We start from the raw sequence: 72,089 nt of genomic DNA on the forward strand, positions 1-72,089 counted from the left end.
CCTTGGCAAATTGTAGCATAAGCAGATACCTTCCCTACCCTTCCACTGGCAATTATTAGACTGAGGAAAATTCAATTTATTTCTTTGTGTTTAAGGAATAGGAAATTTCCAGGGTATCTGAGTGGGATTCCCAGGATCCCAGGGTCAAGGGATCCAGCCCTGCATCAGGCTCCAGGCTGAACACACAGCCTGCTTAAGATTCTCTCTCCCTCTGCCCCTCCCCCCTGCTCATGCTCTCTATCCCTCTCTCTAAAATGATTCTTTTTAATTTTTTTAATGTTTATTTTTGACAGAGAGAGAGAGAGAGACAGAGCATGAGCAGGGGAGGGGCAGAGAGGGAGGGAGACACAGAATCCAAAGCAGGCTCCTGGCTCCAAGCTGTCAGCACAGAGCCCAACGTGGGGCTCGAACTCACAGACTGCGAGACCATGACTTGAGCCGAAGTCGGAGGCTCAACCGACTGAGCCACCCAGGCGCCCCAAAAAATGATTTTTAAGAAAGTAGGAAATTCCTAATACCAGCCTCAACTCTGCAATGGTTTTCAAAATTTTTTCATTCATCAAACATTTACCGAGTGCCTGCTATGTACCAGCACTGCTCTCAGAACCAGAAATACAAGCACAGAAATACAAGAAATTCTGTTACCTTCAATCAGCTTTCAATTTCCAGTAGAAGGACACAGATATATAGGCAAATTACTGTAAGTGAGAGGGCTGGTTACTTCCTCTGCCTTGGAAGGGGGGGGGGGGGTGGCGTGAGGAAAGGCTTACTATGCAAAAAGGCAATTGTTTTCATCACCCTGTTGGCGAGGGAGAGATTCCATCCTGGGGTTAATGGGGTGTCTGAACACATGACACCCAATCCTGGACAGGCAGGATCAACAATAGCTTATTAGTCGATTAGTATGCAGTCGCATCCCGGCGGGTGGAGGATGCCGCATCACATGCGAGATCATACCCGCCTTGCACTCTGGAGCGGGATGAACAACCACACTATGGGAGGCAGGCTTTGCAGCACCAAGAAGGTGGGGCGCCCCTGGTTCCCACAGGAAGATGTGCTTGGCTGGTTTGAGTAATTCTGTGGCTGGCAGGGAATTGAAAGTCACTACTCAAGGATAAAAGCAGGAGCTGCACTTGGTTCCCCTGACAAAGGAGGGCTGTTTAGCTCGGTGACCTTTTCTGCAGGAGCAGCGTGAGGAGGGGAACTTGGGGTTAGGCCGTTGGAAGCCACCCTAACTTCACCAGACATCAAGGCAGCACATAATACTGGGCCTTAATGTTACACATGATACCACAGTGAGGCTTGAGGCAAGTGTTGAAAAATACGTGAGTGGGCTTTCACTAGGTGTCTGGGCAAGGGCATGCTGGCATTCCAAACAGAAGAGCAAATGGGAGCAAAGGCCTAAAGGCATAGAGGGGCCTGGAAAAGAAGTTAAATATTTTGGGGGGGAAAAAGTGAACACTTTCTTTCTACAGATTTGTAGAAAAGAAACCACAGTCTGTCTTTAAAGTTTAAAATATTTAAACATTAGAACTAATGAAAGAAGAGAAGACATGCTAATTGAGAGCAGCACGATCCAATGGAAATATAATGTGAGCCAGAAATGTGAGCCACCTATGTAATTTTAAGTTTTTTAGCAGCCACGTTTTTAAAAAGTAAAAAGAACTATGTGAAATTAATTTTAATGACATAGTTTATTTAACGCAATATATCCAAAATAGTATTATTTCAACATGTAACAATGTAAGAAATACTAATAAAATGTTTACATTCTTTTTCCCATGCTAAGTCTCTGAAATCCAATATGTATTTTTACAGTTATGGTGTACCTCAATTTGGACCAGCCACACATTTCAAGTGCTCAATACTCACATGCAGCTGATGGCCGCCCTATTGGAGAACACAGACTGAGAACATTTTGAATTAGGTTAAATTTGGAACAGAGCATTAGGCAGTTTTCTCATCTGTAAATCAGCTGTTAAATTAGCAAGCTCGCACAACTCAGTGCAAATTTTTAGATATGGGATGGAAAATGCCTGGCGTGTGTATTGTTACTGCCACAAACTCTTTACTATAACTATTACAGATATTACTTCTAGATCCCGACACACTTTCCCACTAAGTCTATAGGCAGCCACTTTCAAAGAACAGAAATGGCGTGTAAGATGAGTTCATACGTTGTCCCAGATCCCCAGGCGCTGCTTTAAGACTATAGTTGATAAGCAAATGTTAAGTCTCCAATCCAGACTAAGCTTTAAACGCTCAGCTATAGAAATATAATGCAACAGAAGCCATTGGCCATAGGTTAAAAAAGAAAACTCTTCAATTAATACCATTTATTAGATCCTGTAGATGATGACTGTAACTTGGCCACTTCACCAAATGACTAGGCATTTTATGCCTGAAGCTGAACTGCACTATCTAAAAGACTATATTTGTTTTTGGACTTCTGCAGAGAACACTCTGAAGATTTTCCATCCATATTTACACTGAGTTCTTCATAAAGCAAATGCAACCATAATAAATAAACTGTGTAGCAGACCTCTTAGAGACCACAATTCAATCATTCACACACACAACAGCTCTGCTCACAAAATACATAATTCGTGTGCCCGTGTTATGCAGAAAAAAACATCCTACCTAATTGAAAATAGTGTTGCTAAGTCTAAATTCTTTGGTTAAGAGATCTGTTTTATTTTGATGATTTATTTTTAAATATCCCCATGGGTTTTTTTCTTCCAATATTAGTATTTTCTCTTCTGGCTGAACCTAGATTTTTCTGTCATCTTAATAATACCATTGCCCAAGAATTCATATTTCATGCCTTGTATTTGCTGTATGACATGGGAAATGATTTCTTTCTTTCTTTCTTTTTTTTTTTTTTTTTTTTTTTTTTTTTGACATAGAGTAATAGGAAGAAACCTAGGAAGGGAGATACAAAAATTCAGAGACTTTGTTTTCACATTGTTCTTAGTATTTCAAAATTTAAAAAAAAAATAAGACAAGTTCTTACATATGTGGATTGTGATCTAACTGAAACAATGCCGTGCCCAAAATATATAGAATTCAAAGCCTGGGAAGCAGAAGGAGGCCCATGTAATCTAGCAAAGTCAGGATGTGCACTGATCAATAAAGGCACAGTTTACAGGATTGTTAAAATATTTGTGAGGCAATTTTAGAAAGCTCTCCTAGAGGTCAACTAATAAAATACTCCACAGAACACCTTATGGACCAAAGTAACATCATTCTCCATTACTATGCATTTGAACTGCTTTCTTTCTGATCATGTAAAAGGTTCCCGGCTTGACTATTTTTTCTCCATGAAATGCGTGCATTTCAATCTGAAAATTTCCCTGACCCGTCATATAAAATGTTATCTTTGACATACATTAGGCAAATAGAAAAAAAAATTAAAAAGTAATGAGGAGGGGGCCAAACTGCTTTGAGAAGTTTCCACATATGTGCTAATTAGTGATTCCATCTGAAAATATTCCCAGAAAGCTGGATGAGTAAAGCAGACGGGGATAAATAATGCAAAGACCCTGTGGCATTGTCACAAACACCATAATCAGGGCTGTTTGTGAGTTCAGAGAGAGTCTCCAAGAGCTATGCCTGAACATAAAATATCAATGGGGTAAATCTGTGCTAACAACCTCAGGGTTATCACACACACACACACACACACACACACACACACACACATCACTTATTTCTTCCAACCTTTTGGTACAGCTCTTCCAGGATTTATATCTCACTCACCCCCATCGTCAGGTCTGTTTTTACATAAAGTGAAAACAAATTTCTAACATCTAGTTTGTAGTGCTCTTGAAACGCACAGACTTCATTCAAACACTGGTCCAGTTACAGAAGCACATGGAGATGATTAGCTGTGAAATAAGGCATTAGTCCACAGCATCAAACACCAAATGAAATACTGTCTGATTACAGGGACTACAACCTCTGGAAGTCCCTTTTGTGAAATGACAAGCCTGCTGGTTTCGTCTTTGGATACAATGCCCAACTGTGTTTTTTAAGTACAATTGAGTTTCATCAACCAGACCAAAAATACTGCTGGTTGAAATGCATTCTGTAAAGTCAGTGGAAAAATAACACTAGTAGCTCCATAAATGAGGGGTAAATAGCACTATTATGGTAATTTCTGGTTTTAATGCTTTCAGCTAACACAGGAAGACTATGATTTGGAAGTTGCAGTGGAGATATTAGGAGAAACACCTAGATGCTTCACTGGAAGTGCTGCAGAAATGACAGCATAAATTGTGCGATTTCATGCCCCCCCCCCCAACCCCTGCCAGCCAAAAACAGGGGGAAAAAGGCATTTCATAGCTTTATGAGTGTGTATGTGACGTGTACCCGTGTATTTTATTAGAGGCATTTCTACAGTTCCCTCATGCAAGATGTTAAGATTGCACAAGACTGAGTCAAAACTGCTCCTCCCAGCCCTGCCCTTCCCCACCTACTGACTTGAGCACTCTGGGCTCCTAACAGCCCCGGGCAAAGGAGGAGCTGGAGCACTCCCCAGTGGACCCATTGGTGTGCATCTTCCCAGGAGAGCCTCAGTTTTGTGCTTTGCAAGACCAGGGTGATCTCTCCCTCTGTGTCAGTGATCCATTTACCGGAGGGATTTTACTGCTTTCTCAAACTTATTGGGCATGAAAACAAAGTCTGCTCTACAGGAGTAAACGCAGGGTCTGGAACCAGTTTGAAGCCTGCCTACTAATGAAAGGCCCACAGTCTCTTCTTTCTTTAAAATCAAGGCTTCCTACAAAAAGAATAAACTGCCCTCCATGACCGGGAGTCAAGTTACCAGGTATTTACATTTAGACAAGATAGAGTCTCATCTGGCAGCCTGGAAGAATGCACGGCTGTCAAGAATCAAATAAAGGCTTTCAAAAATCTTTCTCAAGAGCCAAGGATGCCATTTGAAGGGCAAAGTGGTGAGCAATTTCCCACTAACATCACAGGAATTTTTAACATTCTGTTTGAAAGATAAAACCTGCCCATATCCATCAGAAAGTCTATGGCTCAAGACTTAAAAAAAATATATTATTATAAATTTTAACATACTAGATTTTTCATTCCTGCACAGTAAGTTTTTTCTTTAAATGGAATAAAAAAATCTAGTGTGCTGATTTTTCACTATAAAGGGAATTTTTAACATTTTGGGGATAAATGGTTCTTTTTTCTGTTCTTTTTACAAGTTTGATGGGCATGTCAGTGTTAATTGCTATCTTATGTCTAAATTTTGTTACAATAGATATTTATCCCTACCATACATGAGGGCTCACTCATTTTTATTAACCTTAATGCACAAGGGGGCTCAGTAGCTTTGTACCCCAGAATTTGGATGTTCCTGAAAACGTCTAGAAGATTACAGGGACAGGATGTATGGAATCAAGAGCTTCCTTGAAAGACACTGTGAGTTGGAAAAGGGTAAGTAATAATTCTGAGCTCAGAATTCAGCCCTCATTCAGGTTATCCTCTGCCTTAGGCTTCTTGGCCTCTTCTCAGGAGAGAAAAGGAATCTTCAATAAAACAAAGCAAAATTAATAAATAAGTAGATAATAAATGCATACATAAATGCATATATAAATGCAATGTTCAATCATTTAACAAGTGTTTATTGAGTTCCTGGCACTGAGAATACAGCAGTTACATTAATGAAGGACACAGAAATCCTTGCCCACCTGGAGCTTGTAATCTGGTGGGAATGGAGAGTAGTGGAGAGATAATATATCTAAGTACCATGTGTAATATATTTATAAGGTAATTAGTTTCAAAGGAAAAATCAGGGAAGGGAATATGAGACTAAAGAGGTATGTGGAAATTTTAGATAAATCTGGCCAGAGATAGTCTACCTGAAAAGATGACACAAGAAAAACACTGAGGGAAATGAGAGATACCTGAGGGAGAAGCTTTCTAGGCAGAAGGAACAGCACGTGCAAAGGCCCTGAGTCAGGCCCATGTCTGGCATATGCAGGGTGCATTAGAGTGAGCAGATAGAGCATGGTAGAAGGTGTGGTCAGAGTGAAATGGTAAGGGTAGGCCAATCAGGCAGCACCCAATAGGCCAAGGTGACCCTACATATTTGGCTTGATAAAAAGGCACTGATGTGTTTGAGCACAGGAGTGACATGAGCTCAGTAATTACATGATTTCAGTAATGACAGGATAGGGACAGAGCAGAAAAGCTTACAACTGGAAGAAGAGACATTTAAGTTGAGACTTTAAGGAAGAACAAGAATTAGCTAGGGTCAAGTGGGTTTGAGGGAGATGGGACAGAAAACATTTTTAGAGCCAAAAACAGTATGTGAGGAGGCTCAGTGGGATTGGTGCTCGTGTTATCTAAATCATTGACAAATGATGGTAATGATGGCCATATCTTCTGCATGTTCAAAATCAGACATTGGTTGTTTTTTTTTTTCCCCATGGAAGGGTATCATGACAAAAGTCCTTAGGCAATGCCTTTTGTGAGGACGGCACTAACAGTAGTGCTCAGATGTGTGTCTTTGGCATCCGTGTGGCCTGAATATCTGCAGTGATGGAAGACATGGCTACGATGAGCCTAGAAGAGAAAGAGAATGTAGGTGTCATATGGTAGGCAGCAGAGACCCACCCAAACAATTTACAATTCTTGAGACATGGCCCTGACCCAGGACCTTTGCACTGGCTGTTGTTTGTTGTTGTCGCTTTGTTTTATTTTTCTGCTGGAAAGACCTTCCCTCAGATATCTCTCATTTCCTTCATGTTTTAACTCCAGTGTCACCTTCCACAGTAGGACAACTAACTGAAATTTACGCATCTGAAACTGAAGTTTTCCAAGAAACAAGGGCTAAAGATGAAAAGTAAATGGATAGTATTTTTTCAAAGAAATTTTGAACCTATTACTTCCTTTTGTCCACATACATGCTCTGTAAGTTATGAATAGCAAGTAAAGAAAGTATATCATAGAGACTTACTAAATTATATAACACCACAGAGAGAATTAATGGCAGAGGAGGGAATGTTAACCCAGGACCCTTGGGAATGAGTTTTAATGTTTTTGGACCAAGCCTTGATGTAAATGAAGACAGGTGGTGGGGGAGGAGGGAAGAGCAACGGCCAGAACTTGTTTGGAGAAAGGATAGTTTCCATGTCCCAGAACGGTGACCCGTAGATTGCCATATACTTTGGTGATAAGTTCATTTTCATGCAACACAAACTATACTTTAGCATATTGTTCAAGATGCTATAGCACCTGCTTGTGGGAAAATAAATTAGTATGAACTTTCGGAGGGGGAGGTAATTTATGATTTTGAAATTCTTAAAATCAGAATTTTAAGTACTAAAATCTTCAAATTCTGATTACCAGATAGTTGTTATTTGGGCTACAAGTCTGGCTATAAGTAACCAAAACCCAAAGCAAACTGCTTTAGTAATGAGGAAATGTATTGACTCACATAATTAAATGTGAAAAGACTGAGCAGGTTGCTGTCTTGATTTAGTCCAGGGGCTCCACTGCTATTCCCTGTGACTTTCCATGTGTGAGCTTACCCATCAGACAAAGAGTGAGGAGTTCTGAGTACAGCATAAATGTTCGAAACGAGAGGATTGATTAAAGTATATTGGAATATCATACACACATTAAAATATGTTTAGAGTACTCTAAAGACTTGAAAATATGATCACGATAAACCATTAAATCAAAAAAGCATACTGTAAAGAAATATGTTCAACACAATTCCATTTTTGTTAGGAAAAATATGCTGCATATCTAGAGAAAGAACTAGACAGACATATACTAAAATATTAACAGTTATAAATTATATCTGAATAATGGGTAAAAGAAACATTTTTTTGATATTGGTATTTTCTAAATTTTCTACAATAAACACACATTATGAGAAAAACAGAAGTCATTATTTTAATGTCATGCAATGATATTTGGGGTTTTGATACTTAAGCCTACATATAAATTTTCTTTTTCCTTTTTTTGGTCTGGTACCCGTTAACAGCGATGCTCTAGCTGTCAGAAGTCAATATGATATGGCTCAAGTCAACTTACCATGTTGGAAACTGTCTCACTGGGCTGCTAGGAGAATTATCACAACCACTTAAGGAGATTATGTGAAAACAAGACTCTCAGACATCCTCAAGTTAGAGTTCTTCCAAAAATAAATAAAGTTATATTTACAGGTAATCTAGGCAGTTCACTTCCATAGGAGAAGAGACCCTTTGAAAGCTACTCATGAATTTACATCCAATGATAACCATTATTTGGTAAAAGTCACAATGAGAGTGGCAGTGGATAAAGACCTTTATACATTTCCTTTGATTAGATATTAGTAACCCCATTTTACGGATGAAGACCAGGCACTAAGGAGACTATGTAACGTGACACAATTCATGCAGCTGGTGGAACCAATATTTGAGTTCAGGCCTACTTATTGCAGCCTCTGGGACTCTCCTAAAACTGCACGTTTTTTCTAATCAAGCTACTTGGAGCACCTTTCACTTTACAATCCTCACTCCTTTTAGGAGACATTGTTTTTCATCACCCAAAAGATTCCAACCCTTCATGGGTAGATTTTGAAAAAAGAAAAAAAAAAAAAAAAAAAGACGTAGCTAGTTTTCTTCATAAAACCATTGTATGTGCTCAAATTCAAATAGCATGCATAAAAATTATTCTCCAAAACATGACCATTAGACAGATGTCCTCCCAAATGAATGAGTACTCATGAACACATTTGGAATATAGGATCTGCCCATCAACAGTATGTATTACTTCCCCATCAACAAAACGTGAAATAACCTGTTACAGAGAATTCATTTCTGGAGCTAAATCACAGCCATGTGAGTAGGCCTTCTAATGAATTCTACCCCACAAATATTAACAATTAGGGAAGAGTCCATGAGTATGCTGGAGTCGAAGTTCTAAGCCAAGGGATGAGCAGTGGGCTTCAAATATGGAAGGATAATGAAAATAAGAGAACTACATTAAATTGGTCTTTGATATCCCTCTTCTTTTCTGGATGGTCTTTGATATCCCTCTTCTTTTCTGGGTGATATCAAGAAATTTCTGGAAGTTTACTGTGGTAGTGTTATACTTTATAACATTTGTAAGAGACAGGGAGAGAAAAACATTTCACCTACTCTTCTCACACATTCATTATTTTTAACAATACTTCACCAGAGATGGCTTCTAACAAAGTGAAATATCTTATGTATTAATTTTTTTCTCTGGAAAAAGCCAATGTATGCAAACATATAAAAATCCATTTAAGGAAAAATGTATTCTAGTCATTGAGTGCTTCCTTACATAGAAATATAATCTCCCAAATATTCGTCCATTATGTAATATCACATTGCTGGAATCTAATTGCAATATCATCATTATAATACTTAGCAGACCTTTTCCCCAAGTGCTATCCCATCCATTTTTCTCTGTATAACAATGATTAGTTTCATTTAATGATGGAATTAATACGTATTTTTAGCACCTCACCTCCATGATTTCACTCTTGGATCTGACCTTTTAAAAAATGTATTTCCAAGTAGGAACTAAAGCAAGGGATTTCCTCCCCTCTTCTAAGCTCACACATGCTGTGGTAATGCTTTCATCTAGTATAAATCAAGTTAAACCTGTGTGATAGCTTACAAATAATTCACATATCCCAGTGAGCTCTTTGGTGGCTGACTTGTCCTGCTGTATGATACAGAAAAACTTTGTCCTTTAACCCACAAAATGGAAGCCAGCAGAATCACAACTGCCTATAGAGCAAAAACTTTCTGCCTGCATGAGTGAGTAGGAGGATTCAGTATCTCCTACAACAGAAGTACCTGCAAAGGACAGCTTTCATTCATGGCTTCGGAGGATGTGCTACCTAGCGGCCAAATCCTCCCTCCTACTAGAAGAGGCCCAGGACATTATGCGAACACAACGAAAACACCCTTTCAGGATCCCCACAAGAAGGCAAAAACTTAGGTGCCCAAGATCAGTAAAATAGACAAAGATGTCAAAGACGAGGCCACACTTTCTTTTTCCCAGGAGAATTTGGAATCTTGGAAGGAATCTCTATAACAAGTTCATGTAATCATTTACCCAAGGAAACCTTGTTTTGTAGATACAAACAAGAGGGTGCCCTCTCACCCACCCCAGACTGTTTATAATGATTCCCCTTATCCCCCACATAAAGACACCCCTGATGGGAAGATTCCTCTTTGCACCATGAGGACTCTAGCCCCCTCCGTGACTTGGCGTCTGCCCACCTTTGCAAACCACACTCCCGACTAATCATCTTTCAGGACTCAGTTATGCATTACCTCCTTTCTGAATCATTCTCAGTTCCGTTCCCTGTTTAGAAAATTCAATCACTCCCTTTTCTTATGCCTTCACTCTGTCCAGTATATCCTCTATCCAACACATGACAGACCCTATAATATTGCATTTATTTACAAATGTGACTGTCTCTATAAAACTAGGATCTCTTTGAGAACAATAATCACGTTGAAATCACTGTTGAACTCTATTACATAACATGGGGATTCTGGCACTTAATAGACAGTATTTGCCCAACTGATGTTTGACAGATAAATGAAGAAATGAATGATAGGTAAGTGAGAGAAAGATTAGAAAAATTAGACAGATTAAAAATTAGAAAGATTAGAGAAATTAAGACACTTGCCCAAGGTCTCACAGATACTGCATGGAGCCAGAACTGGAGGCCGGGTGATCTCATCTGTTTGGCTCTGAAGCTCATACCCTTTCCATTATAATCCAAAAGGTAAGATAAAAAAGTATTCTTTAAAATTTTTTTTTCATGTTTACTTATGTATTTTGATAGAGAGAGAGAGAGAGTGGGAGTGAATGCAAGCAGGGGAGGGAGAGGGGCAAGAGAGAGAGGGAAAGAAAGAGTCTCAAGAAAGCTCCACACTGTCAGCACAGAGCCCCATGTGGGGCTTGATCGCGTGAAACAGATCACGACCTAAGCCGAAATCAAGAGTTGGACGCTTAACCAACTGGGCAACCCAGACACCCCAAGATAAAAAGTATTCTTTTTCCTTACATCGGAAGGATTGCTCAATACAGTATTTTAACACTGAAGGAATGTCATGCTTCACCCAGGTTCAATAGCCCAGTGGTTTCCAGTAAACAAAACCTCTTCCTCTTTTCCCTCTCCAGCCTGAGGATAGCCTTGTTAACTCAGTGAGTGATATGAACTCAAGGAGGGAAAGGGACAAAAAAGATGGGCCCAAGAACCCCACTGCACAACCTCTCAGACAGCCATCTCTCACGAACAGTATGCACTCGACACTGCTCCATATGGTCCTGAGTGCCTGTCCTACTGCTCAGAATGCTATATGGTCGCCTCTGATCTCCAGGACCCTGGGAAGCTTCCAAATCTCCTTAGCATGGATTCCAACTCAGTACCTCCTTCCCCATTCCCCAGTCTGCCAGCAGTGTTCTCTATCCCGACTTTGTCTCGAGCTCAACTTGGCCCCAGGGAAGCCCCAGGCTTCAGAGATCCCTATTTGCAGTGAGATTCAGAACCATGAGCACTAAAAACGTTTATAAAGTTCTTTCTTTTTTTCCATTAGCATTTGAAACATCATTTTGCTGGTCTATTCTATTCCTCCTTGTAAACAAGGAGTTTACAAGTTTGAATAAAACAGAGGCTTATGTCTTTAAAATCATCTGTACCAATAGTTCTAACAGAACAAAGCTAATTCATATATATGCAAGGAACTAGAAGTGGTTGAAATGAACTTCGCCTATGGTCTTTCCTCCCCCATCAAGTGATACCCAAAGGAGAAGCTACCCAATCCTGATGTTTTTACAGAATGACATACATCACACAGGTAATTACTCATCCATCTTAATGCTTCCTTTTAAGTTTGCCCTTAAGAAGCCTGTGATCTCCCAAGTCAAGGGCCTCAGTAAAATCAATAAAACCTCGTCCTATCAGGCCACCAGCCAGATCATTTTCCACCTTTTAACAAGGCAGTGGTTATTAAATGCCTTGTTTGAAAACCCAAGTGGGGTCATCAGACTTTCATGATGAGAATAATCCATCAATTGTACATGTGCTATCTTTTCAGTGTCTTTGATATGAGTGATAAAGTAGGTAATGGCCTACGGTTTTTCGATATCTGAACATGTTCTCCTTTCCACATTGGGGTTGCAGCATAGCAAAGGGAATTTCACGACTGGAGGAAGCTTGTTAAGAGAGAAAGAAATTTCGCTGAGTTATTTCAGTCAATGCATAAGACATGCTGCTGGCTCCAACTTTGAGAGCTCAGCTCCAAGCTGTCAGTGACTTCTTTAGTCCTTAATGTGGCTATTCAGTGACCAGAGATTCTGAATCCATAAACTTACAGTAAGATAGATCTTGTCATAATGACTCTTGCCATACTTTTCATTAGCTGCATCCTTGCCTTGAATTGGTAGGAGCGATGAGAGATCTAGCAGCTAGAAATTAAGAAGTATCAATTCATGTCGGACTCCTCTTAAATACCAATCTTAAAACAAAAACAACAAAGCAAATATACTTCTTGTGGGTGTCTATGAAAATAGATGTGTCCTTGAAAACCTTTCTGACTTCAGAATTGCTAAAGACTTGTATTCTGACATCGCCAGACATCTTCATGAATGATTAAAAAAAACAAAAGCAAAAACAAAACAATCCATAATTTAGCTAATGGAAGCTCCTTCTCTCTTCATTTTGCATCTGTTTGATTTGGTTGGGAAAGCATTTGGAGGTTATGTATTTTCCACTTAAGATATAATGCTTTTTATTGTTTCACATTAATTATGAAATTAAAAGGAGACTATTTCAAAGCCCTCATTGCACTGTTCTAAATATACAGAATTAATCAAGAAATTGAATTCAAATTTCAGTCTATGACAATGTCTAGTAAGGAATGGTTATCTGGGATCCTATGGACTAAAAATGACTATTAAGCCAGCCCTCCTCCACTTTATCAAGGCAATGATAATTGACACAGTGATGGGGATCCTGAAAAACAGCATGGTTCTGAAATATCTTTGAAATTATTAAAGGAAGATTAAATATATCATTTTATTGTTAAATATATTCTTGTGCTCTAAATCTTTGAAATTAGGTAAACCTCAAATGGTTTATTTGGTTATCTCCATTTGTCAGAGTATTTAATTGCCCCAAACACTTGATTTCTCAATCTAAGAGCATAATAGACAGTAAGCTGTTCTTGTCTGTTACCTAGGAAATAAGCTCTAGCACCTGTGCCAAAAGGAATACGGCCACAGAATCAATGAAGACACAAATGCACTTTGCATCTCTCCTTATTCCTGTTCTCTTTAGCTTTTATTGGAATTTATTTAGAGAGAAAATGAATTGGGGAGGAAATAAAATGAATCAGCTCAGGCAGCTTACATTCCCTTTGTTATAATGTGAGTAATAATGGAAGGAAAAACAATGGTTGGGAGGTAATATGAATAATCACAAGCCTTTTATTTATGGATCTACATTTACTTTACAACATGCCCGTGTCATCCCATTTATCCCTGAAGCCACCCTCCACGGCAAGTGACGCTGTTGTGGAGACCACCAGCTCCCTGCAACTAGATGGATCTTGGCTGAAATTCCCTGCTCTCCCACTAACGTGCTGTATGGCCCTGGACAGGTAATTTAATGGTCTAGCCTCAGTTTTCCCATCTATAACATAGGGTCAATAATATACCATAAGATTGATGCAAGAATAAAGGAGTTAATGATTAGGAAAATTGCTAAAATTCCAGTGCTTTGCAATTATGGGGCATTTTCTTATCTAATCTGCAACTCCCTAAGAGCTACAACTCTTCTTTGTATTTTACCAGTGAGGGAACTGAGGCTTAGCACAGTTTAATGACTTGCCTCAGGTTATTTGCCAAAGGAAGTGAGTGTTTGGATCACACACTTTAAACTAACTATTGGCAGAGTATTTGGGACCTACTTACTCTCTCAGGTCTATCACTACAGTCTTCTACAGATCCTTTGCACCCACTCTGCTCCCTTCCGCTTTGCATCTTCTGGTCCCTCTGCCTACAGTGCACTTCCTTCCGCCTCTGCCTCCCTCATCTCTACAGATTCTGCACATCCCAATTCAGGAGATGCTGCCTCAGGAGAGTCCTCTCCACGCTCCTTTGTAGACCAAGTCCCCCGGCACAAGTCCCTCAACAGTAGAATGCTGTCATATTTAAAATTTTCTAATACTTTATATAACTACAAATGTAATGAAGAAATGTGCTCTCCACAAGACCGTAAGTTCCTGAGACAGGCCCTATGTCAGTGTTTGCTCATCACTGTGCCCTCAGCGCCTCGCACTCTCCCTGGCATGAGGGAGTGTGCAATAATATTTCTTAAAGAATTGTGAATGAGTGAACACACCAAGTGTGTAATACATTCTGGCTCTTATTTCTAGCCCTTGGTGTGCAGATCAAGAAACTAAGGTTCGGTCAGGTTAAGTAAGCTGCCCAAGGTCACCCAGGTGATGTGTTCTGGATCAGACTCAAACTAAAGTCTTCAGACTCTTTGCAAGGATCTCACCATCACACTCGAATTTTTTAACTGAATTTTTGTTTAATTTTTTATAAGTTTATTTATTTTGAAAGAGAGAGAGAGCAGGGGAGGGGCAGAGAGAGGGAGAGAGAATACCAAGCAGGCTCCATGCTGTCAGCATAGAGCCCAATGTGGGGCTCAAACCCACAAACCATGAGATCATGACCTAAGCGGAAACCAAGAGCTGGATGCTTAACCGACCAAGCCACCCAGGTGCCCCTTTAAGCTGAGTATTAAATTTAGATGTTGTGATAGAATAATGGCCCCCCAAAGACATCCATGTTCTGATCTCCAGTACCTGTGAATTTGTTACGTTACGTGGCCAAACAGACTTTGTAGATGTAAGTAACAATCTTGAGATGGGAATATTGCCCTGGATTATCCAGAAAGGATGAATGCCATGTAATCACAAGGGTTCTTAGAAGAGGGAGGCAAGAGTATTAGAGTCAGAGAAGGAAGTGTGATAATAGAAGCAGGGGTCAGAGTGATGCCATTGTTGGAACAAGGCCATAAGCCAAGGAATGCAGCCAGCCTCCAAATGACAGGAAACAAAATGAATGGATTCTCCCTAGAGTCTCCAGAAAAAAACAGCCCTGACGACACCTTCCTTGTTTTTAGCCATGTAAAGGCCTATTTTCAGACCTCTGACTCCCAGAACTTGATGATAATAAATTTAGGTATATTGTTTGAGGCTAGTAATTTGTTCACAGTAGCAATAGGAAACTAATGCAGATGTTAATGACCTCAGGTCCATTGATAAGGTTGTCTTCATGGTGATGTAAGCCATTGGCATTACACTGTAAGATCAAGCTCAGTGGATGGATATAAACAACACACAATAATAAAAGACCATTTGTTGAATTTGATCTGTGCGGTTAGTTACTCAAATCAGATTAATTCCAAACAAACAATAAATCTATTCTTTAGTCGTTAACCCTGAATAATTATATTGAAAGGAAGCGAATTCTATGGAAAATCAATCTCACCTTCTTTTTGTGAAGACGTGGTGTACTGAAAAAACTTCATGACTGAAAGTCTAGGATGTTGATTTGAGGGCCATTTGCCACTTTTCAGTCATATGACGTTAGGCCGTGCACTTGTCCTCTCTTTCCTCATTCTAACATGAAAGGAATTGAGAGGCAGATCCTGGAACTACCCCCCACATCTACCATCTATGACCCCACCATGCTATTTTTTAGCCTGACTTCACCTTCTCAATTAAGCATGTTTGTACATTCTAACCTGTCCCACCCACTATGATCCTCTCTTAGGTTCTTGTTGCATAACACCCCACACTGAAGTCTAAAATTCATTCTAAAGGCGCGCACACAACTTGTAGTTCATTGTGATTACAAAAGGACAGAGCGTTCAAGCTGCCGTAGGTCATTTGTGTATGAGTCCAGAATAGTCACTACACTGAATGTTAACATATGTCTCCACTCTGAGTCTGTCCCTGAAGCATAAGAAAATTCTACACGGGTCAAGGATCTCCTCCTTAATAAATTCTCTCCTTTAACTTTTAGGGATATTAAAAATAATAAAATAACGTACCTTGGAGCGTGATGTTTAAAAGCTCACAAGTTTACCAATGAAATTTACATATCCTTTCTCTTAAGATTGCTTTTAGTGTTTATTTTCTTAAAGAGTCAGACAAGAGAATAAAAGATACAAGAAAAAGTGATAGGAAGGGAAGAGTGAGGAGGAGGGTTTGCAAATAGATCCTTGGCCTCTTCTCTCCTGGAGACCTGTACAAATAAGAAGATTCCGAACAATCAAAATCAGAGATGCTACTGGAGTCACCACATGCCTGCTGACAGACGGACAATTTTGCTAATATACTCAGTGGAACTTGAAAAATTGAAAAATCTATTCCCAGTATATTTTAATGGCTCAAGCAATGAAAAATTTATATTAGTATTGATAATGACATCCTTGGAACAAGAAAGAAGCAGGGACTGGAAGCGCATTATATTTTTAAACATCACACCAGGCGTTGCTTCTGGAAAAACACAGTTCCTGTCCTAACTAGTGTTTCAGTGGCTTATCTTCATTAAGTAATATATAGGATGAAAAATGTTAGTAAATTAGAGACGACAAAATAAAATGGCCTTCTTCCCCAAGAAACATTTTTCAATATGCTGTATTTCTATACACCAAGAACCAGCATTATTAACGCATGGGGATATTTATAGCTCTTTATACATTACCGACTTGACTCATGGTTGGCTCTGAAATGGAGTATCTAAGAGATCTACTTCATAGCTTTCTGTAGGACCAGAAGCAACTGTAGAAGCTCTCTCAGGACAACATTCTGGACTCTGATCAGTTCAGAAGCACCAATGTGCCAAACCTATTCTTGTGTCTCTTAATGGATCAGATAGAGTGGCCTCAGTTATGAGGTTCCCTACACAATCACTAGATTATAGGTTTATAGGGGCAGGTGAGCCAGCAGTTTCTGAAAGGAAAAGCAGATTGAAAAAGTGACTCATTGGTGAAGGCCTAAGTTACGTAACTCCTCTAGCAACAGCTCAAAAAATTGGGTTGCTTCACTTTCCAGAGTCCAAATAGTTATAGAGCCCATTGGCTATGCTAATATTTATTGTCTATAACAGATCAATATAGGCTAAGAATGGTAGACTAGGGTCAGGAATGGAAAGGGCTTATGAAAGAAGAGAGCAAATAGTGGTCTGCTGTCATAGCCAGTCTCCAAGACGACCCCCAATGACTCAGGCCTCCTGGTATTGGCACCCATGGATAGTCCTTCACACACTGAACTAGAGTTGGCTGTTGTGACCAACAACATTCTGTGGTCACATTGTGGTGGGAAGCATAGTACGGTATTTCTAAGGCCACATCATGGAAGGCATTACTGCTTCAGCCTTGCTCTTTTGAATCACACATTATAAGGGAAGCCAGCCATCGTGCTGTACAGCCCTGTGGAGCGGTTCACATGGACAACAATGGAAGAGCCCTGCCGGCAGCCAGCATCAATCTATCATTCTTGTGAATGAGCCACCTTGGAAGTAAAATTTTTAGCCCCAGGCAAGCCTTCAGGCAACAGCCTGAGCCAACATCTGACCACAACTTCACAAAAGACCCTAAGCGAGAACTGCCTAATCAAGATCATCCTGAATTTCTGACTCACAGCAACCATGCAAGAAAATAAGTCATTGTTGTACTTATATACGTCTAAGCTTTGGGGTGGGTTTATAAAACAGCAATAGATAACTGATACTTTCAAATTGATAGCACGAGTTTAAATGTGACCTAAACGGCATCTAATATAGTGGTTAGGAGTTACTGGATTTAGGTCTGAGTTTAAATCCTAGCTGGATGATTCTGCAAATTATTTCATCTTTCTAAATTTCAGTTTCCTTATCTGAAGAATATGGATAATAATAATACCGACCTCTGCACAGCAAAGGGAACAACCAACAAAACTGAAACACAACCTACAGAATGGGAGAAGATATTTGCAAATGACATATCTGATAAAGGGTTAGTATCCAAAATCTATTTAAAAACTTAATACAACTCAACAACCCAAAAACAAATAATCCAATTAAAAATGGGCAGAAGACATGAATAGACATTTTTCCAAAGAAGACATCCAGATGGCCAACAGACACATGAGAAGATGCTCAACATCACTCAACATCAGAGGAACACAGATCAAAACCACAATGAGATATCACCTTTATACCTGTCAAAATGGCTACCATCAACAACACAAGAAACAGCAAGTGTTGACGAAGATGTGCACTGCTGGGAGGAATGCAAACTGGTGCAGCCACTCTGGAAAACAGTATGGAGGTTCCTTAGAAAGTTAAAAATGGAGTACCCTACGATCCAGTAATCACATTACTAGGTATTTACCCCCAAAAGACAAAAACACTGCACCCCAGTGTTCACTGCAGCATTATTTACAGTAGCCAAATTGCAGAAGCAGCCCAAGTGTCCCTCAGTAGATGAATGGATAAAGAAGATGTGGTGTATACACACAATGCAGTGTTATTCAGCCATAAAAATGAATGAAATCTTGCCATTTGCAACAACATGGATGGAGCTAGAGAGAATAACGTGAAGCGAAATAAGTCAGAGAAAGACAAATACCATATAATTTCTCACATATGTGGAATTTAAGAAACAAAACAAACAAGTGAGAGAGAGAGAGAGAGAGAGAGAGAGAGAGAGAGAGAGAGAGAAACCAAGAAACAGACTCTTAATTATAGAAAATAAACAAATGGTTACCAGAGGGGAGGTGGGTGGAGGAATGTATGAAATAGGTGAAAGAGATTAAGACTGCACTTATCTTGATGAGCACTAAGCAATGTACAGAATTGTTGAACCACTAGACTGCACACTTGAAACTAATGTATGTAACTATACCAGAATTAAAATGAAAAACTTAATTTAAAAGAGTAATAATAATTCCTACCTATCATTGTGGCCAAGGTTATGTATCACTGGATCACATGCCCTCTAGGATCTATTCAAACTTTAAAATTCTGGAACACAGAATTTATATATATATACATATATATATATATATATATATATATATATATATATATTATATAATGTATGTATACATGTTTTATATATATATATAAAATATAATGTATACATGTTTTATATATATATATATATATATATATATATATATATTCAGAATACATACACACATAATAAAAGACAGGAGACACCTGCTATATTAAGCATTTACTCTTTTGGCTACTAGGCCAGATAGGTACTTTACATATTTTACACCACCTTTGAGTAAAATCTTGGTGTCAATCAGGATCATAACATTTAAAGGCTTCTTGTTTTAAGAAGAATTGGTCCAAGATGAAAGCTGTATGACAAAAAGCTACTGGACTGTAATCAAGTTCTATTGCAGCCAATTAATCTTTGTACAAAAGCTGGAAGGTATTTCATCAACCAGAAATGAAGGAGAAAGTTTTATTATAACCCAGTAGTGAACTGACCCTTTTATACTCCAGGGACAGGGAAAAGTAATCAATCCATGGGTGTTTACCATGGGAAAAACTGAAGCTTTAGGAGGGAGAAGCTTAGCCCCAGGGAGGGGATCCTGTAAGTCTGTCAACTTCTTGATAGAGCTCCTGGCCTAGACCCAGCACTCCCCTGGCCTTCTAGCAATTGAGGCTGTATTTGACTTATAAAAAACAAAACAAAACAAAAAAACTTTATTAAACTAGCCTTTGGTCATTGAGACGTGAAAATTCACTCGGTTACAAGTATTTTTTCTTCGGTGTTCTCATTTGAAATGATATTTCGTTTTGTTTTTCTCTTGTTTTCTTTTCCCTGTCTGCTCTCTCTGCAGTTTCTGGTAATCATGAGAACCGTGGACATTATCATTCCACCAGCCCTCTCTCCATTTTTTGCCAATTCCAATTTGTTCTGAGTCCTGCAATAAATGAAATAAATAATACATGAAAAGGCCAGAGGCAATGGCACCATCACCCTGCACACCCAGGGGAGAACCCAGAGGTTGGAGGGAGCTCTCTGCAGAGAAGATGGAAAACAATGTCTCAGGGGCCCAATTATTTACTGTAGCTGCTGAAATGAGATGATTTATGTCGGTGACAAGGCTGTCCTGGAAATAGTACCCAACTGGTATAAATTTAGATCTATTATGAAAAAAATGATCCTTGGACCAAAAAGAGCCCAACTTAAAAAGAAATTAAATGACTGTGGATTGTACATACACATACTGTAAGACGTGTGTGTGTGTGTGTGTGTGTGTGTGTGTGTGTGTGTGTATACACATACATACAGGTATTTGCTACATATTCAATATTTAACTGGTGGAAGTTCAAGAAGCTAAGAATATAAACACTTTGTATCTCAAGTTTGTAAGGTCACACAAAATAATTTGAGTCAGGTCATAGGTGGAAGAGGATAGACTTTTAATTGAGGACAGCCTTTAATTTTTTGGTGCGTTACATGAATACCGAAGCATTTAATTGGCCATGACATTGGTAGCGAAACAGGCAAGGGTTAAACTCACTAGATTAAGATCAGGATTTGGTTACTTCAAAACAACACCCTCCAAGGTCACATAATGAAATGAAAAATTCAAAATGTCAAATAGCAGTGCTGGTTCCATTGGACGAGCATCCAAAGGAAATTCATTAAAGCCCTGGGAGAGTCCAAAATACAAAATTCCCAGGCCTTAGAAAGTCATCGGGAAAGAGGAGCCAGCAGTTGGTTAAAGCTTAGAGGATCAGGTTGCTGCCTCATCAAGATAGCTGATAGTAAAGTTTTTTAAAGGTATACAGGATCAGTTAAAGAAGAGTGACCATATGTATCATGTGAACATGCGTATTTTTATTTACAAATACGTGCTCCACTGTATATCATATATGTTATAAAACACGTGCAAAAAAAAAAAAAAAAAACCTTAGAAAGCAATAAAAAATAAACATAATCCTACGTTCTTTTTCATTCTTCCACTATGTCAGTACGGGTTATAGCAATGTCGCCAAAATTTAGAGACGAAGAGAAGTGTTATGGCATCAGGCCAAGATAGGGATAGGGGGCGAGAAGCAGGAGCATCGGGGACTGCAGACAATTCAGGTGTGCTCAGTACCTAGTGCTCAATAAAATAGTGAGTGGACATTGAGGATTATTAGTGTAATTCCCACCCCTCCAAACTAATACCGCATTCCTTCCTTGTGATTGTCAAGGACTATACCCACAAGGAGGTATGGTCCTGATTTGCCCTCACCCCACCACTCCTTGGACTCAGCTTTCCTGCTGTCCACATGGCGGCTGGGAGGCCAAACGCTATTGTGAACAAAGAAATAAAAGCCAACTAGCCCTTCCTTTGACTGTGGCAGTAACGGGACTGATACCAGGTTTTTCTCACAGACTGTCTGCCCATCTGTGGAGAGTGGCTGTCAGACCTAAATCACCTACACAGAATAGTTATTTCAACTGTGGATGTTGCAGAGGGGCACCTGGGTGGCTCAGTTGGTTAAGCGTCAGACTTCAGATAGGTCATGATCTCGAGGTTCGTGTGTTCAAGCCCAACGTCGGGCTCTGTGCTGACAGCTCAGAGCCTGGAGCCTGCTTCAGATTCTGTGTCTCCCTCTCTCTCTGCTCCTCCCCTGCTCACACTCTGTCTCTCCCTCAAAAACAAATAAACGTAAAAAAAAATTTAAATGTGGATGCTGGGGCGGCTGAGTGGTTCGGTCAGTTAAGCGTCTGACTCTTGATTTTGGCCAGGCCATGGTCTCACGGTTCTTGAGTTCGAGCCCTGCATGGAGCTGTGCGTTGACAGTGCAGAGCCTGCTTGGGATTCTTTCTCTCCCTCTCTTGCTGCTTCTCCCCCTCGCCCCCCACCCCATGCTCTCAATCTCTCTCTCTCTCTCTCTCTCTCTCTCAAAATACATAAATAAACTTAAAAAAAAATTGTGGATGTCTGAACTTTATTTCCTCACCCTGGAAATTCTGCTTTGGTTGGTCTGCTATGGGCCTGGATTCTGCATTTTATGATTTCCAGACTCTGCTGAGGCAGGTGACTGACTGCAACCATAAGGAAGAGGCTAGACTTGCAGATTCTGAATCCTTAGGCATCATGGCTCAGCCTCTAACCCTCCACACTCATTCTTCTGAAGACAACCGATCAGAAGATGTTGACATCAAGGAACTGTCAGAGACCCTCTAGGGAAAGATCCGACAGGGTGGAGTTAAGTAGGCCCCCTGTCCATCGTTTCATTAAGATCCACAGAGGCCCTCCAACAGCATTACGACAATCTTCACTAGTGTCCAATCTGTGGCTGATGAGCTCAGCCACCCTACCTACAGCTCCAATTCCTAAAAACAGTCATTTGTGCAGGAAAACTGGAGCTCAGGAAGCACACTGGGTGAAGAGTCAAGGGACAGCCTTAGGATACAGGAAGAAATAGGATTAAGGAAGAGCATGAAGGGGTATGTGGAACTGAGAGAACGTTCACGACGCTGGGCCTGCAGTGAGGGACGAGAAGGATGCCGTGAACGGGTTTAGCAATCTACATGGGGCAGACAGGGAGAGTGCTGAAATGCTACTGTGGAGTCGAATATAACTCAATAAGCAATGGGAACCCCCGAAGGTGTTTTCAGCAGGTAAATAGGTACAATGAGATGAGCTTGGAGAAATGAATCTCAGAGCAATGTGAGTGATATATTGGGGACGTGGGAATTTGAATGCAAGAAAACCAGACATACTTGCAGGTTCAATAACTTACTATTTTTGACACCTTATTAAGGAATTAACTGAGAAATTAATTAGGCCTCTACACCAAGCAACCTAGTGCTAGGGGAAAAAAAGTAAATTCTCATATATCTTACATATCTCTTATATATCTCATATATAGCTGACTGCAAGGAGATATATGGCTACCTATTCACAGAGAAGTGCATATATACAGTCCATCAAAGTCTTAAAATCAAACGGCAGGTTTAATACAAAAATACCCCCTCCATGAACTCCCAGCTCTCTGCCTATACCACACCCATTATGACCAAAGAAAAAAAACCAAATTTAGAGACCTTAATAATTGAATTAAACTTTGCACATAGAGAAATTCTTTTTGGTGTTGCTTTGGCTTTAAAAAAACAGAAGTATCAACATATCTTTTTGTCCAGAAAGAAGCAAAAACATGCAAAATAAATGCAATATGCCCTGTCTTGCCTCCCTGAAAACAACCATTGTTGTATTGTATTTTACATATCTGTTTCCCCTTCCCAGATTCTTGAAGGCAGGGGCCAATCTGTTCGCCATGTTAGTTCCCAATAACAAGAGCAATTCCCCGCTGAAATGCAGGACATACTTATGAAATATCCTTGATTAAATAAATTGTTCATTCAGGTACATTAGAATGTCATAGAAATACTTTAAGAATTCACGCATGGGAACAGCTATTTTCAAACCCTACCGCTGGGGTACCTGGGTGGCTCAGTCAGTTAAGCCTTCAACTTCAGCTCAGGTCATGATCTCACAGTTCGTGAGTTTGAGCCCTGCCTTGGGCTCTCTGCTGTCAGAAGGGAAACTGCTTCAGATCCTCTGTCTCTCCCTCTCTCTGCCCTTCCCCCACTCATGCTCTATCTCTCTCAAAATAAACAAATAATAAAACATTGGGGGGGAAAAAAAGCCCTACTGCTTTGCCAAACAAATCTAAGCCCCTGAGAACTAAGACCAAGTGACCCAACTCATTTTTTATGGGGGGGGGGCCCTCTTGCAAGTATGTTCACAAACACAACGGCAGAGCACCCTCCCCTCACATGACGCATGTGCCCCAGGTCTGGAACAGGGGCCATACTCTGACGTGTCCCATATGTGTGTCACATGAATCACAGCCAATGTAAGGCAGCTCCTCTGAGAACTGAGATCTGCATATTGTTATGACCTATTTTATGCAAACTTGATACTTGGGAGTTACAATACTAACCTTATTCAGTGTCTGAAAACCTTAATTCATAGATTCCATAAACATTTATTGAATTAACCCCAGTGTGTTATGTGATTATGAGGATAGATGGAGTGGTGCTGAAAATGGAAAATGGAAAAGCAACAGTGCTGACGTTATCTCACGGAAAGCGTGCTAGGGCAGAACAACCACTGTAGCAAACAATTGCAAATGTCTGTAGCCTTGCACAGTGTATGATACCGTCTCCCTCAGGCAAAGCCAGTGTGCACGATCCTGGTTAGCTTTCCTAGGGATCCCTCCTCGAAATGTGCCCTAGGGACCCAAGCTCCTTCTGACGCCATTGTCTTTAACACGCAGTCTCCATGGAGGAGAAAGTGAGAGAGTCAAAGATCAAGCATGGAAGGTTTTTTGTTTTTTGTTTTTTTTTTTTATAATGTTTATTAGTTTATTTTGAGATAGAGTGTGAACGGAGGAGGGCAGAGAGAGAGGGAGAGAAAGAATCCTAAGCGGGCTCCGTGATGACAGCACAGAGCCCAATGTGGGGCTGGCACCCACAAACCATGAGATCATGACCTAAGCCAAAATCAAGAGTTGGAAGTCTAACGGACTGAGCCACCCAGGTGGCCCAAGCATAGAAGATTTTTATAGGCCAGTTCTGGAAGTGTCACATATCAGCAAGGGTGATGGGAAAGAATTCAATAGTGGACCCAGAAAGAAAACCAAGTAGATTTGGAGAACACATAGCATTATTTCTGTCTTAGAGTGTTGGCAACATTTCTATTTACCTCATCAGTCAGTGGTTTTCCCTGTAGTTGGGCCTAAATCAAACACAAACTAAAAGGCAATGTGGTAGAGTAGGAAGCTATAATTATTTGATATCATATTGCTTATAATTAATTATGTACAATTATTTATTAGCACTATTGTTATTCAATCGCCATCTCAGTTTCCAAAATCTTCTTTCTTATGTATTTTATCATTAATTCATTCTGGTAGCCATACCAGAATCAAGCTGGTGCTTTTTAAATGGTTATTTTACAAGAGTGATCCACTTTTCCCATCCTAGTAGAGATGACCTTTATAAATTCTAAGGCCTAATCATTTTAGTTAATTCAAAACAGGTGGAAAATACCTTATAGGAAGTCATTTGTTATGCACAAGATCAAGCTGAAATGTCATCACCTCTCCGTAGCTCTCTCTCCTTGAGACTTCCTTTCCCAGATATAATTAATTGCCCATGATCTGTGTTTTCACAGCATTTTATATACACTCCGTTTTAGAATGAATCACGTTATCCTATAGTTATTTGCTTACGTATTTGTCTTCCCCATAGACTTGAACACCTTGGGGTTAAGGCAGTTTTTATCTTCAGGGCCTAAAAAAATTGCTGGGACACAACAGGTGCAGAATAATTGCTCCCCCATTGTGCGCCACCACCTTTGTGGCACTGTGTCCACACCGCCTTTATAGCACTTAGAAAACTACACTGTAATTTTTTTTATATGTTTCTGTGACTCTCTCTGACTCCTAAATTGTGTAGATTAGGACAGAAATAATATCTTACGTGCCAATTGCCTACTATATCTTTGTCTATACATTCAAACGCCAACTCATTCTGAAAATGATTGTATATGCTTTGTATCATACGGAGCAGAAGAGGGTTAAAAATACATAACTGAGGAAATAATGACAAAGGGTAAATAAGGGTAGGAAAATGATGTGAAGAGTCCAAGAGTGAGATGAGTACATAAAATGCCTGGCAGAACATCCCTTACTGTATTTGTGCAACGTGAGGCATAGACTTCGCTCTGAGGTTTCTAGTATCAAAGCAAAAGGGGCCACAATCTCATTTACAAAATGTAGTGTCTAAAATGTTTAAGCCAACTGTTTTCTTGAGGCAATGGTGGTTTGCTCTGGCGTTTTAAATTTTTATTTCTGTTTTTCAGTTATCCAGTGTTTTTTCTTTCTTTTTTTTGGGGGGGGTGTTGTTTTGTTTTGTTAAACCAGGTATTATAATGATGAGCTGCATATTTGCTGGAGGTTTTCCACATAAACCAAGGAACTGTCGTTAAAAGGTGAGAAGTGAGGCCTCTGCTAAGCTCTAAGAGGAAGTTCCAGGGGATTCACAGAGAACAAAAAGATATCCACTTGAATTACAGAGCCCTTCAATTCATCTCTTTCCTCCTCCCTACTGATGTCACCAGTCCAGAAGTGAGAGCACAGGGGCCCTAGTATGCCTTCAATGAAAACCAAATTAAGGTTGAAGGTAATCTCTTCTACCTGGTCTGGAATGTCTACCAAATAATGGCATTTAGATATCAACCACCCACTACAAGGTAGGACGAGGCTTCTCACATGCTGGTATCAGGCTAGCTACATACAAATTACTGGTGGGAACTTGTTGGTTAAATAGAAATTTCAGGAAACTCTAATTTATTAGGTCCTAACTCTAGCTCAGAAATTTATATTATTAAAATTCTCCCACATGATTCCAATCAAGTCTAAGTTTGCAAAAACTATCAACTTATTCCTTAATTTAAGAATATGAGTGCAATTTCCACCAGATTTATTCCCTAGGTTTCCATTTCACTAGTCACAGGCTTGGTGATTTAACTCATTTTTTCCTAGAGCTACACATACAGGAAGTATCTTTCCCAGCCCTCATTCTGGGATGTAAAGCCCATCAACTCCATAGCTATACCCTTGCATTTATGGCTTAGGCAACAATTAACCTGTGGGCTCTAGATTATCCAAACAAGCATCATATGTCTTATTAGTGGAAATGTAAAATTTTTGGCAGAGAATATCCAATGTGCTACCAAATCAATCCAGGAATCAAATAAATGGCTTTCATTGTACAATACCAACAATAACAACTGACATCTACCAAGTACTTGCTATGGTTAATATGGTTCAGGTGCTATACTATGGGCTTTATAGGGCCTCCCACTTAATATCCTGAAGAGCCCAAAGAAGTAGATATCATCATTCTTGCTTTACAGACAATAAAATTGAGGTATAAAAGAGTTAAGTAACTTGCCTAAAGTTATAAAGATAGAAAATGGCAAAGCCAGAGTTTGTAAGTACCCAAAATCTATAAAGAACTTATCAAACTCAACACCCAAGAAAAAAATAATCCAGTTAAGAAATGGGCAGAGGACATGAAAGGACATTTTTTCAAAGAAGACATGCAGATGGCTAACAGACACAGGAAAAGATGCTCAATATCACTCATCATCAGGGAAATACAAATCCAAACCACAATGAGATACCACCTCACACCTCAGAATGGCTAAAATTAACAACACAGGAAACAACAGATGTTGGCAAGAATGCAGAGATAGGGAAACTCTCTTACACTGTTGGTGGGAATGCAAACTGGTGCAGCTACTCTGGAAAACAGTATGGAGGTTCCTCAAAAAGTCAAAAATAGAACTAACTATCTTGTGATCCAGCAATTGTACTACTAGGCATTTATCCAAAGGACACAAAAATAATTATTTGAAGGGGCACATGCACCCCAATGTTTATAGCAGCATTATCTATAATAGTCAAATTGTGGAAGAAGCCCAAATGTCCGTTGATGGATGAGTGGATAAAGAAGTGGTATATACATACATGATGGAATATTACTCAGCCATCAAAAAGAATGAAATCTTGCCATATGCAATGACATGGATAGAGCTAGAGTGTATTATGCTAAGAGAAATAAGTCAGTCAGAGAAAGACAAATGCCATATGATTTATCTCATATGTAGAATTTAAGAAACAAAACAGATACAAGGAAAAAAAGAGAGAGGGAAACAAGCCATAAAAGACTCTTAACCATAGAGAACAAACCAAGGTTGATGGAGGGAGGTGGGTGGGGGATTGGCTAAGGGGGTGATGGTAATTAAGGAGGGCACTTGTTGTGATGAGTCCTGGGTGTCATATGTAAATGATGAATCACTAAATTCTACATCTGAAACCAATTTTACCATATATGTTAACTAACTAGAATTTAAATTAAAAATGAAGAAAGAAAGAAAGAAAGAAAGAAAGAAAGAAAGAAAGAAAGGAGGGAGGGAGGGAGGGAGGGAGGAAAGGAAGGAAGGAAGGGAGGGAGGGAGGGAGAGAGGGAGGAAAGGAAGGAAGGGAGGGAGGGAGGGAGGAAGGAAGAAATTGGCTAAGCCAGAGTTTGGATCCAGGCAGTCTGACTTTAGAGCCCATGCTCTTAACATCCTCACTATCTTTCCAGAAGCTGGAAATGGCAGCTTAAACTTAACAGATATTAGAACAGAAACCCTAGCCTTACTTTGGATGAGATTATTTTACCTTTACAGACTGGGAGAAAAATATTTGAAACCCTTAATAAAAGTGAATGAGCCTACTAGAATTTAATAAACGTGTAATATTGAAAAACTACCCAGAAAAATACTACATATCAGGTTATCTACTTCATTTATCCCAATAGGACATGTTCCAGGAAAGGAATTTTAGTCCTGATAGGGCCTTGAATATTACAGGCTTCTAATTCACTCTTAATAATAAATGAATGCATGAAAGAATGAATCAATGAATGAATGAATATATTAGTGTTGATTAGTTTGATTAGAATGATTAGCCAAATTGATGAGGGAAAAACATAGAGAAAAGGGATGGAGGAAGGATGTAAAGTATATTGTATCATAACTAAATTGCATTATATTTTCACACTAACAATCCAAAAATTAGGATATCCATTTCATCACTCTAGACCTTCTCTGTGAAGGGATTTGGCTCATATGATTACTGTGTTTCCTGGTAGGTCTTTTAAAATAGGTTTTATGTTCACTCAAATCTTGTGTCAAAGCAATTTCCAAGGAGGTCTGTAATTTTTCTCCCTATTTTGCATACATTATCAAGACAATTTGAAAGGGCAAGTGCAATATTATACACCCTTAAATACATATATTATACAATATCTATGCAATATTATAGACCCTTAAAACAACTTTAGAGGAGTTCATATACACACATATCGTCTAAGAATTGCTTTCATATAAGCTCAGAGAACGGAAGTTGTTAGACAAATAATGATTCCTCACTAGGAATCATGTTAGTAGGTTTATTTATACTGGGGCCTCAGGGTTTAGGACACACACAAAAAAAACCCAACATGCTTCCCACGGAGCACATCTGAAGTGAATGCAGTTTGTTCAGCTGATGTATTTAACTGTCAGGAATCATCATCCGAATATGTGTGAATTTCTGTATGTTTGTAGCTGTAGCATGAGGGATTATGACTGAGATCCCAGAGAAGCAACCATTCATTCCATGAGACTCCTAGGGAATGAGTATGAATGAAAGAGAAACATGGAGGAAATTGCACTTAGAGGAAAGTATCAGGGTATTTTGCATCCCCATTTCTAGCTCTGGACACACTCATACCCATTCTCACACACTCACAGGTACTCACAAATATGCAACCGACATAAGTATGGGAAAGTCTCCAGAGTCAGATGAAGCCCTAAGGCCATGTAAAAATTTAGGTTTGGTGGAAAAGTGGAAGCCTGGGATACCCCTATCCTAGAATCCAGATAGCGTGTTTGTCTCCTGCGGTGAGCGTCTTTAGAGATGAGTCTTGCTCACTCATTTGTATCCCTCACATCTTGCATAGGCCTGGGCACATAATCCGTTTTCAACACAAGTTCACTGAAAGATTGAGTAAACAAATCAACAGATGAATGAACACTAGATTAGAATAGCCCACTGTAGACCAGAGACCCTGCAGAATAACCATCTCAGCCTCTTGATTGCTCTTGCTGCCTGGACAGGAGCCAGATAAAAATACTACCTTCCATTATTAGAGTGTTTTGAAAGTTACGAAGGAAGTTCATGACTATTAAATTCATTTTCTCCTCACAGCAACCTCTTGTTATGGGAAGGGCAGATACCTTGACCCTAACTTTGCATATTAGGAAGTTATAAAGCACAGAAGTAAAGTAACTTGTCTCAATCTACACATCAATGGAGTCTATTGATAGAAATGGAACTGAATCCAAGGGTAGTTATTATTCCCCACTTACTCCTCCACCGAAAGATGTTTACACACATACACACACACACACACACACACACACACACACATGAACGCACAATATACATGTAACAGTTGATTCTCATTATTTGTGGTAGTTATGTTTTACAAAGTCTCCACAAACACTGAATTAGTGAGTTAGTGAATACTGAACCATTGCTCCTTGGAGATATATATATATATATATATATATATATATATATATATATATATCACATAGATCATAACCTTAAATCCCAAAACAACTCCAGTCAGTGGGTTCTATTTTCTCACAAGTGTTTCTCACAAGCTCACACAAGTGTTGAGTGATTTGCCTACAGGCTCTCCACTAACAGATGCTAGAATTGGGCTTCAAACCTAGTCCAAGGCCCCAGACCAAGAGTTTCTCATACTACACTTCCCTGCCACATCTTGTCTCCATCCTCTAGTCCCTTCTGTTATGAGAGAGAGACAGAAACAGAAGGATTCCTTGTTTGACTCCAATGAGGAACTTGTGCTTGGAAGGGCTATATCTCTCTCACTCTGCATATATCTGTGAATGGTGAGCAAGGCACCAGAATATTGATTTGGAATTATGAATACATTTTAGTAAGTAGGCAACTGCACAATGGAATCTGTGAATGATGAAGATGACCTGATTATATCATATCATATTATTATATCAATCATATCATATCATATCATATCATATCATATCATATCATAACATAGGAATGACCTTTCTTTTAGGTCTGGTCTCTTGACAAGAGAAAAAAGACTAGTTTTGTGAGAAAAGCTGATCCACTGGTAGGCAAGAGAGACTTCCACCAATTTCTACCTCTACCTTCAGGCTCCAGTCTGTTAGACAGACATAGTTAAACTTCTGGCCTCCACACTTTCATTACCCACATGATACTTGTGGGCACCGAACCAATGTAAAAAGATAGAGGGGAATGTATTTCACACAAAGGACTTTCGTTCCCTCTCAGATCACCTCATCTTTCAGCATAGGAAGGGAAAGACTACTGTCCACAGGGTGCATGTGGGAAGCACAGTGAGGCAATCACAGCAGGGCAGAGAAAGCAGAGGTGGAAAACCATGATTAAGAGGTGCAGAGAAGACAACCTTGCTGTGTGGCCATCAAGGGAGACAATGTTGACTGAATAGGCTTTGGGCCCGGCTGACATCTAAAGGGCACAAGTGCAATATGGCTGGGTTAGAAAACAAGTCAATGGTGGCAAGTCAGGGAGCAAAGAGTGGCCAGAGTGAGGAAAGCAGTGCACCTCTATCTCCATCTCTGCACCATCGGGTGAGGAGAGTAATGAGGGCAGCATCTCAGCCAATTGCTACAATTTCCAGAAGGCCTCATATGAAGCATTTTGCATGCACATACATTTCATTCTCAGAAGAGCACAACCAGGAAGTGTACTGTGCTCTTTCCACAAGGGAGGTAGTAAGTTTTACAGAAATGAAGTGATTTGCTCATGGCCACTCAACCAATCAGTGGCAAGGCCAGATTTCAAACCTAGTGCCATCTGAAGCCAATGGCCATGTTTCTTCCACTTTCTAGATACTCAGCTGCCGTCCAAAGGTACTAGAGAAAAACATAAATATGAATCTAAAAATAGCTGGCAGGAGTTTGTTGGCACTAGAATTCTCTACCCTGTTCAATAATGAAGTCATATTAAAAAGCCTACTTTGAGAGAAAGGAAAATGCAATTCATCAAATTGATGGCTGTGTTCTTATATTAAGAAACTGACTTTCTGAACTGAGTGTGTCAATGTGCGTGGTGATAATATTTATGTTCTAATAACTATAGATCTGTCATTCTTGTTATCACCAAAATAAGTAATTTGTTACAAAAGACGCAGTTCCAAAGTTATCCAACTATCCTTATTGTAAAAACTGTAAAAGTCTTTGGAAACACGTAAACTCCATCTTGCCATATAATGAATCAATTTAAAAATTAAATATGAAGCAATGTTCAGCTAAGGAGTTTGGTGTTTTGCTGAATGAAAGATGTTTGGAGAAACGTCATGGGATGTCCCATGATTCCCCAACATGCCTGAATTCACTCATCCTTACCGAGGCACATTTGGAACCCAGCCACGAACACATAAGGAAACATGCATTTACCCTGTGCTTCTAGGGAACAAGAGCATTACTTCAGTGGTCTTCTATCCTTCTGCCTCCTCAGTCTTTGTAGTCTGTGAAACAGGAAAATAGATGCCATTCCTCCAGCCCCCAAGTTTTATGTATTGTATTCTTTTAATGATGTACAATTGATTCAGTGCCTTTGAACTTCCTCTAAACATCTAAAGCACTTAGGATCATTAAGATGCTTTCAAAATGCAGAGAATGTATCCCTCAAGTACTCTTTGCCACTTGTTGTAGATGGAACGTTGCCTCTGTCTCACCCAGCCTGGGTGTCAGCTCGTGGCTCATTACTGTAAATTGCTAACATTAGAAATGGTGACTCACAAAGAGGAATCGTGGAAAACTTACACAAGAGGAGTTATCAGGCCACGTGTCTGTGGGGTGCACTAGGTGTTAATGCAGGAAAATAAGATGCAAGCTTTCTGAAAGATACCCATCTTCTGAATCAATCATACTGCTGTGCCGGAAGGTAGGATGGAGTTTTTAAAAGTGGGGACCACCATCCTGATTTCCTTAACCGAGACGTCTTATTCCTAAGACATGCCTCAGCTTTGACAATATATAGTGCACAGTGGGAATGACAGCAGAGGGGCCAGGCTAGCCGGCCAAAGGTAGGAAGATAGAAACTACACTTGACTGTGTTGAACTAAGTCTATTGCCTTGGGCTCCCCATTTGAGGGATCCCCAATTTGCAGTAGTAAATGGCAGAGGGACAGGGACTCAGGGAGGTAAACTAAGTCAGGAGACCTAAAGTAGGTAGAGCTGGTGAGTTTAAAAATAAATACAGTTCCCATAAATCACACAAGGAAATTAAGCATAATACATTTATCTATCATGTATTTAATTATTCTATGACAGGACCTTCTTAACTTAATTCTACTATTCTAACTTCTACTCACAAACTTTATACTTGTTAAACCTTTCAAGATTGCCCTCTTTGAGTTTCATCTTAACCTGATTTGCCTTTGTAAGAAAATATTAAAGTGGAATAGGTAGTCTCAGAACTCGTCTATGAGTAAGCCATTGGCTCTCAGATGTTTTGGACCCTAATCCATAACAAGAAATACATTTTGCATTGTGATACCATACAAACATACAAATATATAAACAAAAGCATACACATAACACAATGCAATAATACTTCAATAAGTGATGACTATAGAAAGAGTACAACCAAAAAATGATGTATTATGCAGTTGATAATTATATTTACCTAAAATATTTAATACCATGGCCCAATGCTCACAATAAAACAATAAAATGGAATCTAGAACATGTAGGAGAACAATTGTGTATATACAGTATGTATCCAATTTTAAATTCAATGTTATCTTGATAAATTCAGACCACTAATGCAATTTTTCCTTAGGATTTAAAAGGAAAAAGGACATTCTTAAAGTGAACAGGTCCAAATCCTATTTACTCTACAGAAAACCAACAGAAGTGTGGCTTGTCAAGAAAAGAGATGAGAAACCATATAAAATTATAAAAAAGGAACCCACAATTTCCTGATAAATTCAGACTGTATAGAATCAATTCATATTATTCAAAATATGAGTCTTAATTAATTAGAATAACAGCAGTAACAACTATTAAGTACCTGCATTTGGGAATATTCTTATTGCCAACCAAAAAGAAAAATAAAACTAGAGTGATTCATAATTTATGCCATGCAACTAATGAGAAATATTGAGCTGCTTAACTATCCATTCATTCATTCATTCATTCATCTGAGCATGTAATATGTTTGAGCCACTATGATATTCCTGGCTCTTTAATAGGATATGGAGATCCCAGAGATAACTAAGACAGAGATCCTGTCCTCAAGCAGCTCAAAACCTAGTGGATGATCCAGGCAAGTAGACACTCACATTGAATATGGTGAGCAGGACACCAGACTCGAATATAAAGTACTATGGGGACAGCGACCCTGTGGGTCTTGGGAAAATGGGAGAAGGTTCAGAGAGTGGCTAACCTTGGATCGAGTCCTAAAAAGTGTGAGGACTTTGCCAAGTAGCTAAAGGGGGAGGGCATTCTCATAAGAGAGAATAACAAGTTCAAAAGCCCAGAGATGGGAGAAGATGTCCTCTGTCTGGAAACCCCTCTATTTTGGTATGAAATACCAAATGGCTGAAATGTAATAGATAGTGGGGAGAATGGGAAGATATGAAGTAAGTTGGAGAAAACCAGTGTTTTTATGCTATTCTGAAGAGTTTGGGTCTCTTCTGAAGACAATGGAGAGCCCATGAAATGTTCAGGGACAAGAATTAACAGATTTCATTTGTCTTTCAGAAAGATTATTCTGGGATGGGTTTAGAGACATGCATGACAAGAGACAGAGACTTATTAAGGAGTCGGACTTAGATCTGCAGACACTTGTCATCGTTCAACTGACTCTGCCAAGAGAATCTGCAAACAGAGGCCCTGCCCTCAGTGAATCCAGCGTCCAATGTATAGAACCCCAAATTACAACCGATGGAGAAATGCTCTTTCTCGAGATAAATGTGTTCTGTTTGCCAGCACTTTGACACAAAAGGAAGCACTGGCTTCATAGAAATAATTAATCCTCTTTTTCTGCCACTGGGATAAACAAAGAAGGAAAAAGAAATAGATGTTATAAAAAAATAAAATCCAAGGCAGATCAAAGGGGATGTGGTGGAGGATTGAACAACTGCTACCCTTAAGCAAAGAACAGTAATGAAGAAATGAGTTTTGGCAGCCCAGCCAATGGGATAGTAAAGAAATTAATCCAGAAGGGATGTAATGACCTGAAAAAAATGATGAACAAAGACCAGAAGCATCAGGAGAGAGAAAGGGGGAACAGAAAGGTAAGAGCCATTTTCTTCTCTGTCCTGCCTATTTGAAGGATATCAGATTTAAGGCCTCAGTAAAGAAAGAAGATATGAAAAAGCAAGCCAAAGAATGATTTGGCAAAGGCATTTAAATTTCTTATTCTTCTTATTCATTTTTTGTTGTTGTTGTTAAGGCAAAGAGTGGTATTTTAATTTACTGTCATAACAGAGGAACTGACTATTGATAACAGCAGACTGGTTCAGGAACGATGAAGTTTCAGTAGACTCAGGATGCATTTTGAAATACTTTGTTTTTCCAGCTAAAGATTAGAGTTTTACTTTTGAGACTCAGACCTTTAATATAATGTACATTGATGGTTTTTATTTTTTCTTTCCAGAATGGACTTTAGTGCAACAGGGAATTAAACTGAAATCATTAAATTCTTTCTACTTAGCACTTTAGAGAACATTTATATCCAGCCTGCCTAAGGTTAGTGAATACTATAATAATAAATTGTTAATACTCAAGTCTTTGGTATTTGTCTGATTTTTAAATGATTTTTCCACCTCATTAGGTAGAGTCTTATTTTCTTTTAGTTCTCTGAACTCGAAACAGAGAAGATAATCTTGATGGCCTGAAAATCTTTTTTTGACCAAACACTCTCAAATAAACTTAGAAATGGCACGGATGTTCACAAGGGTATATCTGAATTTGTACAGTTCTGAGTAATAGCTCCAGAGGTTAAAGTTCTCATTTATGAACTGGTTTGTACTTCTTTTTTAAAAAAAAAATTTTTTTTAACGTTTATTTATTTTTGAGACAGAGAGAGACACAGCATGAACGGGGGAGGGGCAGAGAGAGAGGGAGACACAGAATTGGAAGCAAGCTCCAGGCTCTGAACCATCAGCCCAGAGCCCGTCGCGGGGCTTGAACTCGCGGACCGCGAGATCGTGACCTGAGCTGAAGTCGGATGCTCAACCGACTGAGCCACCCAGGCGCCCCGTGAACTGGTTTGTACTTCTTACACACAATTTGATATCTGTTTCTCAGGCTTCAAGTGAAGACACTCACTGTGGGAAATTTAAACCAGCCACTCAGTCTCAAATATTTTTCAAAAACATTCATCCTTACCCATTGCTTTATGAATCAGGAAAATGGATTATTAAAAGTTCTGATTATTGAAACAGCTGCAGAACAAAAATCAAAATAAGAAACCCTCAGATAATTTGATTTTATAGCGGTACTGTGCTCCAGAGTATGAGAAAAGCTATGTAACATTGTGGCCATTCACCTATTTTTTAGTAAAGATACCTTTTTGAAGCTGATACCCCAATGTTGGTTAAGCCAGCCATCTGATTTCTTGAATTTTAACCTCCATCATCCCTCCTCAAGCCTCTCCACTCTGGTTACTGTTCACACTGAAGAAAGAAAAAATTTCTATCCACTCCCTCCAAATCAAGTCGGGGGAGCATTTGCCAAGAAACCTGCCCTTTACCAGAAGTGGGCAAAGTGGCAACCACAGCAGACGACATCCCCAGGGGCCTAGTCTTGTGGTCTGGCTGCAGTGAGAATTTTCTCAGCTTCCTGGGGGAGAGGGGCACTGACCCAGCTTTCAGCCTCAGCCTGCTGCTGCAGAACTAATTACTAGTGTGAAAAAAAAAAAAAAAAAAAAAAGACTTGATTCAGGTCAGTGTTTCCTCAAACATTGTTTACATTTGATTTTAAATCCATACAATGGCAGAATTGACATTTGCAGCTTGCTCCCACATTCATTTGAGGGGTTTTATGTTATTTTATTTTCAGGTTAGAAATGTTTGAGGAGGCATTTATCATTAAAGCCATGGCCTTTGCTCCTAAAGCTTTACCTCCCAAGTACAATAACAAAAACTGCTAATTACAAGAGGGAAAACAACCAGGAGTGGATCACAAAGGGGAGCCCTTTCTTCATCAGCATAGAACAATAGAACAGCTCTTTCCAAGGCCCCACACAAGACTTGGGACTGGGAAGCCTGCTCTACCCACCCGGGTATTCACTTAATTCCACTGTCTAAGAACATGAGGGAAGGAAAAGGCATTATTCTCTTACGGAGTCATAATCCAAGGTAGACTAAGTTATGTGCAATACCAAACAACCCCCAAATCTCTCTGATTGAATCTGAGTGAAGTTCATTGTTCACAGTCAAAAAATCCATTGAGGGTCCAGGTAACACACTGGAGCCACTTGCCCCCATACAGTGTGACTCAGTAATCGAGGCTGAGAGAGGCCTCCATCTTGTGGATGTACCATCTGGAATATTGTCCTCCTTGTTCTATCCAGCATGGGAAGAAAGTGCTGGTCTCACACCAGTGATTCAATGCTTCATCCAGGAAGTAAGGAATGGCGCATTTGCATTCACAAGATCTCACCTAACTGCCGGAGGGCAAAAAAATATCATTCTCTTAGAAATGAGCTGAAGAGAATCAGATTAGGGTGAGCACTAAAGTCTATAAATAACAGCTTATGTATACCATACTCACATGCAGGCAGGGTGGAATAATTGTGGTTTTGTAATTTTTTTAAAGTTTATTTTTATTTTTGAAGGAGAGAGAGAGAGACAGAGAGAGAGAGGGAGACACAGAATGTGAAGCAGGCTCTAGGTTCTCAGCTGCCAGCACAGAGCCTGATGTGGGGCTCAAACCTGTGAGCAGAGAGATCACGGCTTGAGCCGAAGTCGGACGTTTAACCGACTGAGCCACCCAAGTGCCCCATAAACAGGGAGCCTTTCTCTTTTCCAATAAATTTTTAAATTCCTCAAAAATAATCCCTTTTTTTCTCTGATGTCTTCGCTTTTTGCATTGACAGGTGAATTTTTGTTCCTAGACGATGTCATATAAATCAGTTGAGATAAGAAAGTTGACTTATTCAAGTGAGAATACTTTAATATGTGTAACACTGCTCTCAAAAATACATTGTGGCCGGCGGGGGGGGGGGGGCACCTGGGTGGCTCAGTGGGTTGAGTGTCTGACTTCGGCTCAGGTCACGATCTCACAGTCTGTGAGTTTGAGCCCCGCGTCAGGCTCTGTGCTGACAGCTGTACTGCCATGAACTATTACCCAAAAGACAATCTCATTAGCTCTACGTTACAGTCAAATAAAATATTTCCAAAGTTCTCTGAATTGGGAAAAGTTTGAATCAGGATCTTCCATTTTTGCATATGGGGAAACTACACCATAAAGAGGTTAAGTAACTTGCTCAAGATCACACAGATAATGAGTGGCAAGGCCAGGATTCACTCCAGGTATCTTGGGTATACATCCCCCTTAAAACACCATGTTACACAACCTCATATACCAAAAAAAAAAAAAAAAAAAATCCAACATTTCTATTAGAGACAAAGTTAAAGAACATGAATCTGGACAGGTACAGAGAGGACATATGTTGGAGGGCTTTCTGTGCTATGCTAAGATGGTAAGAAGGTTGGGTGAATCCTCTGCCACAGGCCAGCAAATTTTTCCTGGAAAAGGCTCAGATGGGAAATCTCGTAGGTTTTGGAGACCCTATGCTCTCTTTCGGAAGTACTCAATTCTTCATTGTTTGTGGCAACTTTTATGCAATGGAAGAGTTGAGTTTGTACGTGAGTTTTATTTGTACAGAAACAGAAGATGGGCCAGATTTGGCCCATGAGCCACAGTTTTCTCTTCTCTGAGCCAAGAAGAACCTTGAAGAATTCTGACTGATCATTGACATGTTCAGACTTGTGGTGGATGGATGGTGTTCATAGTAGATGGCAGTGAGGGGCAAGACTAGAAACTGGAAGCAGCACAAAGAGTGCATAGAAGAAACAATGGGTGCCTAAATCTGGCAGAAGCAATAGGAAGTAGAAGAAGGTATGGACAAGAGAGGTCTTGCTTGGGCTTGTACAACTGATAAGACCATCATTCAGTTAGCTGTGTGGGAGAAAGGAAGGGAATATATCCAGGAGTCCCATGTGTATATAGTGGTGCCAGGCACCTCTTTTAGGAAATACAAGAGAGTGAGTAAGGTGAAGGGAGTTAAAGGGGGACAGAGGGACATACTTTGGGATGAAGCAGATTTGAGGAGTCTGGATTGGCCTGATGTACATGCCCATTAGACACCTGAACATACACGTCTGAAGCATAGAAAAGAGGTCTGAGTGGGAGATGTGGGTTCACAGTCAACAGGACAAAGATGGACTTTAAGCTGAGAGGGTTAATGAGAGAGCCCAGGAAGGAATAAAGAAGAGAAATAGGCTGATGAGAAATTCATGATGTCAATATTTAAATAAATATCAATATTTAAGGGATGTTGTGAAAGAAGAGACACCTTGAAAGAAGACCAAAGAGAAGCATAAGGAGTTCAACGAAGAAATCAAATGAGGAAATGAATTGAAGAAGGATGGCATTGTCAGCAGCGGTAAATACTGTAGGGAAACAAATATGATGCCTGAGAAATATCCATGAAGCTGACCATTAGAGGATCAACAGTGGTGTTAGAAAGAAGAGTTACATCAGACTGGAGAGGAAGAACACCAGCTTATAATGAGTTGAAGATAGAGAGGAAGACAGGTTCTCAGGTGAGAAGGATTTGTACCTTACGTGCAGGCAAGGACTCGCATAAACAAAGAGAGGGACACTTCGAGGTTACAGGCAAGAAAGAGAACGCAGTGGAACAAGACGTATAAGGTGGAATCCAGAACAGGGAAACAGGCTGGCCTTGAGTGAAGGAGGCAGAGGAGCAGGACAAGTGCTAAGAGGGATGCAAAGACTGATGTTCTAAGGTGGAGAAGCAGAATGGTGAGGAAATTCCTAACTTAAGGGCCTCTGTTGTGTCTGTAAATAAGAAGCAATGTCTTAGATGCCTGTATATCTGGAGACCCAAGAAAAGTGGGGGACAGGACTAATTCACAGAAGCCACCAATAATCAGTACCTAGTAGTTAGAAAGTCCACCCATTTTCGACAAGTCTATGTGAGTGCAGAAAAGGCAGCTGCCACCACCTTTGGGAAGTTTTGGCTAAGGCTCCCCTCAGACTATTCCCAGTAGCTCTCAGCCAGCAGCATGGCCAGCAAGTCCTCCATTACCATGGTTCTACTGAGGCCAGTTACAGTGCCTGTGATTCCACCATTAGAATGTGTCTCTGGAGAAGGCAACATTTTCCGGTTGAGGATTCACAGTTTGGAAGGATTAGTTGACAGCTGGCTGCAGGCAAGAGAGATGGTCTGAGGACCAGAAGGGTGTGGGGATGGCTAGGAATCCCAAAGAAAGGGAATTACATGGAAGTGCAAATTCACTGCCTTCACATGGAAATTAGTGCTGGCCTTGAGCATGGGGGTGGGGATGGGGGGGGCTGTGGGCTTGTGGCTGCTTGCAACCAACCCCACAAAGCATTCATCCTTTGCAGCATTATAATATCCATGAGAGTCAAGCTTGTGAAAGGGAGATAAATACTATTAGTTATTTATGAAAAGATATTTTTAACAATGTCCTGCAAAATAAGACAAATGTGGGAGGAAAGATTCATCTCTATGGAAATAGCAGTTTTGAGAGAAACAGTACTATTATTTTTGGAGATTCGGAAGATAAGACAGTCTTGGGAGAAGGAGAGCATTCTCAGTAGGAATCCACTGTAGTGCTGGGGTTACCGACAGCTACCATTCTGTTTAGGGGGTGATGAGCTTGTGATATGCCATACAGTCCTCACACACAAACACCTGGACAGGTTGCAAGTGTAGAGTTGCGTGCTACCTCCTTATCTGAAGGGCAGGGAGGAAGCAAGGACAGGACAGTCTTGAAATGAAGAATGCTAGCAGAGCCTGGGGCCTTTCTTGTCTTGAGCCTTCAGATTCTGCATAACAGACACAATGGAGGAACATTAATCACAATAGGCCAGGGGAAGGTCTCAGTGGAGAGGTGGCTCAAAGAAACTTTCCTTATTTCCTTCCTCCTTCCTTCTTTCCCTCCCTGTTTTCCCTCCCTTCTTTCCTTCCTTCTTCCCATCCTCCCTCCCTCCCTTCTTTCCTCCCTTCCTCCCTCCCTCCCAGCACCCCACGTGACAGTCTGCTTATTTTTGACCCAGTTCCAACATCAGCTCCTTGTGAAGCTTCCTCAGTGTTCCTCCCACCTCAGCAAAATTCTGTGAGCCCACCTCTGTGTTTCTGCTAAACGGCAATACCCCCAACTTAGCAACTCGTTTTGAATTGTCCCGCTTCCTCACTGGACTCTGGACATGCAAAGACTGGCGCGTTTTCCTCCTCCTTCGACCTCTTTCCCTGGTTCCCCAACAAAGTGCTGCACACCTAGAAGGAATATACTAAGTGCATGTTGAATTGAAATACATATGGGAATTTGGCAAATCAAGAATGTTTTTGAAACTTCAATTTCTTGGCTAATTAGACATAAAATTAAGAAAGTGGCTGAATGACAAATATTAAATTCTGAATCCTCTTCAAAATGTATAATAGTGTATGGAGCAGCAGGAATCTTTATTCTCTCCCCCTGAAAATATAATTATAGAGCTAGAAATGACTAGAAGAATCATTCGCTCCATTCTCCTCTGCCTCCAGGTAGGTTATATTAAATTATCTCAGACAGATGAAAATCTATCCTTTTTTCATTTCAAAAAATGAGATTTTAATTCCACTATTCTAGTATAAAAAAAGGCCTCAGCTAAGCAACTCATCCTGATTTCTTCTCTAAAGCCCACATGGCACATTTTGAGTTGGATAAAGCCAGCTGGATAAGATTCCTTTTGTTATAGTTTTACAAATTGCATACATAGATTTATATTTATATGGAATCTATATTTGTATATAGATTTATAAATTTACAAATTACATACCTAGATACTATACAGATACAGATTGAGAGTGTGTGTGGGGTGTGTGTGTATGTGTGTGTGTGTGTGTGTGTGTAGGGAGAGAGAGAAGGAGAAAGAGAGAGACAAAGAGAGACAGAGAATTGGCTCTATTTAACTTAAAATTTCTGAAATGATGAAGTAGGGAATATTTTTTTACCTGATGCCCCAAACTCTAGGAAGTTTTAGTCTGGACCAAATCAGGTTTTCAATATGAGGCATGCTGGGGAAACGACACATGAAGACAAGTCTTTAAGTCATTATATATGTAGTGGTCTCTTCTCAATCTCTCTTCCCTGTGCCTGAAATCCCAGGATGTGGGACTGTATCTACTTATTTTCTTTCTACTGCCATGAGAATTTTAGATCTGAACTTGTGGACATCAGTTGTCATTTCTGCTAAGAACTAGAAAAAAGAAAAGAACTAGAAAAAAGAACTGGGCTTTGGGAGAAGAGGAAGGTGGAATAGGGATTGAGATTATTGTGGTGAAGCCTCAAGAGGTTCAGGGCACAGAGGAGAAGCCAAGGGAGATTGTCCTGCATCAATGGATGGAAGAAGGGTCAGAGCCATGCAGCAAGAGCTCCAGCCTAGGAAAGCAGGGGCTCTCTAAGGAGCTACCCCACCCCCAAGCTATTCCAAGGAGGTTTAATACAGGTTTCCATTGTCTCTTTTACGGCTTTATTTCTGGGACTAAAGTCAGACTCCAGGAATGGATTCCATAACTAGCAGGGAAAACAAAAATCAGAGAGGTATTGGATATCTGGAAAGAGAACCAAAAAGGAAAATAAACTACTTATTAGGATAAAAAGCAACACGATAGAGTTAAAAGAATAGAACTTCCGGGGTCAGGTTCAGAACCCAGTTCTGCAATTTATGTGTGAATTGGAGAAGTAATTTGTTCTGTTTTAAGCTTGCTTTCCTCATCCATAATGGGGATAATGGTATCTTTCTTATAGGCTCTTATGAAGATTGAATAAAATAATAAATATCTGCAATACAGTATGTGCTCAGTTAATGGCAATTATCAATATACTATTTGTAACAGAGATAAACATATTTGTAAGTATCTTATTAAAGCTTAGGAGAAGGGAAAGAGATAAATAATAGATTAATTAATTATAGAGCATTAATTATAACTTATTTAAGGTGTGTAAAATAGTATTGATAGCACGTGTTTGATTGTTATATTTCAGTAAATGTAAAAAAAATAGGGATAAGATTCTTCCTAACCTTACTTGTAACCTTTATTTCTCTGCAAAGTCTTGGCTTCCTCAACTGGGAATTCTACAATGAGGGTGTAGTGAACGCAGTGGTACCCAGCCAGATCCACCCTGGTTAGACCCAACACTCATTCCCCCAGCTGCTAGGCTTGTTGGTAGCTGAAGGGTCCCGACTGAGTTTCTCCCAAAGAGAGAGCTGCCCTTAGTCACAGGGAGATTCCTTACCCAAGACCATATCCCCTCCTGGGGCAGCCAGCCCCTAGTGCCCTTTGAGGAAGGTTTTCAAAGACCCAGCTGTTCTAGATGGTGGGCTTCACATGGTGGGAGCTGAGGCCTTTGCTCCGGCTGCATCATCGTTAGGTTCTTCCTCAGCCCCATCTTGCTGCCTTTACTCCCACACAGGAGATGGGCCTGGGAGCCCTTCCCAGGCTCTGCCGCTGAGTACTTCCTGGGACCCAACCAGAGGCAGAGGGTTCAGGAAAACACATTTTGCCATTGGAGACAGACCACCAGGACTCCAGAGAGGAAAGAGAGAATTTGGGCAGTGGTAGGTGCCCGGTATGTGGCAGGGGTCACTAATTATAAAACTGTGAAAGAAGAGAGGTGGGCCAAGACGAGAATGGTGGGCCTGGCGTGGAGCGGGGTGGCTTGGCCTGAGTGGGAGGTCCCGGCATCAGGAAAGGCCCACAGAGTATTACAAGTCTACAGGGAAAAACAAACATTGAGAGAAAGGCTACAGAGTTCCACCAGGCATGGCCATACTGGGGGGATGAAATGCCAACCCAAAATGGGTTGCCGCTATTCTGACACCTTGTTCAACAAAGGTGTTCTTTTTTTTTTTTTTTAATAAGTTTGTCCTCAACAGTACAGTAGAAATTCAAGAGAAGAAGGAATTTATCTGATTCCAATCCTCTTTCCAGGAATTTTCCCCTGGGCCGAAGCAATTCCATAAAGACACTCACTCCCTTCAGCTTTCTCTTCTATAGACGAGAAACAGAAGCTGTTTGTTTCCACCTCTACAGCTTGTCCAACTACTCTTTCTGTTCTAAAATTTTACATTATAGAGAAGGGTTATAAGGAGTTTATAAACTGCAAATTCAGGCTTATAGCTTGAAGGGCATAAATGTGCTGTGCCACCAATTCGGTGCTATTCAAAAGGGCATATTTTATACTCTACTGTAAAAATACTCACCAGGTGTGCCGTAAACATGAGTGTTTGAGGGTTTCCTGGCTGGGCCTTCATCATCTTGGGTTTATTGAGCATTTTATTATTTCTAGCTAATAGTATAGTTGTGTTTCTGGTTGCACTTAGAGGTAGTGGTGGTAAGTTTGAGGAAACCAGATTACTCTCCCCAGAAGCTCAGGATCAGGTCTCGCCTGGCAGTTCAAAAGTTCCTCCTGAGAATGATTTGAATGAAGCTGTTGTTCCCTGCTTGCAGGTGGTCGGACATGTTTTCTTCCTTCTCCTCATCCCATCACAAGGGCTTTTAAGTTATTAAGAAATCATCAATGTGTGCATTATTCAAGAGCCATGACAGATCATTCTCCCACCGGGAGTAGGAGAGAGAGAAAGAGGAGTCGGCTTGGAACCACCATCGTGTGCGTCTAAGAAGTGGGAGATCACAGCCACCACGCAGGCCACCTCCCCTTGTCACTGGTGAGGTGGCCAGGGCTCTACCTCAGTCTTAAAGCCTGGAGATGGGTTCCACTGGCTGGTGCTGCATCGCAAGCGCTTCCGGCCTGGACCTGTCTCTCTCTGCTCCACAGTCAGCAGAAAGAGTAGCTCCAGCAACTCAGAAGCAAGTCCCCACCAGCTACAATGTGGGGGAAACGTGTATTTGCTAGGGCTGCTGTAACAAAGTACCACAAACTAGGTGCCTTAGAACAACAACAGAAATTTATTGTCTGATGGTTCTGGAGGCCAGAAGTCTGAAATCAAGAAGTTTGCAGAGACGTGCTGTCTCCAGAGGCACTAGGGAATGGTCTGTTCCAGGCCTCTCTCCTTGTAGACTGCTTGTAGCTTTGGCTTCCAGATGGTGGTCTTCTTCCTGTACCACTTCACATCGTCTTACCTCTGTCTGTGTCCAAATTTCCCCCTTTAAGGGCATCTGATCATATCAGATTAGGTCCCACACTACCCACCTCACTTGGTTCTCTCTTAAAAGACCCAATTTCCAGGATGCCTGACTGGCTCAGCAGGTTGAGCGACCGACTTCGCCTCAGGGCATGATCTCGAGTTTTGTGGGTTCGAGCCCCACATGGGTCTCTGTGCTGACAGCTCAGAGCCTGGAGCCTGCTTCAGATTCTGTGTCTCCCTCTCTCTCTGCCCCTCCCCTGCTCTCTCTCTCTCTCTCTCAAAAATAAAATAATAATAAAAATAAATTTAAAATAAAACATAAAAGACCCTATTTCCAAATACTGTCACATTCTGAGGTATTGGGGTTTAGGACTTCAGCATATACTTTGGGGCTGGGGCGCAGTTCAACCCATAACAGTATGCAAATGTTCTGGTTCCGATAACTGGGTAGTTGGCTTTCAATGGAGACAACCCTCTCAAGAATTGAGATAAATCCAAGAGAATCTCCAAATATTGCCTGGCAGAGTGGTTAGTTAAGAGCCCAGGGTGCAGCCCTGGAACCAGACAAAACTGCCTGTAAATCACAACTTTGCTAGTTCCCAAAGTCACCTCTCTCAGCCTCTGCTTTCTTGACCACAAACTAGCGCGAAGTATGGTTTAGGTTTTCATGCGGCTGCTGTGAAGGTAAAGTGAGAAAATATAAGGAAAGCATCGAGTATTAAGACCTAGGCACCCGCTGAAGTTTCAATAAGGATACTACCTATTTTCAAACGTCAAGGTTTCTCCCTCCCTGCAGAAAGAACGTCTAAGGGCCCAGCCTGAGGTTACTCCTTAAAGCGCTGTCTATAAAATCCAAAAGAGCTACCAAGGCATCAGTCCCAGCCTCCCTACAGAGACACTGCAAACAATGGCAAACAAATTGGGTAGGTTTGGATCTTATCTTCCAGCCAATCTAGAAATCTATTGTTTCCAAGTTCTTCAAAGTTTGTGTTTTCCAAAGAGAGAGGTCTTTTTCCCTTCCTTAAAAAAAAAAGTCACTGTCTGAGTCAATAGATTCGTGGGTCATGGAAGCAAATTACAAAGCTAATACAATGGATTTGAGAAATTGCTAATGTAATCAGATTTTGAACAAGCTTTGGAAACGGTCCCTATTTCGCCGCACCAAGGGTATTTTTCTAAACCGTTCATTGCTTTCAACAACCCCATTATAAAACCAACTAAAAGTGAGAAAAGCAAATTCAGCAGCAACCTATCTTGTCAGGACAAAGAAACCTTCCTCACCAGGAAGCTGTTTTCAGAAAAATATTCAACACCAAATAATCCTATTTGAATTTTGCCACTCAAAGAAGTCTCAGAAAGAAGGACTTGTGGAAGAAATTTGGGCAGGGGTGGGGGGTTTGGGGGGTGGGGGGTGGGGGGTGGAAGGAGGTAGACAGTCCTCCAGAAAGCCTTCATTTCTTTCTACCTAGAGAAATAGAAAAGATTTCTGTACCTTTCATTGTAGGAAGTAAAAATTATGTGATCCAACACCTCTGACTTTTAATATAATATTTAAACCTCATAATAAAATGTCGCTGAAGACTTTACCTGCTCAACCAGTAAAAGAGACACTAAAGTCTAGAAGTCCCTGAGGCCTTGCCTAGCACATAGTAAATACCGAATTAATGTAAACTTTTCATCATTTCATATGTAAGGTGACCCATACGTCCTAGTTGCCCTGCAAAGTCCCAGTTTATACTTGTTGCCTCAACAAAAATGTTTATAATGTCTCCTTTCACTATCAAAAGTGACCCAGTTTGGACAAAAAATCATATGGTCCACCCTATTGATAAGCAACTTTGAGAAGGTCTGCAAATATCCTACCACATAGGTTTCCTTTTATTTTTGGAAAGAACACCTGAAATTGCATTTAGGATTTTATTGGGGGAAGAACTTACTTCCTTTGATATTAGATGTAAGCATTTTCCCTTATGCAATGTTAAACATATGTGTTTAGGGTTTTGTGGGTTTTTCTTTTTTTTATAAATTAACTTTTTCTGAGCGGTTCTCTCAATCTACAAATATTTACTGTCTACTGTGTGCAAAACAATTTTATATCCAGTACCAGTCAAAATTCCAAAACATAATTGAAAGCTCTCATTCAACCAAAAAAAAAAATACTCTTCCTATGTTCACTAAGTTACTCTTATAAATCTTTTTAATTTGTAACTATATGAAGACTTTAAACTGGTATGAAAATGAGGCAGTAATCCAGACTGGAAAAGACATCAGGCTGGGCATGTGGTGACTTCAGTGCTCTGCCCAGCTGCTAATTAGCCGTGGAATGCTAGAAAGCCGTCTTCCCCTCGCTGGGTCCCAGTTTCCTCATCCATAAAATGAGAGAGTCAGATGAGATCATCTCTGAGGCTCCTTTCAGCTCTAAAATTCTATGATCTGATGAACCATCTCTTTTCAATTGATTAAAATGAGTGTTAAGAGATTTCCTAAAGTAAACAAGCCAGGCATGATTCCAATTTGTTTGGTTTTCCCATTTTTCTTTTCATTCATTCAGTTTTCCAGCTCAGAGCATTTGGGCGGGGGGGGATACAAAGTAGGTATTTCTGAATTGTCATTTAGAGATGACACCTGAAATCTTCCCCATTTAAAATGCCTAACACGTTGCCATTTTTAATGTGCTTTCAAAGCATTTAGACAGCAAATTCAAAAGGAAATAGTCTGCACAAAAGTTGACTTAGTTTTAACCATGCAGAGATTCAACCACCTTATAGTTTATTTTCCAGCTTGTATCTTGGAAGGACAAAAAGCAAAAGGGGATTGATAAAATAATAATAATAATAATAATAATAATAATAATAATAATAATAATAACAATAAAGTTCTAATATTCCTACCATCAGCTAAGGAATAGGTCAGTCCAAACCAGCTTAATGTTACCGGTGAACTAGCCCCTTTGTGGACATTCACGGTCTCTCAGCATCAAATGACCTTATTTGTTGGCTCAGTGGTTTAAAAGAAGCATTCTATTTCCCACGGTTGTACTTCAATATGCTCTAATCCATAGGGATTACTGTGGTAGAATGTTTCAACCCAGTGTAGCTTTCAGGCACAAGTAATTTTCATCGGAGCAAAATTCACAGTCAATTTATGATCAACAAAGATATTAAAATCTTAAAATTCTATGGTAGATGCCAAAATCAAACTACCACAGGGACTTAGCTTTTTTTTTAATTAAAATTTTTGAAGTATTTTAACAGCACACACACACACACACACACACACACACACACCACACACAAACCTGCAACTCGAACCTTGATGGAATCAAAAAGGAATTTGCATTTTTGATTTTATGTACAGCTGGTGGCCAATGTGTTTATCTCGGTAGGGAGAAGGGGCAGGTGGGGGATAAAAATAGTAGTTAAGATAAAAGAATGATCTCAGTATGGATTTTTTAAATAAATGACAAAAAAATGGATGACAGAATTGAAAATCTATATTCTCCTCAGGAAGCAGGTATGGGAATAGAGGGAGCAACAGCATGCCTTCAGTGGAAGAGCAAAGAGAAGGTATCATCAAAGCCCAACCCTCATTAGAAGTGGCCCCTCTAATCTCAGGTTAAGAATTTAGGGCTCTTTTGAGAATACTATTATGTGCCCGTGGTTGTGTGTCAGGCAGAACTGGCTACATAATTTAAGGAACTCAGAAAAAAATGAAACTGTGAGGCCCCTTGTTCAGTAATTATGGAGAATTTCAAGATGGCTACAGTAAAGCATTAAACCAAGGCCAACACCCTGAGCAACTGCACAGGTCACATACTCATAAAACTGACCCTGACACCAAATTATCCACACCCACATTAGCTTCCATCCTTTTACTGAATGGCACAACCCAGGAGGTGTGTGCCTCTATCCGGGCTTTACAGATGAGGCCATTGAAAATGAGAGCAGTGTTTCACTCAGTCAGCTTGTGAGAGCTCAGATCCTCTTCCAAGAGACCTAGCACTTTCTACCATCCTGGCTACACTTAGTCCTCCACAACAGGCAAAGGTCAGTAAAATGCTCAATATGATACCTGAACTTCTAGTCTTCCAAAGATCTGGACTTCAATCAGGTAAGTCTCCTAAGCATGAGCTACCTGTTCTATTTGTGCTTTGCTTACAGATTTTGCCCAATAAGTGTTAGCTAAATGAGTGAGTAGGTAAACATGGTGTTCAATATAATAATAATATACTTTGGTAGATAATTTTTACATTTTTAAAAGCATTGTCACACACTTATTTTTTTCTAGAATTTTATATTGCTGGGTATTTTAAGTAATTCTTAACGACTTATAAATCCCTGAGAGTCTGAGCCTGATATAGGACAAGAGAAATACCCACCCATATTCATTCAGAACTCTTTGCTAAGCACTGACTGAGCTAACCACTAGAAATAAATATACATATATATGTATGCACGCATTTCCCTTAAAGGCTTTACCATCAGTAAGGCTTCCAGGATACTTTCTGAAGGGGAGTAAAAGGTATTTAGATGGACAACTGTGGGACAAGATTTCAAAAGTAGAACGACATTTGCAAATTGCAAGACACGGAGAAAGAATGCATGTGTCACGTGATAGGAAACGAGAATGAAGAAGACAGGGACAGACCATGAAAGGACCTTGAGCACAAAGCTCAGGATGCTGGCTTTCTCCTACATGCTCTGAGGAATCATTCTAGGAGCCAAATGGCATTTCCATGACAAAATATATGGCTCTCAATCTGGAAACACTTAGAGATGGGAATTGTAGGCTTCATAGCCAAAAACAAGTCCTAATCATCCCAGCCCCATTCATCCTGGGTTCTCCATAATAGTTATCCCACAAATGTCCAAAGGTTCCTGAGAGTGAGAAGGAGCAGACTTCATGGAATTCTCATAAGAATGATTTCATACCTGAATGCTCACCCATGAGCCCTGGTATGTCAATACCAGCCTCTCCACAAAGTTATAGGCAGGCAGTCAGTCTTGCATGATGGAGGGTCTTCAGGTCTCAAATGGAGGATCCAGTCTCTTCAAAGCTGAGTAAGTTCTGTGGCTGTTCTGAAAAATTAATGAGTCGCCTTCTATGAACTTAGTGCAAGCCCTTCCAGTTTAACCTATTAGGTATTTCTCAACCGTAACCCCTCACCATCAGCTGTCACCACCCTAGTTCAGGACTTTTTCTTGGACAACTGTATCAGCCTGCTATCTGACCTGCAGCGTTACTTTTCCTGTGCTCAAATTCACCCTGTACCCAGCTGCCCAAATGACACACATAAGGCACCAATCTGACCACTTTTACTCCCTGCATAAGAGCATCCCCATCCTCTACTTGATGAAGTCCAAGCCGGTTGCCACGGCATGTAATACTACACATACCTACCTCCGGGCCTGATTAGCTCTCCCCAAACCTCCCCATCTGCTCTCCGGTGTGGCATGAAACAGCTTGTGATTCCTGCACACACACTACCTATTTAACCTTCCCTGCTTTTCTCATCCATTCCTTCTGCCTAAAGGATCCTCTTAACATTTCCTTTCCTGGCTGATTCTGAGTCATCCTTAAAGTTAATTCTGTTGCCTTTTCCTCCAGAAAACCACCATGGACTCCTCCAGCCCCAGTGATAGGTGTCTCTCCTTTCTGATGCCATAAAAACTCTTCACATACATCTTTTTAAATTATATCACCATCATTTATGTATATGTCTCCCCCTTTGGATGTGAATTCTTTGAGGATTCTAACATATCTTCTTTATTCCAAGAGTTAACAGAGCACCTATACCCACTGGTGTTCATGTGTGCATATATCATGGCTTTCTAAGTTGGAGGGTCCGAAGAAGGAAAGGAAGAAGCAAGGTAGGTTAGGTAGAAGTAAATGTTACATGGCTATAAGGGGCCATAGAAGAAATAACCTTCTCCTTTTTTCCCCCTGCTGCTAAGATCTAGAATACTTCCTAATTAATAAATATATCCCAAAGACATTCATGGAAAAGGAAAAGGAGGTGATCCTTGTATTGGATCCCCACAGAACAGGGCTTCAAAATAATCACCACCCCCTCATGAACATCTAAAAGCATTAGGAGCTCTCCAATTCCCCTAGACAAGATGAGCCATGGGAGGCAATTTTTTTTTTTTTAAATTTAAATCCAAGTTAGGTAACATATAGTGTAGTAATGGATTCAGGAGTAGAATGTAGTGATTCATCACTTACATACAACACCCAGTGCTCATCCCAAGTGCCCTCCTTAATCCCTATCACCACTTAGCCCATCCCCCCACCTACCTCCCCTCCAGCAATCCTCAGTTTGTTCTCTGTATTTAAGAGTCTCTTATGGTTTGGGGAGGCAACTTTATTAAGACAAAATTGACATGTTATCGGCAGCCGTAATGCTCTTTCCTTTCTGTCCCTAACTAAATTGTTAAAAGGCAACCATCCATTCTGAGATGGTAAGAAAGTCTTACTTGAGATGGCAAGACAGCCAGGAAAGGTAAACCTTTTTTTTTTTTTTTTAATCTTTCTCGAGTATGGCTCAGGACTAATTTGAGGACGAGAAACGATTCCAGTGCCTTGTAAATTGCGATCCACATTGCAACTCCTAGCAGCCACAGTTCAGCACAGTTAGAAGTCAATTAAGGGAGGCCCAGGATTAAGACATCATGGAGACTGAATTATCTCACACCAGCAGGAAAGAGTCGTTTCTTCAGTTCAGGTTCATGGTCTTTGGAGCAGAAGTGGTTTTGAAGAGGAAAGAAAATACCGGCGACTGTGGTCTGTTACTTTCTGCAAGACAAGGAAATAGAGAAGATTCCAACCTAAATTTATAGCTAGCTTTTCAATATTTTTTAACTAATGAATTTATCTTTTTAATACACTTTGAGTACAAATTTCAGGGCTTCAGGTTCATTGGGAACAGCTAAAAATACCAAAACATGGAATAAACCACAACATCCCGCAGTTCCCTCCATATGTTTTATTTTTTTTCCCCTGTTTATGGGATAAAATAGGTGAAATAAAAGTAAAAGTTTAATTACAAGAAATAAAGTGTCAGCAGTGAAGTTCACAGCCAATTTTTGTACTTGGAGTCATGGAGCATGTTTCCATGATATGATTGTAGGTTTTTGATTGTGCAATAAAATAATTTCAACAATAAAAACCATTAGTATGCAGGTGTTCTACAATTTTCTTAGGGAGTTTTGCAAGAGTTGGCATGCATTTGATAAATGCACTCTCAAACCCCAAACTCCTATGCAGAGACATGTGGCTTCACACGGAAAAGGCTTTTGCACACCTGCAGTAATCAAGCAAAAACATAATGGGAAGCAAGGGGATTGGGGGACACACACCCTTCTGTCTTCAGACGAATATTGAAGTATTAATGAAGCCTCATACACAGAAAGGCAGTATTGTCATTTGCTGACTTGGCCCACCCACAGTTTTAGTAACTATCACTTTAGAGATTCACGTGTGATCTTTAAATAAGCATAAAGGGGACAAATCATATTTTGACCTTATCGCAAAATTAAAAGTCACAACATGGCTTTTAAAGTAACTCTACTGTTCTTATAGTGAAGAGATACTCAGTTCATTGGCCAACACACATTTACTGAGCAAGTTTCTCATGATGAGCTCTTATTCTACGCTTAACAAATAAAGATGGTGTGCATTCACATCTAAGCCTTACACTGCAGAATCCTTTACAGGATCCTTCTACGCATCACCCACATTTAAAGCAGAATGAAGCAGAGCTCCCTGGTGGGCACGGAGGCAGGAACCCTGAGCCCAGCTCTGCAGACACCTGGGTAGGCACAGCCTGGGAACTACCTCTCTATACTCCAGTGAGAGAAAATGCATTGTGTGTGTTACATAATAATTTCATTGAGGAAATTTTTACATCTCTTGTTTTTCAATGGTAGCAGAATACATTACTCATTTCTCTTGATCCGATTAGCAAATGACCTCCAAGACCTAACAGCAGTAGATGTGAAGTCAATGTGCACGAGGTCCTCACCCACCTCTCAGCCCATTCTGGCAGCATCTCTTGATGGTTACTCCACAAGGAGCTAAAATTAGGTCACAGCAGCCTATCTAAGGCAAGTCTGGGTGGAAAGATCCAAAGGTGAGCCTAAGCCAGCATCTGTATGAATTACTAACAGCCCAAGCCAAGAATACTTAATAGCAATGCCAAGTGCAAAGGGAAGAGTAAGTAGGTTGTAAATGGGAAACAAAGCCAAAGGCCAGAATTCAGGAGGAAAGAGAAGAAGAGCAGAATCAGATCAGGAAGGAAGCAAGATGATTCCAGGCAATTGTTCTGACTCTCACTGGTCTGCTTTCAACTGGTTATTAGGCCCAGTAACATCCATGGGCAAAGCTGAAAGATTCAGAGTCTGGGCTAATACTCCCTGCTGCCAAAACATTTAGTTTTTTTCTTTATCTATTTATATTGTCACCTCTTTAAGCAGTGGACACTTCTTCACTACCCATTGAGAGTCTAACAGTGAAATAGATGGAAAAAATCTGGTCCCCTCTGATTCTGAAGACCAGGGGTTAAAGACCACACCTGTTCCCCTTGTCAGGGGTGAAAAAGGAGGCAGGAACGAGGAAGGAACCCCTATGATAGGCTTAGCCAGCCTAAACTTTTTCTTCTGATATTCTTTTACTTTTTAAACTCTGTATTTCCAAACATAAGAATAATAGCCTCCAGCACATAAAAAGCATTCACATACTATCAATATGTACCCAGCCCTGTGCTAAGTGTTACAGAAATCACAAATATTGCAAAATGCAGTTACTGCCCTCAAGGTTTTTGCAATTTCAGTAAAAGACAAAAGACTTCTATATGAAGCCATAAAACTGGATTTTGTTAGGCAAAGAACCACCTCAAAACTCTGTGGCTTGAAATAATCATTTATCTTCTCTCAGTTCTGTGGGTTGCAGGTTTGGGTTGGGCTCAGCTGAGACACAGGCACCTTTGCCTTACATAGCGTCTGAAGATCCCACTCCTATATCTGGGGCCTCAGCTGAGACAGCTGGCAGGGTTGGGGTGGCCAGGCCTTTCTCTCCACAGGAAAAAGAGGGCAGGCTTATTCAGAGTAGACATGTTCCAAGAGAGCAAGTTCAGAAACGGCAAGGTCTCTGGAGGCTTAGACTCACAGTTTACACATTGTCACTTCTGTCACATTTTTGTCTGTTTGGTTGGTTGGTTGGTTGAATCGAGTCATGAGCCAGCCACAATTCAAGAGGTAGAGAAACCCACTCCATCTCTTCATGGGACAAGCTGCAAAGAATTTGTGGCCAGATGTAATCGTCCACAATCACCCACTAGCTATAATTATTTGTATTATTTGTATTATTGTAATTATTCACTCACTTCCGAGATTGCTGGAAACCATCATATAGTTTTATCACAAACGCAGAGTCCAATATCTTGGGAACTTCATCCAGATGTGGATGGTTCAGATGTGGACAAGGCCTCTTAGGTACAGCTTCTTGCATGTGGCTTCTCTTAGTCCGGAAATTTGTGAACTAAACAGACACATTTGTTTGCTCCCTCTCCCCACATACCCAACATGCAATGGTGAGATGGCAATAAGAAAATCGTAATAAATATCTCCATTCAAAAAAAAGAGAGGGGTACCCGGGTGGCTCAGTCAGTTAAGTATCCAACTCTCGGTTTTGGCTCAGGTCATGATCTCATCGTTTCATGAATTCGAGCCCCACCTCAGGCTCTGTGCTGACAGTGTGGAGCCTGCCTGGGATTCTCTCCCTCCATTCCTATCTTTGCCCCTCCCCAACTCGCACTGTCTCTGTCTCTCTCAAAATAAATAAATAAGCTTTAAGAATTTTTTTAAAAAAGGAGAAATGGGAAGTAAATAGGAATCATTGGTGCATAGCAACTCAAGAATCCAGTCATGTACATGTACAATAAGAAATAGCCCTTATTTACAGAGAAATAGCTTTTCTCATCCTGCTCCCTTTTCAAAGAAATTTGAGGGCCCAGAGTCATCTGTTTACTTTGAACTGTTTTGGTCCCATTAGAATGCAACCTTATACAACCCCCTTTAAAACTTTGTGGGTTTCCTATGTATCAGGGTAGAGCCCATTTAATTAGACACAGAAAACACACACACACACACACACACACACACACACAATTGTTTTTGATGTGCTCTCCTTTCTTCTTTTGACAGGAAATCAGGATGCTATAAATTAATGCCCTTGAAGTCTTTAGAAGTTATCTTGCCCTATTGAGAGAATCTTCTAGGAACCACCACAAATCTTTCTGAGGTCTGTACAGGTGCTTAAAACCAAACCCCCCCCCCAAAAGATTTTAGAAGGATCTTTTGTAGACTGAAGAGACTGTGACTGAAAACTATTTTATTTTCTAATTTAGAAAGTCTAGAAAGGCCCTCTATACTTCCTCTACTTTCTGCCTGCAAACTGAATAGTTTTCTTTAGTTCATCCCTTTCTTTGTATATGTTTTCAACACTCTGCCTGAAAATTTTCTTAATTGGATCCACAATCGTATGAGTTAGTTACATTTTCTAACTTCCGAGTCACCACATGCAGTGGTTTTGCCAATTACTTTGAAACAAAACTAGTGCCACATGTTTTAGGTTTTTTTGTGTTGGCAGCACCTCACTTCCTGGTACCAATTTCTGTTTAAGTTAGCCTTTGTTGTGCAACAAACTACCTCAAAAGTTAGCAGCTTAAAACATTGATTTGCTCATAGTCTTGTAGGTCAACGATTGGTGTTGGACCCAATGGTATGCTGATCTGGCTGTAGTCATTGCTGAATATGTAACCTGTCAACAGCGGGGGTCAACACTGAGCCCCTGATATGGCGCCATTTCTTGGTAAAACTGCCAGCCACCTAATAGCAGGTTGATTACACTGGACGACCTCCATGTGGTCTTCCATGCCTTTCCATTAGAGGCAGTACTTTGTTCTCATGGAATTGACACTTCCTCTGAATATGGATTTGCCTTCACTTCCCACAACACAAATGCCAAAACTACCATCCATGAACTTGCAGAACGCCTTATTTACCATCATACTACTCTACATAATATCGCTCTGGACAAGAGAATTAATTTTTCAGCAAATAAAGTGGATCATGGGCTTATATTCATGGAATTCACTGCGCTTACCATAACCCTCATCTTTCTGAGGCTTAACAGAATAGTAGAAAGGCCTTTGAAGACACAGTTAACGGTATCAGTGCGGAACCACTCTTTTGTGACACCCTCTAGGATGCAGTAAGTGCCAGATTAATGACTAATATATTGTACTGTTTCTTCCATAGATAGGATTCAGGATCCTGAGAATCAAGGGATGGAAATAGAAGTGGCTCATATTACTATTACCCGTGTCCTCTACTAGTAAAATTTCTGCTTTCTTTCCTCACAATTTTGGGCTCTGCTGGTTTCAAATGCTTTGTTGCTAAGGAAGAAGGTTTCCAGGGGTGTGCCTGCATGGGTACACGTGTGTGCACACACACATGTTTCATTAAACTGGAAGCTGAGATGACCACCTGACCACTTGGGCTCTTCACATCAGTAAACCAACTGTCAAAGAAGGAGGCTCCTTTATTGGTTGGGGTGAAAAAAAAATTGGTTTGCTACTTGAAAGGTTTTCTCCCTCCCACCAACCAATTTTGACACCAACTGGGTGTCCTCCAAATCCAATTTAATTCTGACATTAACTATCTGAGTTAGTGTCAGACTCCACAGGTTTAAGGGCTCAGTCCCACAAAACTGCTCCCATTTCAGATGCCAATTGCGAGTATCAGGTCCCAGGTTACCCACGCTTCTGTCCAACTTGGCTACAAAGTTGGGGGGTTCCCATAACCCCCCTCCTCAGTTTCGGTAATTTATAAGAATGACTCATAGAACTCAGGAAAATTCTATACTTACAATTACCGTTGATTATAAAAGATACAAATGAACAGCCAGATGAAAAGGTACATACGGCAATGTCCAGAAGGATCCTGAATGCAGGAGCCTCTGTCCCCACGGGGTTGGGATATGCTACCCTGCCTGCACATGTATGCATACACCAACTCAGAAGTTGCCCAGATCCCATCAATTAAGGGTTTTTAATGGAGGTGGCATTACATAGACATGACTGATTAAATTGTTGGCCATTGATGATTAACTCAATCTTTATCCCCTCACCCCTCCCTAGAGGTTGTGGCAGGAGACTGAAAGTTCCAACTCTCTAATCACATGGTTGTTTCTCTGATGACCAACCCCTATCCTGAAGCTATCTACAGGGCTACCAAGAGTGCCCTCAGGAGAGCAAATGACATCCTATCACCCTTATCCCTCGGGAAATCCCAAGGGGTTTAGGAGCTCTGTGCCAGGAACCAGGAACAAAGACCAGATATTTTTCTTATTATACCACACTACTGCATAATAGGAGCAGAGGCCTCTTAATACTCCCAATGCTCTGTGATAAGGGAAATAGAAAACTGCAGTGGCCCATTATAGGTGAGACAGCTAACAGCACAGAACCTTCCGGAGTGACAGTTTAGGTCCCCCACCCACCATCAGACAAGAACCATGATGAGTTGAGGCCCCAGATTGGAGCAAAGGGAATATGGCAAGGTTACAGAAAGAAAGAAGCTTTAAATGCCAGCAATGACTGTGCGACCAGTTGCGGAAAAGAGGACGGTAGTTCTTACTAGTATTTCTTCCTTAATTTGGTATGAAGCCCTATATAGTTTGCTTTTCTTTTTCTTCTCTTTTTCCTACCTATCTGAGGTATATTCATAACGGTTTACATTACATATAATGTACATAATAATATATTACCCATGATGCCAAGTTATCAAGGTATTGACTGCACTAGACTATTCTATCATCAGTTTGTTTAAGCTGAGAATGGCTTTTCCTGGAATCCTTCCGCTCTCTATGATTCCAGGCTAGAGTTGGCCAAAGGGGGAACTGGAAGAGAAGCAGCTCGGCATCAGGAAGTGGTTCTACACAGCTCTGTCCCTTCCTCCTTCTCTTGGGAGTGAGCCTGCCCACCCAGAGCACACCTTCTGCCTCTCTCACCTGAGGGCAGATCTCTGCAGTAGGCATGTCATTCCACCTCCAGATTATGAGATCCACGTGCCACATTCTTCAGCCTCATCAGAGTAAGGATGGCATTTGTCCTGTTTCCATATACTTCTCAGCTGGTTCAGAACTCAGGTGGGGAAGAGAGGTCTTCATTATTGGGCTCCCCTAAACCCCGGGATTAATTCCTCAAGGAGATCCAGGAAAGCTTTCTACCAGATCTTGAGAGATGTCATGGGACTAGAATAAATGAGAACCAAGGAGGCAGGCACAAGAAACAGTGTGAGCAGAGAAAGAATGTAGTGGGCGGGAAAAGGAAGATTCGTGTGAGGCACAGAACTACATTTTCTACGCAAAAGAAAAATAACGAGGGATGCAGTTTGACAAGACACAGGACAGCGGGGCAGCTGATGGCAGCCTGGAAGACTAAGGTTTTCATAACAGTTACTTTAATTTTGCGCCAATTGTTCTGGTTCCTCCTAATATTAAATTTTATGATCAGCTTCACTCCCAATTTAATAAAATAATGCAATCGGCTGTTTTATAGATCTCTTTTGTGGCTAATATAGGCTTCTTCAAATCCAAATCAGAGAAATGACTTGCCAATAGTAATGATGTCCCAAGCTCTCCAATTGCCTGTCTCTCCCATCATCCTCACTATACCTGACTTGACTTGGAAAGCTATTTTGCAGTGTTGCAACATTAATAATGCTTACCAGGAGCAGAACGCCTTTTTTATGTGGTTGATGTTATTTCAGCATGCTTTACTAGAAAGGCAAAGAGAAAGAGGTCCGGGATGATAGAAACATTTTGCCCTGGTTCAGTATCTGTCAGGAATTTAACCGATGAATTGTATCTCAGCGTCCGAGCTCATGCGTATGTTATGTATCATGCTGTTGGAAAATGTACCCATATTTCCCTTTGGTCCCTTTTCTGCCCTCCCCCGCCCCCTCCCCGCATTTCAAATTCATTTTTGTTTCTGTTCTAGGACTAATGAGACTGTGATCAATGCCTCTCTAGCTGACCCTGCCTTCAAGTCTTCAATCATAGCTTCTCTGTCTAACCCACTACCCTCTCCTCTTTGTCAACCGATGGATTTATTTAGTTAAGAAAACTAAAATACGATCATGCCTCAACTCCACAAACAGGCCTCTGGGTTGATTTTCTTCATTTTATGAAATCCAACCAACCGTAGGCGCTAAACTATGTCTTTACGGTGTCTGTGTTTGGGCTGATAATATTTTCTTCCTTTGTGAAGATGTTTTAAGGTCTGCCTCTTTCTCCTCAAGTCAGTTCAAGAGTGCTGTGCTCTGCAGGGTCACTTCCTGAGGCTGAGGTTCTGAGATTGGATCTAGAAAGCTCTATCCCTAAGCAGGTTTTTCGTATGAGTTAGGTGCTCACAGTTCTCCCCTTCCTAAAAGGGGACTCCAGATGAGGTCAGCACCCACCAAGGGGTGCTGGGAAGAGCCTGGCAGCCCAGATACCCACTGCCCGCTGCTCACCGATGAGCCAGACGCCCCAGGACGGGGGAGGGGTGCCGTGACTGCAAGCTTCAGAAGACCCCTCCCTGCAGGCTGCCCTTCCTGCTTCCGCGGTTGCGCCAACCTCACATCCAATCCTAACAAGACTTCTAGGACAAAATGCTTTTTACACACCCCATCTCACTTGTCACTTCCAACGTTCTTAAAGGCAACCCGATTCCTTCGCTGTTTCCGGAAGTGTAGAGCTGGAGCTTCCGGCAGTTCAGTCCCTCGCCTTAACTGCAGGCAGCTAAGTGAGGGCCCATCTCTGGCCAGCTTCACGCTCCTCCCTCCTGGGCCGCTTACTCCCACCGCCCCACTTTCGGTCTAAGCCCTGCCTCTCGCACAGTGCGCTCCATTCCGAGACCCCAGATGCCATCCGCACACGCGCTGCCTTCGCCTCCAGTGGCCTGTACCACTGTGCTGCATCCTCTCCGGGATACACAGCTTCCGGCTACTTTTTGGCAGGCTCTGGGCCATGGGCGCTTCCCAGGTTCCGAATGCTTTGCGGGGGAAACGTGGGGAGGCACCTGGGGGCTCAGACGGTTAAGCCTCCGACTCTTGATTTCAGCTCAAGTCATGATTTCACGGTTTGTGAATTCGAGCCCTAATCCAGTTTGGGATTCTCTCTCCCTCTCTCCCTGTTCTTCACACACACACGCGTTCTCTCTCCCCCCATCTCAAAATAAATAAATAAATAAATAAATAAATAAATAAATAAATAAATAAACATTTTTAAAATTACCAAAAAAAAGAGGGGGGCACCCGAGTGGCTCAGTTGGTTGAGCCTCCCACTTCAGCTCAGGTCATGATCTCACGGTTGGTGGGTTCGAGCCCCATGTCGGGCTTTGTGCTGACAGCTCAGAGCCTGGAGCCTGCTTCAGATTCTGTGTCTCCCTCTCTCTGCCCCTCCCCGGCTTGTGCATGCTCTCTCTCTTCTCTCTCTGTCTAAAAAATAAATTTAAAAAACATAAAAAAAAAAAAAAAAAGAAGGAAATGTGGGTATTCTAAACCCCTCCAAGACATGACATGGAACTAAGCCGCATGCCTTAGATTAACCCCGACACTTGAACAAACTGGAATAATGGAGGCTCATGGCATATGGAAAGAAAGCAGAGGAGTGGCATATAATCCTCTGTCTTTCTCTCTCCCCTTTATCTTAGTCTGCTTTTATTTTATTTTATTTTTTTCAAGTTTATTTATTTTGAGAGAGAGAGCTTGAGCAATGGAGGGGCAGAGAAAGGGGAGAGAGCATTCCAAGCAGGCTTCACACTGTCAACACAGAACCCGTCATGGGCCTCGAACCCACCAACCCGTGAGATCATGACCTGAGCCAAGATCAAGAGTCAAGTTACTTAACTGACTGATCCAACCAGGCACCCCATCTTAGTCTCCTTTTAAAAACAAAAACCACACACACAAAATAAATAAATAAAATAAATACAAATAAAAACAAAAACCACATTTTTTGTCTTTTCTCCCCTTCTAGGATAGAGAAGTTCATTTTAACTCAATTTGACCTAATTAAGGGGACACACTGTAATTTCTCCCACTCTTTATGTCTTTGCCCAAGGCCTTTCTTCTTTCCAATAACTTACACTCATGCACCTACAATAGCCATCACCAAGATGATGCCACATACTTTGGGCTGTCAACCTTCCCAAGCGACCTTGCTTCAAGTCTACTTCCCAAGGGTGGGCCTGCAACTCACAGAGAGAAAATGGAAGTTCCATCTTACTAATCCAATTTAAATGAAATACTCTCCAAAGCAACAGATCTCAATGAAATCTATTTTTCTTTTGTCATTTGCATGCTCACGATTTTGATAAATAATGATTTGCATTTGAAAGGGGAAAAATCAAGTAAAGCATAATTGAATTCTGATACCACTTGGGAAATACGGTCATAGATGTGAGAACGTTAAGATGGTGCAAAGGACCCTAAAAAAATCATTTGTGCAACTAGCACACTGTATATTTGATCTGCAGATTCCTGGACAAGCTTCATGAGAGAAGCTTTGAGAAAACACTCTTGGGTCACAAGTCATGTATGTTTTTGGTAAGAATGAAATGCATCTTACATCTGAGGGTACTTTTTAGGAACAAAGCATTTGGAGAAATACCTGGCTGGTAGCTGCTTTAATACTCAACAAGGAAGATAGCCAAAATTTAACGACAAAATACAGGATAAAGAACAACAGGGAGAATGACGTCTTTACTCTTAAACAATCTGTACTGCATTGGTTTAATGCAACTGCAATTAGCCAAAGAAGAAAGTTTAGGATTATCTCATTCCATTTTCAAAAATCACCAATAGCACATATTACATGCAAATCATGCTTCATATCATTCTAAATACTTTCATGTATTCCTTAGTTTTATTCCCCTTGGAGGTGATCAGAATGGGCATTATTTTCACCAGTGAAGAAGCTGAGGGAGGGAAATCTCCCACCAGGGTTGACACAGCTGCTTAGTGACAGCAGTGGATTGGAACCCAAGTTTGTTGAACACCCACCCAGAGCACCCAGTGTCCCATCAGCCTGTTATGTCAGTTCCATACTGGTTGTGAGATTCCAGGCATTCCTGGAATCCATATAAATTGTATTTTTGATTGAGATCCTACTGATTAACCATGCTCTTCATTAGGGCCAAAGAATGCCATATTTAATCTAAAAAAAATGGAAGTTTACATGTAAATGCAGACAACGCTTTGCATAAAAGCCTCCTGCCTTGAATTTCTTGTAACACCTCTCTTCCAAAGAGCTAAGGAAACTTTGCAGCCACTTGCTAACCCTCCCAACATGCCTGTGAAAGGCCCAGTGGGCAGTTTTAATTATGTCCGGTTTACAAATAGAAAAACTGAAACACAGATGGTGAAAAATGAAGCTGAGTAAGGGGTTTTCCCAGAACCACCCGGCCTGTCGGGTCCCGGCCACTGCTTGCCAGGCCCGCACAATCTCCACTTGGCCACATTTTCTAAGTAAGATGCTTCGAATGGCAGATGATCCTTAAAGGCTCTGGTGTGTTTCAGCTGTAACACACACATACTTTCAGAAGTAGTAAAATAAAGCGGTCAGAGCCCTGGGGCTGTTGGGAGGAGGGCCGGTAAATGATAGGTATGGAAAGTGCTTGGCACTGAGTAGCTCGCAGGTAGTATGGGCACAGGAAATGGTAACAGGGAGATGAGTCTCTGCCTAAAGAGAAATGAGGCTGCTAATGTAGATACTTAATAAATATTTATGAAAGGAAAAGAGGGAAAAAGAAAGAAGTGAAAGAGGGAGAAAACTTTGTAAATGGGAAATTGGGCTTACTCTTCTTTGCCTGTGACATGTGAGAGCTTATAAAATGGTTTTCTCCTCTGTAACATGAGGGTCAGGTGGGCATGTATCATTAACACTGCCCTTCATAGAAGTCAATCTCCACCTCACTGTGCAGGCTTCTTTGCTTAAATTACCTATAGTTACTTCAACCTAACCAATACATTTTAGGCAGACTCATTCTAATATGGTTTGTTTCAACTTCAGTATAAAAGAATTACAAGCCTTTTGGGGGGGGGGGGCGGCCTGGATGGCTCAGTCAGTTAAGCATCCGACTTCGGCTAGGATCATGATCTCACAGTCTGTGGGTTTGAGCCCCGTGTCAGGCTCGGTGCTGACAGCTCAGAACCTGGAGCCTGCTTCAGATTCTGTGTCTCCCTCTCTCTCTGCCCCTCCCCTGCTCACGCTCTGTCTCTCTCTCTCTCTCTCAAAAATGAATAAACATTAAAAAAATAAATTAAAAAAAAGAATCACAGGCCTTTTTATTTATTTTTAATTTTTTTTTTCAACGTTTTTTATTTATTTTTGGGACAGAGAGAGACAGAGCATGAATGGGGGAGGGGCAGAGAGAGAGGGAGACACAGAATCGGAAACAGGCTCCAGGCTCCGAGCCATCAGCCCAGAGCCTGACGCGGGGCTCGAACTCACGGACCGCGAGATCGTGACCTGGCTGAAGTCGGACGCTTAACCGACTGCGCCACCCAGGCGCCCCTCACAGGCCTTTTTAAAAGTAACTAAATAGGTTTGACTATATTGCAATAGTTCCTGATATACCCATCATAGAAAACAATGCTTTTCTGCTTTTTAATCTCCCCAAACCAAACATCTTTCTCTTTTTTTTAATTTTTATTTTAATGTTTATTTGTTTTTGAGAGAGAGACAGAGTGTGAGTGGGGGAGGAGCAGAGAGAGAGAGACACAGAATCCCAATCAGGCTCCAGGCTCTGAGCTGTCAGCACAGAACTGGATGCGGGGCTTGAACTCACGAACCAAGAGATCATGACCTGAGCAGAAGTCGGACGCTCAACTGACTGAGACCCCAAGGGGCCCCAAATATCTTTCTCTCTTATATACCAACTGCAGCCAGATACATGGTGATGTAGGTAGGGCATACAATTAAGATTCTGAAAACTTTGCCTAGCAGATTGAAAGATACTTGAAAATTCATGTAATTCACTGGCTTTTTGGCTTTCTTTCTGGCTAAATTCAATCTTGACCCCTCAGTTCTAACACAGAGTCCCTGGCCCCTGAGGAAGCCTTGAAATGGTTACCTGTCTTCCAGCTTGTCAGACTCAGTTGCTCTGCTCAATGTGATATTATTAACATCATCTGCATTAAAAAGCAATGAGTAAACATACTTTATTGCTTAAAAAGGAGGGATTGCTAAATATGAGAAAACTGAATTGCTTTTAACCTTGCCCAGGTAGGCGCATACAACTTGTTTTGTGTTTAATCCCATTATTTAATGTGTGAAAATAAATAAATAAGAATGGGCTGACAGCAGTGGCAATATAATATCCTTTAATCTGCAGTTCACAGTGCATTTAAAAAATAATAATTTTGAAAGGAGCATTTGAAAACATTTGATCTTAAAAATGCATATTTTGCTTATTCTAGTGTTTGTTGATATGAAGGCTTTGAGGTCAGCCCAGTAAATATTCAGTTTGCTCGGCACAAACTGTGCAGGAATCTAATAGAAAGCAATATTGTTGAAAATGGATATCAATTGAAAACAGAGAGCAGCGTCAACTATTCCCCACTGGGAACAGACAACAATAAAACCAGTCAAGCATTACACAGCCGAGCCTGCCAAATGTCATTAGGGTGGAGAAAAAAGGAAAGGAACATGGTCGGGAAAGAAGCACTTTGCTTTATTTTTTTTCCCTCCAATTTAAAAAGACAAAAAAAAAAAGACAAAAAAAAAAAAGCTTGGTCAGGGGGTGGGGGGGGTGGGGGGTGGGTGGGTAGTAGAACATTTAAAGAACAAGGACAATAAAATTGTCCTAAAATTGTCCGAGCCAGTGTCACCTTTATCCTAGGCCTGATATATCCTTTTTTTCCTTCCAGAATGATTATATGATAAAGATTTTCAAATAATTTTTCTGTCTCTTCAGCTGAGCATTTTCCCCCAGTGACTCTCTAATCAGGTGCATTTACAATCGTAAAGTTCCCAATTTTTAAACTAGCATTGTGATGTCATTCACAAAAATCACATTTCTATCATCATTTAATTAATGGATCTGAGGTCATATTGAAAAAAAAAAAGGTTTTGTAAATGTAAACTTTTTCACTGTTACCACCAAGCTTCAGTGGGGAGCGTTGAAGAAGGAATGGGCTACAAAGAAGCTCTATCTCTGGGTGCAAAGATCTATTTACAGTAGCTCTAAAAATCTGCTACATGATGGCAATGTAGAAAAATAATTGCTGAGCAATGGGTGGGACAAACACATCACCATCGCCATCCCCACCTGAAGGCAGAACTGGGAGCCAGTGACTTAGCCCCAAAGCTTCTGCTATATCTATGGCATTTTCATTGATGATTTGTAAATTTTCAAACAAAGAAAAATTGTCTCCTACAGACAATGGTCAAGCCTCTGAACAGCCAGCCAAGAGCTCCCCCTAGTGAAGTTGCACGCATATCAGAGTGAGCTCCCACTTGTGCACATACATACACAACACACACACACACACACACACACACACACACACACACACACAGCCTTAAACCTGACTCTTTATTCCAAAATGTTGTCCAGACCCACATTCTTTAAAAACAGCATGAAAAAAAATCCCCCACACTCTCCTGGATTACTCCTCCTGCTCATTGCCCAACCCCGCCCTCAGCGGTAAAGAGCCTAGTGAGGACTCCTGTAAGAAGGTGAAACTGTCATTCTGATCATATCATTTTGAAATAGTAATAATAACATATTGGCTCCAAATCTGCATCCTCAAGTAGATGATATCAATGTAGAAAGTCCTCAGGGACAGCTTATTACCATGTAATTAGCATAATAACTTTGTTGTGTAAACAAAATAAAAGACAGGCTTGAATATAAAAAATATATCTTACACTGGATCAGGATCTACAGCTTCTACAGAAAAATCTATTGTCTGCCAGTCTTGTATTTCATTGCCGCATCACCGTGATAAACACCTAATGAAACGTGCAAGCAGCTTTCTATGTAAGTGTACTGCATTCGTACACATGCATACACGTGCCCATATATTTTACTGCAAAACAATATACAGAACACTCATTCTACTCATATTTAACAGAACTAGTTTGCTATAACGCCAGCATTGCATCTCCCAGATCAACCCTAATTCCTTCAAGTACATTTTGGCTTCTTCCAAAAAGATATTTTATTGGTTTTATGAGCCTTGATAGGGCTCTGAAGGAAGAAAAGGCATTCTTTGGGGGAAAGAAGGTAGCAAACGTAGAAATCAGACACAGAGATGAAAGGCATTTTATGTCTTCCTAAAAATTCTTTGAGGGCCATATCAACATTTTTAGTAAAATACAAACGACTGCCATTTTATAATTAACAGCTGTTTGTGTTAAGTATCCAGTGCTTCCTAGCTCCGGCTAATATGCTTTTTTTTGCTGAAATTATAGATCCACAAGAAAAGGGATCATAGGTCTAAAATGCTAAAGGTGACCCTATTTCCCTGGGAGTCTAACTCTAGAATGCACTTTGTGAAATGTTATATATTAATGCTCAAGCTCTGAAATCTTTAGACATCGAAACAACACAGGATAGAGTATTTTTTATGAAGTGTTACTTTCATTGTCAAGCTTCTTTGAGTAAAAATATATACATAAGAAGAAGTAAATTTAAATAAACCCACTGGCTTATAGACACTATTACTTAGCCTCCCAAGAGGATGGTGACAATTAATGCGAAAGTCTTTGCAAAGTTTTGGTGGAACACGCAATAAAGTTTTCGTTTTGGTTAAAATATTTTCTAGGGACTATCTTAACGAGCTAGTTTAGTATACTCAGATCTTTGTTCCTTCCGTAGCTCTTGCATCTCCTCAAAACAAAAGAGACCAGGGAAGGGATTGTGGTGGGGGAATGGGGAATATAGCACAACTCAGCCACTGAATGGGACACATATGGATGTCACCAATTTTACCACCATCGGCCAAATTATTAGGGCCAAAACTTCACTCCCCTAAAACCCATATCAATGATGAACTCTTCTACACTTCATTGTTGGACTGTGGGTATATATCTCAGCCTGCAAAAACTGGGTTTCTTCCTTTATAAAAGGGGGAATTATAATGTGCAACACCTCCCTGAATCAAAAGGAAACCACTATACAAAGAATGGAAATTAGACCTATTACATTAATTAAAATTCTGCCAGCATCTCTGAAAGTGTAATTTGGCCCAATGTGTTTTAAAAAAAAACCAAAACATCATGAAAATTAGCTAATGAATATTGTGCAGTCACTTCCCTAACATAAAATAACTCAACCATTTAAATTGCACAAATTCCAAAATGGTCTAATTTACAATACGTCGTTGTTTGCTTGTTTGTTTTAGAAGTGCTTAACCTAATAACATGGTGAGATTGTATTTTTTTTAATTCCAATCTTTTATAAAATAACAAGAGACTCGTGGTTGAATTTTCCCATGAGCTTAGTAACTACAACCCTAAATACTTAACTCTGACAATATTTACTCCTACTTAAATTTATTATTTAAAATTTGATCCTCTCAGTTTTCACTAGGTTGAGAGTCAGGAGACTCAGGCTTTTGAGTCAATGCTGACAATTACCCACTATGTGACCTTGAGCAAGCCACTGTCACCTTGGACTCCTATAACAGTATCTACCCTGGTGGCGTCATGGGGTGGCTGTGACCATTAAATGAGATAGTACATGCAGTGTTTTAAATATTAGAAAGTGCTAGACAAATATATGCACTGTTATTTTGAAAAGTAATGTCTTAATCAGTCAACGAATGTGTAATCATCTTTTAAAACTTTCTCCAATTGATTTCTCTAAATGGTTCTTTCAGTTTTTCATTTTTTGGAAAACCATATATGTTGAGTTACTTACCTGCAGAGATTTATTTTTTTAATTTTTTAAGTATTTATTTATTTGAGAGACAGTGGGGGTGCAGGGGGAAGGGGCAGAGAGAGAGGGAGACACAGAATCCAAAGCAGGGTCCAGGCTCTGAACTGTCAGCACAGGGCCCAACTCAGAGCTCAAACCAACTGACCATGAGATTATGACCTGAGCCGAAGTCAGACACGTAATGGACTGAGCCATCCAGGCGCCCCTGTAGAGATTTATTTTTTAAAAACAATTCCTGGTACCATTGGAATCTTAGTTTGGTATCTACCTCTGTTCCAGTCAGTCTTTCCTGCTCAGAATTGTCTCCCAAATTATATGAGAGCACAGCCTATATATATATATATATATATACATACATATATATATATATATATATATATATATATGTATGTGTATATATACATATACATACATATATATATGTATATATAAAACCATTGTGCTTCTTTGGTTTGGGTTCTCCTAGCCTAAAAAGTATCCAAGAGGTTCTCTCTGAAGAATTTCCAGAGAAGGTACCATTGCCACCAGATAAAGGCTCTGCCTGACCTTGACTCCATCATAGCCCAGATGGAAGAATTAGCCCCCAGATGCATCCCTATGTTAAAAGTGAAACCATGTGGAATACTATCCAGTAATCAAAAGAAGTGAACTACTGACATCCACAACAACATGGATGAATCTCAAATACATTTATCCTAAATAAAAAAGCTAGACTCAAAAAAGCTCAATGTTGTATGATTCCATTTACATGGCATTCCAGGAAAGGCAAAACTATAGAACTATAGGATAGGAAATAGATCATCAGTGGCCAGGGGCTGAGGGTAGAAGGGGGAGCAGGGGTTGACTGCAAAAGGGCAGGAGGAAATTTCTGCAAGAGAGGGAACTGTGCTATGTTTTGGTTATGGCAATGACTACATGGTGACATGTCCATCAAAGCTCATACTCAAAAAGAGGGATTTTACAATATGCAAATTATAGCTCAATAAATCTGAAATTTTAAAAAATCATGGAAAAGTCAACATGAGTTTGTTACCCTGCTCAGATTATGATTTTTCCTTTAAAGCAAATTGTATTTCCATGGCAATTCAAACTGTTTTCTGGTAAGATGAACCCATATCAAGCAAATCAGACACTTCACCAAATATGGTTAAATTTTGAAATAAAATTTCCACTACCTATCTATCACATCCGTGATTAATTGCCAGAGTCCAAATAGTGTTATTTCTGGCACAATGATCATCATGTCATTTTTATTGTTTTCCAAATGGGAGGAAAAGTTTTCAAGTCCTAAATTAGCTATATAGATTTTCCTTCTTCTCCTTCCTTATGTCCCTTATGTCGCCATCCAGTCCTTAAAGAATTGTTGATAATTGTTTCATAGGTATTGCTCGCAGGAATGGGAGTTGTCCCCTCATACAGGCTTGTCAGTCAAAAATTTCAGCTGGTTACAAGAGGACCTCACTTAAATCGAATTCTGAGTAAAATATGGCCCAGATAAAGCTGATGAAAGGCCTATAAAATGAGATTTCAAAACAGACCAAGCAAATCTAGCTAAGAGAGTCTCTTTTTAAAATCAGGTCGGGAGGCCATTAGGGAGGAGGAATTTATGCACATCCTCATCAGAGAAAGCATGAACTTTTTAAAAACCTTTCAGCCCGCTTCAAGCCCTCATCCTGGACTTAGCCTCCTCCTCACCGTGACATCTGACTCCTGTGCCCTCTGCACTTAGAAAGGAGCCAATTCGATTTAAGAAGGTTCAAGCTTTCATTTGCATGTGAACTCGACCAATCCCAGTGAACCTAGTTTCAGTCCCTGTTTTGCATAGAGGACCTGAATGAGAACTACACTCAGAGCCTTTGCCTATATAACTCTGACCCCTGTCTATCTTCCTCCAAACCCAATTTATGTTTCTCCTTGAATCAGTGTCTCCTGAGTTGCAATTCTAATTGCCCAAATAAACGCCTCTTCGCTTAAATTTTTCACTTAATTTCTCTTCTTGGCCCCCCAAAAGAGCAAATAAAGCAAATGAATGAAAAATAGTCCTAGAACTCAGTGAAAAAATGCAACCCATGTACTACAGATGTACTGTAAAATATTAGTACCGAGACTCTTCCTTTTTAAGATGGGGGTGCAGCATTCAGCTGCAATGATTTTATTTTCTTATCAATCAAATTATATGATTTAGTAAACAGGCAGAGGGGTCAGTAGGCAGCTCCTTCCTGGGACATGATTGCTGCGGGGGCTTAAGGGGAGTGCATCTCTGGAGAGAGAAGGAGGTGTGAGAAAAGAACCCCACCTCTCTGGATCCCCATTCTGTTCCTTCTGCTGTAAAATGCCATATAAAACAATGCCCGAACAATCTATCGCTGGAAACACAATTATTTGCAGGTGTCTCAGAGCCATTTCGGCTCATTCACTGTTCCTTTCCCCTCATTGACATTAGTTTAATCTGTGAAAATCAGATCACTATTCCGCCAGACTTTTTACCTCATTAGGTTTCTATTGTCTGTTCTGAGGCATTGCATACATTTCTACCTCCAGGCAAGACTGGTTCTTGTCTGCACTCAGTTTTTATCCCTTCCCCCTCTTCATTCTTATGAGGAAGAAACACTTTTAATCCAATAATTTAACTACTTCTGGAGCTAATCCAGAAAGATCCCACCTGTATTAAAAAAAAAAAAAACTGGCAACTTTGGGATATAAATCCTAATCATGCATGAGATATACATGAAACACCCACACCCCCAAGATTTGCTCTCTAGACAAACAGCAATTCTCTGTAGATAGCAAATTATATTAAATACACATAATTCCATTTTTTTCCATTGTGTTAAATCACAGCAACGTCGTTTTCTTGGTAAATTTGTGTCTCCTGTATGTCATTACTATTATGATTGGAAAAACATTGCCTAGAATTCTTTCAACTATATTTAGATTGGAGTTAAAGCATCCACTTTGTACAGCCAGATCCACGGGACCAAACGAAGGACATTAGTGAGAGTATGGAGCTGTTTTCTGCAAACCCTTGAATTTAAGCATTGAAGATCACAGCGATGTTTACCTCTCAGGATGCCGTTCTATATACACAAGTAGATAAGATGTTGAAACATCTTCTCAATTAATTATACAACAAAACAATGTGTCTCTTTCATATTTTGGCTACTACACTGTTTCTAAATGATTTTGATACATATTTAGGGCTCTCAAATCTAATTTTTTGATTTGGGGCTGAGGGACAGTTAGTTACCTTAACCCTCAGAAATCGGGGTCACGAAAGAAAATTGCTGACAGTTCTTTGAGTGACTGCATATTTCAGTATTAGCTGTGCTATTAACCTTTCAAGAAATCTAAGTTACATTTACAGAATGTCGTGAACTGTTACACTCATTGTTTATTTCCTTATTGGATATCAGCAGAAATTATCTGCCATACCAAGAAGCATCGGAACTCCTGACTAAACAACTTTCCTTCCTTTGGGGAAAAAATAGTAATAATAACCTTTGATGGTATAAGAACATCATAATCCACATTGTCATTCCTAATTCAGCCCATGCCAAGAATACAGGATGATTTACATATGCTCTAATCAAATATTTGGGGGCTGGGGAATCTCACTGCATATCTCTAGATCAAGATTATGTGACATGCCTTGGATTCCAGCCAGGATTGAGGCTCTTCATTTTTAAAACAATAACCACCTGCTAAAAGAAGAAAGAAAGCCATTTCCTTCTTGACATTCGTTAGCTTAGGATCAGCAGAATCTTCCCGCTGCTCAGATTGAAATGTAATAGCTGCAAGGTTGAAAACTGAAATCTTGCACTAAGCACTTCATTGCTGCTGGCTTGTAATTTTTTTCTCTTCAAAAATTACATACACAAAGCAGTTTTAGACTCTGTAATCAGATATTTTGCCTCATACTACTGTGTGATTTGGGTTGTTTTCTTGGGATGTTT

General features: G+C 40.4%; 1 long non-coding RNA gene across 1 annotated transcript; it reads right to left on the reverse strand.

Moving 5' to 3' along the window:
- Positions 1 to 6,501: 6,501 nt before the first annotated feature.
- On the reverse strand, positions 6,502 to 58,448 carry LOC122210792. The gene is made up of 6 exons (XR_006198244.1): positions 58,215 to 58,448; positions 54,526 to 54,680; positions 54,309 to 54,432; positions 51,620 to 51,938; positions 50,075 to 50,221; positions 6,502 to 6,582 (listed from the first exon to the last, which is right to left on the reverse strand). It is a non-coding gene; the product is annotated as an uncharacterized LOC122210792 (long non-coding RNA).
- Positions 58,449 to 72,089: the final 13,641 nt, after the last annotated feature.

The sequence above is a fragment of the Panthera leo genome, chromosome F2, assembly GCF_018350215.1.
Source record: "Panthera leo isolate Ple1 chromosome F2, P.leo_Ple1_pat1.1, whole genome shotgun sequence".
NCBI classification, from domain to species: Eukaryota; Metazoa; Chordata; class Mammalia; order Carnivora; family Felidae; genus Panthera; species Panthera leo.